The sequence below is a fragment of the Amblyraja radiata genome, chromosome 21 (genome assembly GCF_010909765.2).
Source record: "Amblyraja radiata isolate CabotCenter1 chromosome 21, sAmbRad1.1.pri, whole genome shotgun sequence".
Lineage (NCBI taxonomy): Eukaryota > Metazoa > Chordata > Chondrichthyes > Rajiformes > Rajidae > Amblyraja > Amblyraja radiata.
The window spans coordinates 15,454,465-15,526,553 of NC_045976.1; the positions used below are offsets into that span (position 1 = coordinate 15,454,465).

The 72,089-nt window shown below is 45.6% G+C and overlaps 1 protein-coding gene across 1 annotated transcript; it reads left to right on the forward strand.

The window, feature by feature from the left end:
* The first annotated feature begins 21,344 nt into the window (after nt 1–21,344).
* On the forward strand, nt 21,345–49,272 carry LOC116984912 (leucine-rich repeat serine/threonine-protein kinase 2-like). Its single transcript, XM_033039302.1, has 8 exons — nt 21,345–21,511; nt 23,152–23,252; nt 33,671–33,743; nt 38,851–39,032; nt 42,430–42,579; nt 43,434–43,606; nt 44,957–45,037; nt 46,943–49,272. The coding sequence occupies exons 2-8, from the start codon at nt 23,224–23,226 to the stop codon at nt 47,062–47,064; spliced, it is 810 nt and encodes a 269-aa protein (XP_032895193.1). The 5' UTR covers nt 21,345–21,511; nt 23,152–23,223; the 3' UTR covers nt 47,065–49,272.
* Nucleotides 49,273–72,089: the final 22,817 nt, after the last annotated feature.

The window sequence follows — 72,089 nt, forward strand, 5'->3', positions numbered from 1 at the left end:
ACAGCAGAGCTGCTCCTCCCCCTCCGGACCCTACGTGGATTGGCGGTAGGTTTTACCTTCCGGATCCTGGCTACAAGGGACGCTCTACGGCTCCCTCTACCCTCAGCAGGAACGACGCTGCTCTCGGCCTTGGCGTCCTTCTCCAGGTCGTCCAAAAAGGACCTGAGCTGACGCCGGTCATTCCCCTTCACCCCCTTTGACCCCTTGCCCCTCACCCTCTTTTTGAGGATGAGTTTTAGCGAGCTAGTGAGCCCTTTTATGTTCGGCCACCGAAGGGAGGCCAGTCTGGGCCGATGTTGGGCTCCTTCGGTGGCCGTGATGAAATCGCGGATCTCCTCCACTGAAATGAGTGGAGTGGCGTCAGGGGGAGCGAGAACATCCATTGACTCATTGCCCGAGGAGTCCCCTTCCACCTGCTCACTGCAGATGGAGTCACCATCCCCAACTCCGGACACACCTTCTGTGCTTAAAACACCCACCTCACCCTGTGCAGCGGTTGCCTCTGCCCCACCCGCTGGTCTCTCCTCCACCTCAGCCCCAACACTGGGATCAGTGGTAGAGGGGCCTTCCCCAGATGTACCCGGGGATTCAAGACCATCGGCAGTGGGGGTGACTATCCCTCCCCCAGTTGGGCCTAGAGAGGACTCTGGTGCATCAGACTCAGGGAGTCCCTCTGGAGCCAGGTCCTGAGGCAGAGAAGGGCTGGGTTCCCCAACCCCCTCTCCATCTACAGTCTCAAACTCCAGAGGTGTGCTCTGCGCATCGTCCTGGGTGGGTTGCTTCTGGGCTTCCTCAGGTGCCTGATGCGGGAGTCCCTCCCGAACAGGAATCTCCCCCTGCTCCATAGCACCGGAGTGGTCCCCATCACCACCCTCCCCAGAATCCCCTCCAGAACATGGGACCGGGGCCTGAACCAGAGGGTGGGAGTCTTCCTCCACCACAGTACTCCCCTCCACCCTGGAGGATTCCCTTTCGTCCCCCTTCTGCTCCTCCCCAGAGAGATGCCTCCTCCTTTTCTTCACAGGGGAGGAGCTCACAGACTTTTTCTGTGGCTCCCCCTCCTCCCGCCCGATCCCCACTGCCCCCGGCTGGATTATGGGGCTTGCGGACTCCCTAATGGGAGGTTACGGGATGGGTAGATTGCTCTTGTCCTTGGGGTATTTGTTCCCCAGGTGCTTCACCTTCTTTGCCACCTTGCCCCCCTTCTTTTGAACCTCCCCACCCCCACCCACGCTCTGCGCAACCCCAGGGTTCGCTGCCTCAACTACATGGGGGGTGGGAGCAGGGGGGAGAGGGGGGTTAGTGGCACTGGAGGCGGAGGCCCCCGCCCGGGATTTGGGGCAATTCCTCCGAATATGCCCCACTTCCTTACAGGCATGGCACCTTGGGCGCTCCGATGTCCAGAAGATGGTAAAGTCACGCCCATCCTGCTGGACACAGAAGCGCCCGTCAACTACCTCCTCCTGGTCCAGCATTATTGACAGCTGGCGCCGGAGAGAAAGAACGTGCCGCAGCTCCTTCCTGCGGAACCCCTGGGATATCGGGGTGATGTCCGTGAGTACCTTCCCCAGGGTGTGAAGGTGGGGAAGGAGGGCCTCATTTGTGATGCAGGGTGGGACATTGGACAGGACCACCCGCTGCGCAGTGGTCACCAAGGGCTCAACCTGCAAAAACATTCCCCCCACTGTGACCCCTTTACACACGGCCGCATTCACCCCCTCAACAGACTCAAGGAAGAGCACGGCCTTCCCAAACATTTTGCCCACATACAGGACACCTGCGGGGTTGGCCGCCACGGCAACGGCAGCCGAGCAGTCCTCCAGGTTGATCTGGGGGGGCAAGTAGCACCTTATCCCATGCTCAAATGGCAGGTTCTTCATGGGGAACCGGGCCCCCAGAGCAGTAGCCGAAGCAGCTGAAGCAGCCGCCTTTGCATAGCTCCTGGAGGGCCCCGCTCCCCCTGAACACTGACCCAGCATAGTATCAGGTGCTACAATTTTAAAACATATCACTGAAACAGAACGACAGTCCAAATGGCACGAGGCCAAGTCCAAACACAAAAAAAACACACGACTGGAAGTTCGAGAGAGGGAGGCAAATTGGTGTCGCCTCAAACGCTGATAATGGCAGCTCCCCCGGAAAACTGCTGCGTCACCACCTCTTCGCTGGATTATCTCGGCTCTCCTGCGTTCCCTGGCGAGCTGCTGACCTTCGCAGGCAATCCCAGCTGTTCTTCGCCGCTCCTACAGCAACAAAAGGGGACTTGCCTGCAGTCTTGTTGTTGGAAGCCTCTTATCTCTCTCGGTCTTGCCGAGAGAAAGGAGGCTTCGTCGTCAGCTCCAAACTCCAAGGCCGCAAAAGAAGGTCGAGATGGTGGAGGTGCAGAAAACCTCCCACACCCCACGAAAACCAGACCGGGCCGGACAGCCTCAACGAGTCAGTAAGGGGGTTGTTCTGGACGCAGTTGTACAAGCCCAGAAAGAATTTTCTCCCCTCTTTTGGACACAAAACAGTTTCCTGGCAGGTTGCCAGCCACCGTAGTGGGAGCTACGCAGTCAGTTGATAAGACTGCTCGCAGTCCCAAAACAAGCAGAAAGACTTTAAAACAAGTCTCTGCAGCGTTGCAGCGATACAACAAGATGTTTAAGGTACCGCTGTATCTCCTCCGAATTCCATAAATATGTAAAACACACTAGTTCTTTTGTCCGGACGGGAGCTCCAAATCACCACACCTCCTCGCGTAACCAGCTTTTTTTTTTTTTTTTTTTTTTTTTTTTTTTAAATCAAAAATATTTATTCACATATTAAAATAGTATTGACAATACAATAAAACATAACACCACCATAATACAAGACGAGCTAAACAACTATATTGCAATCCTTGTCAAGGATACATTCAACCCCCCTCGGTGCCCAGCGGTCCCGGAACTCCCTCAGAGTGCCCGTAGACAGGGCGTATTCCCTTTCCATCCGCACCCGGGCATGGACGTATCCCCGGAAAAGGGGCAGGCAGCTGGCTCGGGTAGAGCCCTCCGCCATCTGGCGCCGTGACTCGCGGATGGCCAGCTTGGCCAGGCCCAGGAGCAACCCAACCAGGACATCTTCAGCCCTACCCTCTCCCCTACGCACAGGGTGTCCAAAGATGAGGATGGTGGGTGAGAAATGCAGCCAGAAGGCAAGGAGCAGCCCCTTTAGGTATTGAAACAGTGGCTGCAGCCTCACACACTCCATGTACACGTGGTACACAGACTCTTCCAGCCCGCAAAAGTGGCAGGCGGCTGGCGAGTCTGTGAACCGCGAGAGAAACAGGTTGCAAGGTACACCTCGATGCAGTACCCTCCACCCCAGGTCCCCAATGTAGAGGGGGAGAATCCCTGCGTATAGGGACCCCCACCGGGGGCCCCCCTCGCGACCGGAAGGCAACACCGACCGCCACTTGGTGTCCGGACGGTGGACCAGGGCGAGGAAGTGCAGGTGTGAGGAGGAGCCTGTACAGGACACCGCCTCCCTGCGTCTCGGAGGGAGACGAAGGGTTGTCGAGGAAAAGGCGCTCAAATTGTGTGGGACCGGCTCCCGGGATGGATTACGGGCGCCTTGGTCCAATGAGTACTTCCGGCTGAGCGGGGCTTGCTCAACCACAAGTACTCCACACTTTGAGCCCCCCGGTACACCGGATGGGGCGGGACAAGGGACCGGCTGCTCATCACGTCCGGCCGTCACCCTCGCCCGGTGGAGGTGGGGCCCTGGTCAACTGGCAACGCAGGTTCCGACTCTCAACAAGTCCCTGTAGAAGCCAGGCATCATCCCCATCAGGACCCGCTACGGCTGACGCCCACACATCGGGATACTGCGTACCTCCTTGAAGGCAGCGGCTCCGTTGGAAAAGTGCGTGCCAGCACGTGCCACTGGGAGATGCCCTGAGTAAAGGTATCTCTGCAAGGTCCTGAGGCGGAGAGCCCGCCAACCTTGGTGCGAATGCACACCAGCGACTGACCGCCCTCCTCGATCGGGAGACTCAGGACCGCTGCAGAGACCCAGTGCTTTCCGTTGCCCCAGAAGAAGTCCACCAACTTCTTCTGGATGATCCCAGCAAAGGTGGCTGATGGGACCAATGTGGTCAATCTGTACCAGAGCATGGAGGCCACGAGTTGGTTAATGACCAACACCCTGCCCCGGTACGAAAGCACTCTGAGGAGACCCGCCCAGCGCCCCAGCCGGGTGACGACTTTCACCTCCAGCTCCTGCCAGTTCGCCAGCCAGGTCTCCGCACCGGGACTCAGGTAGACTCCCAGGTAGAGGAGGTGTGTGGTACTCCACGTGAAAGACCTCATCTCCTCCGGGAGGGAGTCCACCTGCCAGGGACCCACCAAGAGTCCAGAACATTTCCCCCAGTTGATCCTGGCAGAGGAGGCTGCCGAGAAGACTCGTTGGCACTCATTAGATTAGATTAGATTAGATTAGATTCGTTTTATTGTCATTCAGACCTTTCGGTCTGAACGAAATTTTGTTTCCCTGCAGTCATACATATAATTTTTAAAAATGGCAAAAACACACAGTCAACACAAATTTAACATCCACCACAGTGAGTTCACCAAACACCTCCTCACTGTGGTGGAAGGCAAAATCTTAAAGTCTCTGTCTCTTCCCCCTTTGTTCTCCCTCTGCGCCGAGGCGACGGTTCAAACTCCGCGGGTGGTTGCTGCCTCCGCCGCAACTCCAGGGCCGAGTCGGGTCTCCGCCGCTGCTGCTGCTGCTGCCGCCACCGCAGCTTCTGTGCCGAGCCGGGTCTCTGCCGCTGCTGCTGCCGCCGCTAGAGCTTCGGGGCCGAGTCAGGTCTCCGCTGCTGCTGCTGCCGCCGCCGCAGCTTCTGTGCCGAGCCGGGTCTCCGCTGCTGCTGCCGCCGCCACCGCAGCTTCTGTGCCGAGTCAGGTCTCCGCTGCCGCTGCTGTTGCTGCTACAGCTCCAGGGCCGAGCCGGGTCTCCGCTGCCGCTGCTGCCGCCGCCACCGCTCCAGGGCCGAGCCGGGTCTCCGCTGCCGCTGCTGCCGCCACAACTTCGGTGCCGAGTCCGGTCTCCGCTGCCGCTGCTGCCGCCGCTACAGTTTCGGTGCCGAGTCCGGTCTCCGCTGCTGCCGCCGCCGCCGCCACAGTTTCGGGGCCGAGTCAGGTCTCCGCTGCCGCCGCTGTTGCTGCTACAGCTCCGATGTCGCCAGCTCCGCCATTAGGCCTCGGCGCAGACGGAGACGGGGAATACGACCGAAGAAAAAGTCGCATCCCCCGAAGGAAGAGACCAAAACATGTTGCTCCCACCCCACCCACACACATACACAACTTAATAAAACAAAATTAACTAAAACATGACAATGAACAAAACGAAAGAAAAAAAACAGACGGACTGCAGGTGGGCCGCAGCTGTTAAGCCAGCGCCGCCATCTTGGAACCTCTGCAGGTCGACGGGGTCGGTGACCATGAGGAGCACGTCATCGGCGTAGACCGAGAGGACCACCTCCATGACCGGCTCGCGTAGAACCATGCCCGTCAACTTCCTCCGAAGCAGACTAAGGAATGGCTCCACGCAGATGGCGTACAGTTGGCCAGACATGGGGCATCCCTGACGTACTCCTCTGTGGAAGGGAATGGGGGCCGTCAAGGATCCATTGACTTTCACGAGGCACTCTGCGGTGGCGTATAAAAGTCGGATCCGGGACACAAAGTGCGGTCCGAACCCAAACGCCCGCAGAGTCCTCAACAGATACTCATGATCCACCCTGTCAAAAGCCTTCTCCTGGTCGAGGGAGAGAAAGGCAGTGGGTACACCGGTCTCCTGAGCCAGGTAGACCAGGTCCCGGACCAGATGGATATTGTCCTGGATGGACCGGCCTGGGACCGTGTAAGACTGGTCAGGGTGGATCACTTGAGCCAGCACTGGGCCCAGACGGTTTGCCATTGCCTTGGCAAAGACCTTGTAGTCGGTACAGAGGAGGGAGACAGGGCGCCAGTTTTTTAGACGGCGGAGATCGCCCTTCTTGGGCAGAAGGACCACGACAGCCCTTCGCCAAGACAGGGGCATCTCTCCGGTCGCCAGGCTCTCCCTCAATACCATGGTGTAGTCCTCCCCAAGGATCCCCCAGAAAGTGCGGAGGAACTCTGCTGTCAGTCCGTCTAAGCCAGGGGATTTGCCCCTTCGGATCTGATGGAGGGCCGCGGTCAGTTCATCCAGTGTCAGGGGGGCATCCAGACGCTCGGCACCCTCCGGGTCGACCGTGGCTAGACCTTCCCACAGATCACTGCACTCGTCCCCGCCAGAGCTATCTGGTGAGAACAAGGTCCCATAAAAGGAACGAACTGCTGCGTTAATGTCCTCTGGTTCAGTGACGGAGGAGTCATCATCAGCGAGCAGCTCCACTAACTGCTGATGGACTCCCCGCCACTTCTCCAGCGAGTAGAAGAAGGGTGAACCGCGGTCCAAATCATGGAGCAATTGGATCCGCGACCTCACGTACGCGCCTCGAGATTGCTCCAACTGTAGCTCCTTCAGCGCGTCCTTCTTCTCCTGGTATTCCCTCCAGAGGATCGTGTCCCCGACGGTCTGACTTAGACGCAAATCCAAATCGAGCAGCTCGCTCCCGAGCTGTCTGATCTTGGAATCGCGTCTCTTGGTCGACCCTCTAGTGTACTCCTGACAGAAACTCCGGATGTGGGCCTTGCCCACATCCCACCATAGCCGCAGGGAGTGAAATCCTCCCCGCTTCCTCTTCCAGGTATTCCAGAACCTCGCAAACGAGTCCCGGAAGCGGCGATCCTCCAGCAGCCGGTTGTTAAACTGCCAGTACGCGGACCCTCCCCTCGTGCGCAGCGGGTTAAACTCCGCCCACACCAGGTGGTGGTCCGTGCACGGCACCGGCAGCATGGAGGCCGCCGCGACGCGGGAGACGTACGCCCTAGAAATGTACAGGCGGTCGATGCGAGACCCACCCCCCTCTGACCTTCTGGAGAAGGCCCTAGAGTCGGGGTGGAGGTTCCTCCAAGTGTCTACCAAGTCAAAGGAGCCCACGATCTCCTTCAACTTCTTCACCGACTCCTGACCACGCTGGAGACCGGAACGGTCTCCTTCCTCGAGGGTACAGTTGAAATTCCCCCCGAGGATCACGCAGTCACCAGGGTCGATGGAGCTCAGCAGCGTAGACACCTCCCGGAACAGGCGCGTCTGCAACACGGCAGGCTTGGGGGCGTACACGTTGACAAAATGCAACGGCACGCCATCCAGGCGCACGGCCAAGTGAAGCAAGCGGCCTGGCACCAGTTCCTGGACCTTTAGGATCTCAGGCCGGAAATTCGGGGCCAACAAAATGGCCACCCCACTGGAAATGGAGCTGAGGTGGCTCATGAAGACCTCGCCACCCCACTCCAGGAGCCAAGTGGACTTGTCTCCTGGGGTGGTGTGGGTTTCCTGCAGGAAGCTCACCGCATATTTCCCATCCCTCAGGGTTGAGAGATGGTTAAACCTGCGGAGAGGCCTCCTGCTGCCATTTATGTTGTAACTGGCTATGGTGATCGCCATGTCAGGAGTACACTAGATCCCCTCACCAGCCCCCCGGTCGCTGACAGCAGAGCTGCTCCTCCCCCTCCGGACCCTACGTGGATTGGCGGTAGGTTTTACCTTCCGGATCCTGGCTACAAGGGACGCTCTACGGCTCCCTCTACCCTCAGCAGGAACGACGCTGCTCTCGGCCTTGGCGTCCTTCTCCAGGTCGTCCAAAAAGGACCTGAGCTGACGCCGGTCGTTCCCCTTCACCCCCTTTGACCCCTTGCCCCTCACCCTCTTTTTGAGGATGAGTTTTAGCGAGCTAGTGAGCCCTTTTATGTTCGGCCACCGAAGGGAGGCCAGTCTGGGCCGATGTTGGGCTCCTTCGGTGGCCGTGATGAACTCGCGGATCTCCTCCACTGAAATGAGTGGAGTGGCGTCAGGGGGAGCGAGAACATCCATTGACTCATTGCCCGAGGAGTCCCCTTCCACCTGCTCACTGCAGATGGAGTCACCATCCCCAACTCCGGACACACCTTCTGTGCTTAAAACACCCGCCTCACCCTGTGCAGCGGTTGCCTCTGCCCCACCCGCTGGTCTCTCCTCCACCTCAGCCCCAACACTGGGATCAGTGGTAGAGGGGCCTTCCCCAGATGTACCCGGGGATTCAAGACCATCGGCAGTGGGGGTGACTATCCCTCCCCCAGTTGGGCCCAGAGAGGACTCTGGTGCATCAGACTCAGGGAGTACCTCTGGAGCCAGGTCCTGAGGCAGAGAAGGGCTGGGTTCCCCACCCCCCTCTCCATCTACAGTCTCTAACTCCAGAGGTGTGCTCTGCGCCTCGTCCTGGGTGGGTTGCTTCTGGGCCTCCTCAGGTGCCTGATGCGGGAGTCCCTCCCCAACAGGAATCTCCCCCTGCTCCATAGCACCGGAGTGGTCCCCATCACCACCCTCCCCAGAATCCCCTCCAGAACATGGGACCGGGGCCTGAACCAGAGGGTGGGAGTCTTCCTCCACCACAGTACTCCCCTCCCCCCTGGAGGATTCCCGTTCGTCCCCCTTCTGCTCCTCCCCAGAGAGATGCCTCCTCCTTTTCTTCACAGGGGAGGAGCTCACAGGCTCTGGTGTCGCCTTAACAGCCTTTTCCTGTGGCTCCCCCTCCTCCCGCCCGATCCCCACTGCTCCCGGCTGGATTATGGGGCTTGCGGACACCCTAATGGGAGGCGACGGGATGGGTAGATTGCTCTTGTCCTTGGGGTTTTTGTTCCCCAGGTGCTTCACCTTCTTTGCCACCTTGCCCCTCTTCTTTTGAACGTCCCCACCCCCACCCACGCTCTGTGCAACCCCAGGGTTCGCTGCCTCAACTACATGGGGGGTGGGAGCAGGGGGGAGAGGGGGGTTAGTGGCACCGGAGGCGGAGGCCCCCCCCCCGGGATTTGGGGCAATTCCTCCGAATATGCCCCACTTCCTTACAGGCATGGCACCTTGGGCGCTCCGATGTCCAGAAGATGGTAAAGTCACGCCCATCCTGCTGGACACAGAAGCGCCCGTCAACTACCTCCTCCTGGTCCAGCATTATTGACAGCTGGCGCCGGAGGGAAAGAACGTGCCGCAGCTCCTTCCTGCGGAACCCCTGGGATATCGGGGTGATGTCCGTGAGTACCTTCCCCAGGGTGTGAAGGTGGGGAAGGAGGGCCTCATTTGTGATGCAGGGTGGGACATTGGACAGGACCACCCGCTGCGCAGTGGTCACCAAGGGCTCAACCTGCAAAAACATTCCCCCCACTGTGACCCCTTTACTCACGGCCGCATTCACCCCCTCAACAGACTCAAGGAAGAGCACGGCCTTCCCAAACATTTTGCCCACATACAGGACACCTGCGGGCTTGGCCGCCACGGCAATGGCAGCCGAGCAGTCCTCCAGGTTGATCTGGGGGGGCAAGTAGCACCTTATCCCATGCTCAAACGGCAGGTTCTTCATGGGGAACCGGGCCCCCAGAGCAGTAGCTGAAGCAGCTGAAGCAGCCGCCTTTGCATAGCTCCTGGAGGGCCCCGCTCCCCCTGAACACTGACCCAGCATAGTATCAGGTGCTACAATTTTAAAACATATCACTGAAACAGAACGACAGTCCAAATGGCACGAGGCCAAGTCCAAAGACAAAAAAAAACAAACGACTGGAAGTTCGAGAGAGGGAGGCAAATTGGTGTCGCCTCAAACGCTGATAATGGCAGCTCCCCCGGAAAACTGCTGCGTCACCACCTCTTCGCTGGATTATCTCGGCTCTCCTGCGTTCCCTGGCGAGCTGCTGACCTTCGCAGGCAATCCCAGCTGTTCTTCGCCGCTCCTACAGCAACAAAAGGGGACTTGCCTGCAGTCTTGTTGTTGGAAGCCTCTTATCTCTCTCGGTCTTGCCGAGAGAAAGGAGGCTTCGTCGTCAGCTCCAAACTCCAAGGCCGCAAAAGAAGGTCGAGATGGTGGAGGTGCAGAAAACCTCCCACACCCCACGAAAACCAGACCGGGCCGGACAGCCTCAACGAGTCAGTAAGGGGGTTGTTCTGGACGCAGTTGTACAAGTCCAGAAAGAATTTTCTCCCCTCTTTTGGACACAAAACAGTTTCCTGGCAGGTTGCCAGCCACCGTAGTGCGAGCTACGCAGTCAGTTGATAAGACTGCTCGCAGTCCCAAAACAAGCAGAAAGACTTTAAAACAAGTCTCTGCAGCGTTGCAGCGATACAACAACATGTTTAAGGTACCGCTGTATCTCCTCCGAATTCCATAAAGATGTAAAACACACTAGTTATTTTGTCCGGACGGGAGCTCCAAATCACCATACCTCCTCGCGTAACCAGCTTTTTTTTTTTTTTTTTTTTTTTTTTTTTTAAATCAAAAATATTTATTCACATATTAAAATAGTATTGACAATACAATAAAACAAAACACCACCATAATACAAGATGAGCTAAACAATTATATTGCAATCCTTGTCAAGGATACATTCAACCCCCCTCGGTGCCCAGCAGTCCCGGAACTCCCTCAGGGTGCCCGTAGACAGGGCGTAATCCCTTTCCATCCGCACCCGGGCACGGACGTATCCCCGGAAAAGGGGCAGGCAGCTGCTCGGGTAGAGCCCTCCACCGTCTGGCGCCGTGACTCGCGGATGGCCAGCTTGGCCAGGCCCAGGAGCAACCCAACCAGGACATCTTCAGCCCTACCCTCTCCCCTACGCACAGGGTGTCCAAAGATGAGGATGGTGGGTGAGAAATGCAGCCAGAAGGCAAGGAGCAGCCCCTTTAGGTATTGAAACAGTGGCTGCAGCCTCACGCACTCCATGTACACGTGGTACACAGACTCTTCCAGCCCGCAAAAGTGGCAGGCGGCTGGCGAGTCTGTGAACCGCGAGAGAAACAGGTTGCAGGGTACACCTCGATGCAGTACCCTCCACCCCAGGTCCCCAATGTAGAGGGGGAGAATCCCTGCGTATAGGGACCCCCACCGGGGGCCCCCCTCGCGACCGGAAGGCAACACCGACCGCCACTTGGTGTCCGGACGGTGGACCAGGGCGAGGAAGTGCAGGGTGTGGAGGAGGAGCCTGTACAGGACACGCCTCCCTGCGTCTCGGAGGGAGACGAAGGGTGTCGTGGAAAGGCGGCTCAAATTGTGTGGGACCGGCTCCCGGGATGGATTACGGCGCCTTGGTCCGATGAGTACTTCCGGCTGAGCGGGGTCTTGCTCAACCACCAGTACTCCACACGTTTGAGCCCCCCGGTCACCCGATGGGGCGGGACAGGGACCAGCTGCTCTCAAGTCCGGGCCGTCACCCTCCGCCGGTGGAGGTGGGGCCTGGTCAACGGCAACCAGGTTCCAGACTCTCAACAAGTCCCTGTAGAAGCCAGGCATCCCCATCAGGACCGCACGGCTGACCCCCACCATCGGGATCCGCGTACCTCCTTGAAGGCAGCGGCTCCGTTGGAAAAATTGCGTTGCCAGCACGTGCCACCTGGGAGGATGCCCTGAGTACAGGTATCTCTGCAAGGTCCTGAGGCGGAGAGCCGCCACCTTGGTGCAAATGCACACCAGCGACTGACCGCCCTCCTCGATCGGGAGACTCAGGACCGCTGCAGAGACCCAGTGCTTTCCGTTGCCCCAGAAGAAGTCCACCAACTTCTTCTGGATGATCCCAGCAAAGGTGGCTGATGGGACCAATGTGGTCAATCTGTACCAGAGCATGGAGGCCACGAGTTGGTTAATGACCAACACCCTGCCCCGGTACGAAAGCACTCTGAGGAGACCCGCCCAGCGCCCCAGCCGGGTGACGACTTTCACCTCCAGCTCCTGCCAGTTCGCCAGCCAGGTCTCCGCACCGGGACTCAGGTAGACTCCCAGGTAGAGGAGGTGTGTGGTACTCCACGTGAAAGACCTCATCTCCTCCGGGAGGGAGTCCACCTGCCAGGGACCCACCAAGAGTCCAGAACATTTCCCCCAGTTGATCCTGGCAGAGGAGGCTGCCGAGAAGACTCGTTGGCACTCATGCATCCTCTGCAGGTCGACGGGGTCGGTGACCATGAGGAGCACGTCATCGGCGTAGACCGAGAGGACCACCTCCATGACCGGCTCGCGTAGAACCATGCCCGTCAACTTCCTCCGAAGCAGACTAAGGAATGGCTCCACGCAGATGGCGTACAGTTGGCCAGACATGGGGCATCCCTGACGTACTCCTCTGTGGAAGGGAATGGGGGCCGTCAAGGATCCATTGACTTTCACGAGGCACTCTGCGGTGGCGTATAAAAGTCGGATCCGGGACACAAAGTGCGGTCCGAACCCAAACGCCCGCAGAGTCCTCAACAGATACTCATGATCCACCCTGTCAAAAGCCTTCTCCTGGTCGAGGGAGAGAAAGGCAGTGGGTACACCGGTCTCCTGAGCCAGGTAGACCAGGTCCCGGACCAGATGGATATTGTCCTGGATGGACCGGCCTGGGACCGTGTAAGACTGGTCAGGGTGGATCACTTGAGCCAGCACTGGGCCCAGACGGTTTGCCATTGCCTTGGCAAAGACCTTGTAGTCGGTACAGAGGAGGGAGACTGGGCGCCAGTTTTTTAGACGGCGGAGATCGCCCTTCTTGGGCAGAAGGACCACGACAGCCCTTCGCCAAGACAGGGGCATCTCTCCGGTCGCCAGGCTCTCCCTCAATACCATGGTGTAGTCCTCCCCAAGGATCCCCCAGAAAGTGCGGAGGAACTCTGCTGTCAGTCCGTCTAGGCCAGGGGATTTGCCCCTTCGGATCTGATGGAGGGCCGCGGTCAGTTCATCCAGTGTCAGGGGGGCATCCAGACGCTCGGCACCCTCCGGGTCGACCGTGGCTAGACCTTCCCACAGATCACTGCACTCGTCCCCGCCAGAGCTATCTGGTGAGAACAAGGTCCCATAAAAGGAACGAACTGCTGCGTTAATGTCCTCTGGTTCAGTGACGGAGGAGTCATCATCAGCGAGCAGCTCCACTAACTGCTGACGGACTCCCCGCCACTTCTCCAGCGAGTAGAAGAAGGGTGAACCGCGGTCCAAATCGTGGAGCAATTGGATCCGCGACCTCACGTACGCGCCTCGAGATTGCTCCAACTGTAGCTCCTTCAGCGCGTCCTTCTTCTCCTGGTATTCCCTCCAGAGGATCGTGTCCCCGACGGTCTGACTTAGACGCGAATCCAAATCGAGCAGCTCGCTCCCGAGCTGTCTGATCTTGGAATCGCGTCTCTTGGTCGACCCTCTAGTGTACTCCTGACAGAAACTCCGGATGTGGGCCTTGCCCACATCCCACCATAGCCGCAGGGAGTGAAATCCTCCCCGCTTCCTCTTCCAGGTATTCCAGAACCTCGCAAACGAGTCCCGGAAGCGGCGATCCTCCAGCAGCCGGTTGTTAAACTGCCAGTACGCGGACCCTCCCCTCGTGCGCAGCGGGTTAAACTCCGCCCACACCAGGTGGTGGTCCGTGCACGGCACCGGCAGCATGGAGGCCGCCACGACGCGGGAGACGTACGCCCTAGAAATGTACAGGCGGTCGATGCGAGACCCACCCCCCTCTGACCTTCTGGAGAAGGCCCTAGAGTCAGGGTGGAGGTTCCTCCAAGTGTCTACCAAGTCAAAGGAGCCCACGAGCTCCTTCAACTTCTTCACCGACTCCTGACCACGCTGGAGACCGGAACGGTCTCCTTCCTCGAGGGTACAGTTGAAATTCCCCCCGAGGATCACGCAGTCACCAGGGTCGATGGAGCTCAGCAGCGTAGACACCTCCCGGAACAGGCGCGTCTGCAACACGGCAGGCTTGGGGGCGTACACGTTGACAAAATGCAACGGCACGCCATCCAGGCGCACGGCCAAGTGAAGCAAGCGGCCTGGCACCAGTTCCTGGACCTTTAGGATCTCAGGCCGGAAATTCGGGGCCAACAAAATGGCCACCCCACTGGAAATGGAGCTGAGGTGGCTCATGAAGACCTCGCCACCCCACTCCAGGAGCCAAGTGGACTTGTCTCCTGGGGTGGTGTGGGTTTCCTGCAGGAAGCTCACCGCATATTTCCCATCCCTCAGGGTTGAGAGATGGTTAAACCTGCGGAGAGGCCTCCTGCTGCCATTTCTGTTGTAACTGGCTATGGTGATCGCCATGTCAGGAGTACACTAGATCCCCTCACCAGCCCCCCGGTCGCTGACAGCAGAGCTGCTCCTCCCCCTCCGGACCCTACGTGGATTGGCGGTAGGTTTTACCTTCCGGATCCTGGCTACAAGGGACGCTCTACGGCTCCCTCTACCCTCAGCAGGAACGACGCTGCTCTCGGCCTTGGCGTCCTTCTCCAGGTCGTCCAAAAAGGACCTGAGCTGACGCCGGTCGTTCCCCTTAACCCCCTTTGACCCCTTGCCCCTCACCCTCTTTTTGAGGATGAGTTTTAGCGAGCTAGTGAGCCCTTTTATGTTCGGCCACCGAAGGGAGGCCAGTCTGGGCCGATGTTGGGCTCCTTCGGTGGCCGTGATGAACTCGCGGATCTCCTCCACTGAAATGAGTGGAGTGGCGTCAGGGGGAGCGAGAACATCCATTGACTCATTGCCCGAGGAGTCCCCTTCCACCTGCTCACTGCAGATGGAGTCACCATCCCCAACTCCGGACACACCTTCTGTGCTTAAAACACCCGCCTCACCCTGTGCAGCGGTTGCCTCTGCCCCACCCGCTGGTCTCTCCTCCACCTCAGCCCCAACACTGGGATCAGTGGTAGAGGGGCCTTCCCCAGATGTACCCGGGGATTCAAGACCATCGGCAGTGGGGGTGACTATCCCTCCCCCAGTTGGGCCCAGAGAGGACTCTGGTGCATCAGACTCAGGGAGTACCTCTGGAGCCAGGTCCTGAGGCAGAGAAGGGCTGGGTTCCCCACCCCCCTCTCCATCTACAGTCTCTAACTCCAGAGGTGTGCTCTGCGCCTCGTCCTGGGTGGGTTGCTTCTGGGCTTCCTCAGGTTCCTGATGCGGGAGTCCCTTCCCAACAGGAATCTCCCCCTGCTCCATAGCACCGGAGTGGTCCCCATCACCACCCTCCCCAGAATCCCCTCCAGAACATGGGACCGGGGCCTGAACCAGAGGGTGGGAGTCTTCCTCCACCACAGTACTCCCCTCCCCCCTGGAGGATTCCCGTTCGTCCCCCTTCTGCTCCTCCCCAGAGAGATGCCTCCTCCTTTTCTTCACAGGGGAGGAGCTCACAGGCTCTGGTGTCGCCTTAACAGCCTTTTCCTGTGGCTCCCCCTCCTCCCGCCCGATCCCCACTGCTCCCGGCTGGATTATGGGGCTTGCGGACTCCCTAATGGGAGGCGACGGGATGGGTAGATTGCTCTTGTCCTAGGGGTTTTTGTTCCCCAGGTGCTTCACCTTCTTTGCCACCTTGCCCCCCTTCTTTTGAACGTCCCCACCCCCACCCACGCTCTGCGCAACCCCAGGGTTCGCTGCCTCAACTACATGGGGGGTGGGAGCAGGGGGGAGAGGGGGGTTAGTGGCACCGGAGGCGGAGGCCCCCCCCCCGGGATTTGGGGCAATTCCTCCGAATATGCCCCACTTCCTTACAGGCATGGCACCTTGGGCGCTCCGATGTCCAGAAGATGGTAAAGTCACGCCCATCCTGCTGGACACAGAAGCGCCCGTCAACTACCTCCTCCTGGTCCAGCATTATTGACAGCTGGCGCCGGAGGGAAAGAACGTGCCGCAGCTCCTTCCTGCGGAACCCCTGGGATATCGGGGTGATGTCCGTGAGTACCTTCCCCAGGGTGTGAAGGTGGGGAAGGAGTGCCTCATTTGTGATGCAGGGTGGGACATTGGACAGGACCACCCGCTGCGCAGTGGTCACCAAGGGCTCAACCTGCAAAAACATTCCCCCCACTGTGACCCCTTTACTCACGGCCGCATTCACCCCCTCAACAGACTCAAGGAAGAGCACGGCCTTCCCAAACATTTTGCCCACATACAGGACACCTGCGGGCTTGGCCGCCACGGCAACGGCAGCCGAGCAGTCCTCCAGGTTGATCTGGGGGGGCAAGTAGCACCTTATCCCATGCTCAAATGGCAGGTTCTTCATGGGGAACCGGGCCCCCAGAGCAGTAGCCGAAGCAGCTGAAGCAGCCGCCTTTGCATAGCTCCTGGAGGGCCCCGCTCCCCCTGAACACTGACCCAGCATAGTATCAGGTGCTACAATTTTAAAACATATCACTGAAACAGAACGACAGTCCAAATGGCACGAGGCCAAGTCCAAAGACAAAAAAAAACAAACGACTGGAAGTTCGAGAGAGGGAGGCAAATTGGTGTCGCCTCAAACGCTGATAATGGCAGCTCCCCCGGGAAACTGCTGCGTCACCACCTCTTCGCTGGATTATCTCGGCTCTCCTGCGTTCCCTGGCGAGCTGCTGACCTTCGCAGGCAATCCCAGCTGTTCTTCGCCGCTCCTACAGCAACAAAAGGGGACTTGCCTGCAGTCTTGTTGTTGGAAGCCTCTTATCTCTCTCGGTCTTGCCGAGAGAAAGGAGGCTTCGTCGTCAGCTCCAAACTCCAAGGCCGCAAAAGAAGGTCGAGATGGTGGAGGTGCAGAAAACCTCCCACACCCCACGAAAACCAGACCGGGCCGGACAGCCTCAACGAGTCAGTAAGGGGGTTGTTCTGGACGCAGTTGTACAAGTCCAGAAAGAATTTTCTCCCCTCTTTTGGACACAAAACTGTTTCCTGGCAGGTTGCCAGCCACCGTAGTGGGAGCTACGCAGTCAGTTGATAAGACTGCTCGCAGTCCCAAAACAAGCAGAAAGACTTTAAAACAAGTCTCTGCAGCGTTGCAGCGATACAACAAGATGTTTAAGGTACCGCTGTATCTCCTCCGAATTCCATAAAGATGTAAAACACACTAGTTCTTTTGTCCGGACGGGAGCTCCAAATCACCACACCTCCTCGCGTAACCAGCTTGGAAGGGGATGATGGTATTGAACGCCGAGCTGTAGTCTGTAAACAACAGCCTGACGTAAGTGTTTTTATTGTCCAAGTGGTCCAATGAGGAGTGGAGAGCCAGTGAGCGCATCCTCCATTGACCTGTTGTAGCGGTAAGCGAACTGTAGTGGATCGTGGTTCTTGTTGAGGTAGGAATTGATATGCACCATAACCAACCTCTCAAAGCACTTCATCACCACAGATGTTAGTGCCACTGGTCGATAGTCATTGAGGCACGTCACCTTCCTCTTCTTGGGTACCAGTATTATTGATGCCCTCTTAAAGCAGGCGGGAACATCAGACCTCAGAAGTGAAAGATTGAAAATGTCCGCAAAAACTCCAGCCAGTTGGTCTGCACAGGTCTTGTGAATTCGACCGGGTATACCATCAGGTCCAGGCGCTTTCCGAGGGTTCACCCCCCTGAAGGGTCATCTGACGTCGGCCTCTGTGACTGTGATTGTAATACCATCAGGGCGAATGGGGGCTGGGGAAGACACATCAGTGTTCTCCCTATCAAAGTGTGCGTAGAATGCATTGAGCTTGTCAGGGAGTGATGCTTCGCTGTTTTTTGAGCTGCCTCCTGATTTCGCTTTGTAGGAGGTGATGGCATTCAAGCCCTGCCACAGTTGTCGAACATCTGCCTCATCCTCCAGCTTAGAGCAGAAGTTCCTTTTGACCTATGTGGCCTCACTCTGGCAATGGAGGGGGACCAGGACAGAATGGTCAGTATGGGAATGGTTAAGGTGGTTAGTGACAGGGAAATCCAGTAGGCCTTGGCGATCGAGCACAAGTCACTGAGTCTATGCTTGGTCTCACCGATGTAGAGAAGGCCACAACAGGTAGACCGGATGTAGCGGATGAGGTCAGAGGAAGTTGCACATGAACCTCTGTTTCACCTGCAAGAACTGCTGCGGTTCCCCAGGATGGAGGTGAGTGAGGAGGTATAGGGACAAATGTTACATCTCCTGCAATTTCAGGAGAATGTACCTTGAGAGGAGATGGTTTGGGTTGGAAGGCTAAGTTACTCCAGCATTTTGTGTTTATCTTGGGTAAGTTAATGTCACCCATTACGATGACCCTGCTGCTTTAGCATCTTTTGGTAATATGTATACATATTCGTTTCCCAACCTCCCACTGGGCTATTGGGTAGCCTCTACCCTTATTCCCTAAATGGGAATACCCTCTCTGAGTACTGCTGTGACATTCTCTTTGATTAATACTACAACTCCTCTACCTCTTTCACATTTCTTCCTTTCACATCTGAAACATCGAAACCGTGGACACATAAGGAACTGCAGGTGCTTGAACGTTGAGAACAATGTGCTGGAGTATCTCAGTGGGTCAGGAGTCGGGTAGCATCTGTAGGAGGAATGCCTTGGGCGTTGAGCTGTCAAATCTGTCCCTCTTGCAACCAAGTCCCCGTAATGGCCACAGCATCATCACTAAAGCACTGATCCAGGCACTAGGTTCATCAGTTTTATCCACGATACTCCTTGCATTGAAATAAACACATCAGCACATCAGTGTCCTAATGTTCATTAACCATTTGCTGCCTGTTCTTCCTTCGAGACTGGGTGGTCATAATTTCCACTTTCCCATCAGTGCTTCCATTTGCTGAACCGCTGCTCTGGTTCCCACATCCTATCCCCCCCTCCCCTGCCCCACCCTCACCACGCTAGTTTCAACCCTCCCTAGCAGCAATAGAGAACCTCCATGGCAGGATATTGATTCCATTTCTGTTTAGCTGCAAACTGTATGAGAAAAATTCCGATCCTCATTCTCTTTTGCATACTTAGAATAGTAATTCAATTTTCAAAGAAAACAGTTGTCACAATCGTTGATGTGGAATGAAATGCTTTGTTGGCAGTTATTTATCTGCATTATTGTGTTGAAATATTTTTCTAATAGACAATAGGTGCAGGGCATACTTTTTCACAACAGACACAATTAACCCCTTTATTCTGGAACTCCTTCAGTCAAATTTAGGTTATTATAGCCTGAATGATTATAGACAATAGGTGCTGGAATATGCTATTTGGTCCTTCGAGCCAGCACCGCTATTCAATGTGATCATGGTGGATCATCCACAATCAGTACCCTGTTCCTGCCTTCTCCCCATATCCCTTGACTCGGCTATCTTTAAGGGCTCTATCGAACTCTCTCTTGAAAGCATCCAGAGAACTGGCCTCCACCTGAGGCAGAGAATTCCACACTCACAACTCTGTGTGAAAAAGTATTTCCTCATCTCCGTTCTAAATGGCTTAACCTCCGTTCTAAATGGCTTAACTTAACAAAAAGGTTGTTGACCTTTTCTATCCATTGGAATATATAATAATCAATATATGATAAAGGGTTTGGGGAGGAAAGAATGTGATGTTTTAATTTCATATCATCTGTAAATTTCACTTTGGAGATAATGTTGGGGGGGGGGGGGGGCTTTCTGGAGCGCTTGTACGGGTGTTATGGGCCGAAGGCACTGGTTTCCAGAGGGCTAGTATAGACTTTGTGGGACAAATGGATTCTTGGGCTGGCAGCTCAGTCACTTAAGCCTGGTGGGCTGGCAGCTCAGTCACTCGGGTCTCGTGGGCTTGGCAGCTCAGTCACTCGGGCCTGGTGGGTTGGCAGCTCAGTCACTCGGGCCTCGTGGGCTGGCAGTCACTGTGGGCAGGCAGCTCAGTCACTCAGGCCTGGTGAGCTGGCAGCTCAGTCACTCAGGTCAGGTGGGCTGGCAGCTCAGTCACTCAAGGCAGGTGGGCTGGCAATTGACTCACGGCTGGTGGGCTGGCAGTTGACTCATGGCTGGTGGGCTGGCAGTTAACTAACACACTCCCTCCATCACACACACAACCTCCATCTCACACACACACAACCTCCATCTCACACACACACACCCTCCATCTCACACACACACCATCCATCACACACTCTCACACACTCACACACAACATATATATGACAGTAAAACTCTCTTCAATCTACTCACACAGTTGAGCGCGGCCTCTCCCCTGAGCGGGACTTCCGGAATGAGCACTACATTCAGTTCAAACAGCAGGGCAGACCAACCCTTCAATTCAGTTCAAGCAGCACAGTGCAGACCAACCCTCCAATTCAGTTCAAGCAGCACAGTGCAGACCAACTCTTCAATTCAGTTCAAGCAGCACAGTGCAGACCAACCCTTCAATTCAGTTCAAGCAGCACAGTGCAGACCAACCATTCAATTCAGTTCAAGCAGCACTGTGCAGACTAATCCTTCAATTCAGTTCAAGCAGCACGGTGCAGACCCACAGTTCAGTTCACTCACATCGTAGACTCACAGTTCTGCACTCAACTGTCAATCACAGTCTTCCGGGGTGACTTACTCCCGTCCGGCCTCCGGGGCTTTATTCTCCTGGCCCCCCGGAAGGGGCATTACCTTCATCATGGTGACTGACAGGCGAGAAGACCAATCTGCTGATCTCACGATTTTTTAAACATTCATAATTTTTTAATTATTTCACCGATCAGAAAAAACGTTGGGGCGGTTGGAGGAGAGGAGGACGGTGAGTAAGATGGCAAAAAAATCATAGCGATATAGGGGCGCTTTTTTTCCTAAAATGTATTTACAATGTAGGGAGGAAGTGGTTAAATATATTCCACCACTCACCTGTTCCCACAACGCTACCTGTTCCCCCAACACAATATTGTACCACTCACCCATAGCCCCCGATTGCGCAGGCGCGGATCATTTCCCCTCATCCCCCAGCACCCTCCCCTCTTCTTTCCCCTCTCCTCCTCCCCTCCCCGCTCCCTAGCTCACCTCTCCCTCCCTCTCCTTTCCCCTTCCCTCAGTCACTCCCTCCATAGCCTGGTACCCCAAAGCAACCCGTTCCCAATGCAATATACCACCACTCACCCGTTCCCCCAAAGCGACCCATTCCGCCTCTCACCCATAGCCCCCAACTGTGCAGGAGCGGCTCATTTCCTCTTATTCACCCTCCCTCATTTAAACTTTTTTTTTAAATGCAAGTGTACTTGCTAGGGCTGGCAGGACTCAGTGTCCTGGGATTGCACCATTGAGCAGGCAGGGCTACAATGCCATTGTGACATCATAGCTGCTAACTGCCAGGCAGATCGAAGACATTTTTCTCTAAGTGGGATTTTGTAAAGTTAAAATTGTGAATAACTTGTAAAATATAACATCAATCTGAACAAAACTTGAGAAAAGAAAATGCTGCCATGATTATTGACCAAAATGGATTCCTACTTTTGCTCAACTTGATTTGAAGGAGTAATAAATATGATTTTTTGATTAGAAGTATTTTGGAATATAATTATTTTTGTTAGGATTTCGAGCACCAGAAGTTGCAAAAGGAAATGTCATCTACAATCACCAAGCGGATATATATTCCTTTGGATTACTTTTATATGACATAATTACGAATGGTAAAAGAATCTCTGATGGAATGAAGTTTCCGAACGACTTTGATGAGATGGCAGTTCAGGGGAGATTGCCAGGTATTTATTTCAAACAAATGAACGAATAAAAGATGAGTGAAATTTCTATCAAAAATATTGATTCATTTTGTCTTCATACCACCGCAACCTAAAACTGGAAACGTTGTCAGATCTACACTTTAGTTGTAGCCTATGAAATGTGACTGAATTCACTTTGCCTTCTATCGTGAACACTATTGTGTGGCACTGGACTTCACTGTCCTGTATCTGGCCTGACTATCTGTGATATCACCCATCCGCATTTACTTTCTCTGGATACAGAGGATGACTCTTCACAGCCAAGTAACACCTGCAAGGCAGAGTGGCTATGAACAGCAAATTGTCATTGAGCACAACTGCAACACCCTGGAAGCTTTGAGTGCTTGGATGCTGTATATATGTTTTTGAACAATTTTAATTACCTGTTAGGAAGGGACATTCAAAAACTTTTCAAATAGATTCAAATATAAAATTAAAACAGTGCTAAGATCAGCATCGGGAGTTGAAAAAAAAAGAATTTTGAGACTTGGTTGTCACTTGGTTGTCCATCCATCGATACCAAATCTTTATTTATGATGTAGAATTTTTTTAATAATTCCGTTACTTTTAGTTTACAATGGCACTTTGATAGCTTTGTATGCATCTATTAAAACGCATTAGCATGTTCGCAACTGCTCTATTGTGAGCAATGTGATTGAATTTATGTTTCCACCCGATGTGAGAATATTCAGTTAGTTCATGTGAATTGTGGTCTTCAATTGTATATTTTTCATATATTAAAATATTAAGAATGAGGATTTTTTTTTACAAGTTTTCTCTGTTTGGAATTGTGGGTCTCATCAGACTAATTTAAATTAATGATTTATTTTAGTGGATTTGTTTGGGTTTATGGTGTTTGCTAGTGTAGTGGCAGATTATTATATCGTTCAAGGAATTTTTTCCTCTAGCCACTATGATTGAAGACAGGGGTAAGGAGATAGATTTGTTGTGCATGCGAACTCTCCACGAGACATTCAATGCCGTCGAAATATATATCTTCAAAACAGTCTCTTAATTAATAGTTTATTTATTGTCATATTAAAAACAGTGAGATATTCATCCAAACTTCTTCTTGTTTAAGTACATTTTGATCTCACTCGTAGTCAAACCCGTGCATGGTCAAACTCCATGCATGGTCAAATTCATGCATGGTCAAACTCCATGCATGGTCAAACTCGTGCATGATCGAAAGCTGTGACCTCCCCCATGCTTCTTCAAAACTAAAAACTACTAGTAAATGCGGATGGGTGATATCGCAGGTAGTCAGGCCAGATACAGGACAATGAAGTCCAGTGCCACACACAAGTGTTCACGATAGAAGGCAAAGTGAATTCAGTCACATTTCATAGGCTACAACTAAACTACTAAAGAATCCCAGCTGCAAACATGCCTCCGACTACATAATAAATCCCACCCACATAATTACAGGCAGATAAAATTTAAAGGTAACTGGTTATAGTTTATAACACACCGAGTTAAGCTAAATGGCTACTACAGCTAGTAATGTAGAATCCAGCTATATGGATTGTCATAGCTGTGAATTTTAAGTCATCAATTATATGAGCATGTTGACATGTACTATTAAATGATGGTTCTTAATCAGCATTCAAATCTCTTTTTAGATCCAGTCAAATAATTAAACTGTTCACCATGACCTGGTATACAGAACTTAATTGAACATTGTCTGAAGCAAAATGCTGAGGACAGACCTACATCTTCTCAGGTAAGGTTGAAAACTAAGCACTAAAAAAGACTAGATAACAATGTATGATAGTAATGATCAGCAAGTGGAAGTCGGATAACATTTTTCTGGTATGGATAAATTAACATGGACTGCAGTTCATTGCATTTATATCTATGGCAACTGCTTTGAAAATTTACATACAATGAACTTCATAATATCTGGAATTTATTGTTGGTCTCTGATATACCTTTGTTACTTACGGTAGCCTTTCCATCGTTCGCTGATGAAGAAGACCAACAAGATCAATAAGCTTCTGCTTCTATTATCAACCACAATCTTAATATCATCTGTTACTTTGTTTTGTGCTTGAAAAGTACTGCTACTATTTAACAATGCTGATATTATATATCACCGTTACATATAACTGATAAATGTAATATTTGCATGAAATCTGCAGCTCGCTTAATGGCAGGAAGCAGAGGGTGGTGATGGAAGGTTGTTTTTCATACTGGAGGCCTATAACTAGTGATATACCTTGGGGATCAGTGCTGGGCCTATTACTGTTAGTCATCTATATCAGCGGTTTGAATGAGTATGTACAAGGCATGTCTGCAAATGATACTAAAATAGGTGGCATCATAGATGATGAAGATGGTTATCAAGAATTACAGCAAGACCCTGACCAGCTTGATATGTTGTCCAAGGAATCGCAAATTTAATTGAGTTTAATTGAGATAAATGTGCGAGTTGCATTTTGGGAAGTCAATCCAGGCAAGACCTTCAAAGTGAATAATAGGACCCTGGAAGTGCTGTGGAGCAGAGGGATCTAGTAGTACAAGTACATAGTTCTCTGAAAGTGGCATTGCATCAAGATAGGCTAGTGGAGAAGGCTCATTTCACATTGAGTATCGTTGGGACGTTATATTATAGTTGAACAAGACGCTGGTGAGGCTACACTTGGAAATGTCTGAAGAAGGGTCTCGACCCAAAACGTCACCTATTCCTTCGTTCCATAGATGCTGCCTCACCCGCTGAATTTCTCCAGTATTTTTGTCTACCTTCGATTTTTCCAGCATCTGCAGTTCTTTCTTAAACACTTGGAAATTTATGTTCAGTTTTGGTAACTCTGCTATGGGATAGATACCATAAGGTGGACAATGTGCAGACAAGATTTATAAGGATATTATTGCCAGGACTTAGTTTATTTTACAGATACAATGTGCAAACAGGCCCTTCTGCCCACTGAGTCTGTGCTAACTAACAATCACCCCATACATTAGTTCTATGTTATACTCTAGGGCCAATTTAAAGAAGCTAATTAACTTATAAACCAGTACATCTTTGGAATGTGGGAGAAACCGGAGCACCCAGAGAAAACTCATGCAGTCACAGGGAGAATGTGCAAACTCCATACAGACAGCACCGAAAGTCAGGACCGAACCTGTGTCTCTGGCGCTGTAAGGCCACAAATCTACCAATGCGCCACTGTGCTGCCCAAAACTTAGAAGACCAGAGATATTGGGAGAGGTTGGGCATGCTAGGACTTTATTTTTTGCAGCGTGGGAGGCTGAAGGGTGATATTATCATGAGGGGATTCTAATCCTCATGCATATATAGGGTGAATGCACAATTATTTTCCCAAGGGTAGGGTAATCAAGAACAGGTACAGTTTTAAGGTGAGGGAGGAAAGATTTAATAGGAACCTGAGGGACAATGTTTTCATACAAAGGGTATCTGGAACATGCTGCCAGTGGAAGTAGTTAAGGCAGGTACAATATCAACATTTAATAAAACATTTGGGCAGGTACATGGATAGGAAAGCTTTAGAGAAAAATGGGACAGGTGCAGGCAAATGGGATTAGCATAGATAGGACATTTTGGTTGACATGGGCTGAAGAGCCAAAGGGCCTGTTTCCATGCTGTATGACTATGACTTTATAATAGCTCTGAAAAAAAACCTGATGGAAATGTATGATGGTGGGGAAATAATATGCAAAAAATAATTTTGAGGCTGTTCGTGGAAATAGAGCCAAAAATATTAAATGGTGCTTTGTGTTCTTGCCCATTTTGTTCTCCAGGTATATGAGGGACTGAACTCTGTGCAACTGTTGTGTTTGAAGAGAATAATGGCCGTACCCAGTAATCTTACAGCAGAGTGCATGGTAGCCACAAACCCAATTTGCAAAAAGCCTAACGTCTGGATTGGTAGTGGAAAAAGAGATAAAGCACAACTTTCCTCTCTGGAGCTGGATACTGAAGGCCAGACTGTTATGGTATGTGTAATAGTGAAAATCACATGTTTCACACACGTTTCCATCTCCGAATATTGTTTCTGAAAATGCTTAATGTTTCTACCAATGTGTTCCTTGTTATATCAAAACAAGTGTGTAAATGGTGTCAATTGGCCTTGAAAATCGGTCTGAATATTTTTAACGACATATGTACAAAATGCACTACAAATGTTCACTGATTATAACAACAAAAATGTCAATAACCAGATTGGTGGGGATGGGGGAGAAGAAAGTTGAGAGACAGTTTTGGGAAATTCAATTTATTTTATTCTTCACTTCAATTAATAAACAGTCATCCAAATGCAAGGTTAGAAGACTGGTGTGGGAGGAGTGGATCCTAGTCTGCGAAGTTGCAGAAGCGAATGAGCAGCTGCAAGGAGGAGCAGCACGGGAGTTTTAAAAAGCCTCTAGGGAGTGACTGCCCCTAATAGTGTATATAAGGAAAACAAGCACTAGCGGAGTGGCCTATTGGATGAACCTGTGTTCTAAGTGAAGTACTGACTTCACGAGTAATTATTGAAGCTTTGGCTCGAGAGGCTGTGGCTAGGAGGCTGAGCAGAGCCAGAAGGTAAGATAAAGCAAGGTCTTTTTTTTTGCTCCTTTTTCCATTTCTGGACATATGACAATAAAACACTCTTGATTCCTCATTAGTCTTAGTGCTGCAAGGATGAGAGTTAAGGCTGTGGTATGCTGCTACTACAGGATGTGGGAGACCTGGGAAACCACATCCCCAAGTGCCACTGTGGGTAGTGCACCCAGCTGATACTTATGACTGACTGAGTGCCATTGATCAGCATGATAGTGAGGTGATCACACCTAAGGCGTAGGCAGAAAGTGGATGTATGGTAAAGTGAGCAGTCAAAGAGTGCAGTAATCCCCCACGGCCATGCCTCTCAAACCATTCTGTGGAGATCAGCAGCAGCAGTCAAGTTAGTCGCAACAGGCCGGGCTCTGAGGCACAACAGGGTAGGGTGAAATCATACATGGTTATGGTGATAAGAGACTCAATAGTTAGGAGGACAGACAGATTCTTTAGCCCCAAATGGGACTCTGGATTTGATTTTCCCAATATGGACCGGGATGGCTAAGGTCTTAGATGGGATGGAATTTGTCAAGTGTGTTCAGGAAAGCTTCCACAGGCAATATGTCTAGGGCCCTAAAAGTGAGAGGGCCAAGCTTGACCTACTGCTTAAGGAACTGACCAAGGCAAGAGACTGAAGTGTTAGAGGGCAGGCCTTTTGGCACCAGAGACCACAGTTCGATAACCTTTAAATTAGTTCTGGATAAAGATAGGGCTGGTCCACAAGTTAAATTTCTAAATTTGGGCAAGCCAATTTGGTATTAGACAGGAACACCAAATAGGTTGTCTGCCTCTCAACATTCTCATCCGATTCTGATATATCTGTCTGTCATCTAGTGCACTGTTACACTGGGTCCACTGCAAGCTTTGAGGAAAGGCACCTCTTCCATTTGGGCATGTTGCAGCCTTCTAGATTTGATATTGAATTCTGACTTTTCAGGCCACTTCATCCAGATAGCCATCTGTAATTTTGGCTGAGTTTTTCCCTTTCCAACTGGCCTTAATTTAGCGAAACATCTTGAAAATGGGCCCTTCTGCTCACTGAGTCTCTGCCGTCAAAGATCACCCATACGCTAGTTCTGTCCTACACACTAGGGACGATATACAGAAGCCAATTAACCCACAAACCTGCACGTCTTTGAAATATGGGAGGAAACCAGAGCATCCCGAGATAATCCATGCAGTCACAGGGAGAAGTACAAATTCCATGCAGACAGCACCCATGGTCAGTATTGAACCTGGATAACTGTCGCTGTAAGGCAGCAACCCCACGATGCGCTACTGTGTCTCCCCTAAGGGCCTGCTGGGCATGTCTCTCAGTTCTGCTGTTAGCAATGGATCACGCAAACAAAGAAGCATAATATGTTTTAACTGTCTCTTTAACCTATTACATCTCACTCTTCAGAGATATTCTATTTATTCTTCAGAATAAATCTCCAACCTTTATGCCACTGAAAGCTATCTTGCTTTCTCCCTTTCCAGGTTCTGACATTGGGTTTCAGCCAGTTTATCCATAAAACTAAGCAAAAATGTAAAAATAATCAGTTAAATGCGTTTGGAAAATTTTGAACAGCAAAATGTTGAATAACTGATTGATTTTCAAGGCAAGAAGTCGGACGTTTGGAGCAACTTTCTTGTGAACTAAAATGATAGAAATTTATTGAAGTGCAAGTATTGTGAAACAACTTTCAAATATCAGCCATCCCCGTTGTCATTTAAATATTATCTGGAACATAAACATGTGTTCAAATTTGACCCAGTGTCTTCGAACAAGTTAGTTGGCATTCCATCCTGCACAAATCAGGGTACAATTCATTCGCATTTCAAGCATTTTAAACAGAAACACTTGAGATTGTTCTTGCACACTTGACAGCTTTGGACAGAATTCCATTTGCAACTTTGGCCAAAAATGTTGACATCAAAAATGGCTAGAAAGCACAAGGTCTGAAAATCCCAAGAACGAGTAAGTAAATTTGTGATATGGTCATGAAGTTTGGAACAAGAATCCGGGAAGAAATGAAATAGGAACTGATGGAAATACTGGAATCTGGGACTTTAGACGTGGACCTCAGAGAGAAATCGAAGTTACATGTGGCTCAATTTACATCACACTGACAATCTCTTTGACCTTTGGATGATACAATCAATGGTTAAATGTCTGCTGAAAAAGGTCTAAAACTGATCATTGATAAACTTGAAACTTTTGACATTGATTTGAAGAAACCTGTAGTCTGGATGACCACTGATTGAGCCAGGGGCAAGAAGAAGCTTGGTCAAAAATCAGGCTTTTTCCAGTTATTCGCATGGCATTCACTGGGATGTGGTTGATGTGTTGATCAAGTGGCCGCATAACATATATGCTGATGCTGATGAAGATGGGAATGAGGAGGACTACATCTATGAAGAAGAGATGGTTGAGGAGTCCAATGATGAGGACAAAGGTGATGATGGCTATATCAGCGAATGAGTTGAAAATTAATCTGTGGATGCTGATGTTCAACTTGCAGACAACATTGCTGAATTGATCTGAAAAATCCAAAGCTTTTATGCAAATCTCCCATGAGAAATTATTTATTGCAAAATCTAGTCCAACGTGAAAAAGGAAATTGATCCTTGACTGCAAAACACATTGGAATTCAATGCTGGCTATGCTGAGGCAGTTTTTGAAACTGAAAGATGTCTTGGTGAGCTTTCATCCAACCATCTTTTCACATCTGAAATTGAATTGAAGCTGGCACCCGAGTTAGCTGAAAGTTTGGATTTGATTGAAATGAGTGTCCTAGCCCTTAGATGACATAATTGCAACTTAGTCAAAGCTGACAAAATATTTGATTTCACACTGATCAATCTGGAGCAGCAACATGGCAATATTGTCAGAAAACTGTATGAAGCTGTTCGCGCCACGATTGAGTACAGAAGAAGCTCAGGCATTTCAGGACTCCTCAGGTACTTGGATGATCCAATGGATTATGACTGCCTAGAACTCCCGACTTGCATTCCCACCAACAAATGATCATGCCAAAATTGCGCGAGATGTTTACGTGTGGCTGCTCTCAAATAAAAATGATGAATTACTTCATGACAATGGTGAAGAAGATAATGATCAAACTGAGCCCATCGTGATGCAAAGTAAATCAGAAGAGCTCGATGCCATTCTCTCCGGAAAGAATGTCAAGAACCCAAAGCCAATGGAGTCATATGCAAACCTGCAAGGCATTTTGAAGATATTGAAGTGAGAAATAGCTGTTCTGGAAAGCACATCGAAACGCCGAAGTATACAGACCACTCATGGCAATTTCTCCTAGCTCAGTTGAATCTGAAAGATGTTTTAGTGCTGCTGACCTCTGTCTTGAAATTGCACACATGATTGAGTGATAAGACCATTGATACTTTGTTTTCTGAGATCTTATCTGATGAAAGTCTCATGTAGGCTTACGTTTGTGAAATAATGGTAAATTTACCAAGAAATAATGTTTTGATTTGAAAATCACAAAAAAAAATGATTTTTGAAAGTTAATTCTTGAATTTTTTGAAGAGGTTACTAGGGAAATTGACGAGGGTAAAGCAGTGGATGTTGTCTATATGGACTTTAGTAAGGCCTTTGACAAGGTTCCTCATGGAAGGTTGGTTAAGAAGGTTAAACTGTTGGGTGTAAATGCAGGAATAGCAAGATGGATTCAGCAGTGGCTGAATGGGAGAAGCCAGAGGGTAATGGTGGATGGCTGTTTGTCGGGTTGGAGGCAGGTGACTAGTGGGGTGCCTCAGTGATCTGTGTTGGGTCCTTTGTTGTTTGTCATGTACATCAATGATCTGGATGAAGGGGTGGTAAATTGGATTAGTAAGTATGCAGATGATACCAAGATAGGGGGTGTTGTGGATAATGAAGAGGATTTCCGAAGTCTACAGAGTGATTTAGGCCATTTGGAAAAATGGGCTGAAAGATGGCAGATGGAGTTTAATGCTGATAAATGTGAGGTGTTACACCTTGGCAGGACAAATCAAAATAGGACGTACATGATAAATGGTAGGGAATTGAAGAATACAGTTGAACAGAGGGATCTGGGAATAACCGTGCATAGTTCCTTGAAGGTGGAATCTCATATAGATAGGTTGGTAAAGAAAGCTTTTGGTATGCTAGCCTTTATAAATCAGAGCATTAGGTATAGAAGCTGGGATGTAATGTTAAAATTGTACAAGGCATTGGTGAGACCAAATCTGGAGTATGGTGTACAATTTTGGTCACCCAATTATAGGAAGGATGTCAACAAAATAGAGAGAGTACAATGGAGATTTACTAGAATGTTGCCTGGGTTTCAACAACTAAGTTACAGAGATAGGTTGAATAAGTTAGGTCTTTATTCTCTGGAGCGCAGAAGGTTAAGGGGGGACTTGATAGAGGTCTTTAAAATGATGAGAGGGATAGACAGAGTTGATGTGATCAAGCTTTCCCTTTGAGAATAGGGAAGATTCAAACAAGAGGACATGACTTCAGAATTAAGGGACAGAAGTTTAGGGGTAACATGAGGGGGAACTTCTTTACTCAGAGAGTGGTAGCGGTGTGGAATGAGCTTCCAGTGGAAGTGGTGGCGGCAGGTTCGTTGGTATCATTTAAAAATAAATTGGATAGGCATATGGATGAGAAGGGAATGGAGGGTTATGGTATGCGTGCAGGCAGGTGGGACTAAGGGAAAAAAGTTGTTCGGCACGGACTTGTAGGGCCGAGATGGCCTGTTTCCGTGCTGTAATTGTTATATGGTTATATGGTTAATCATTTTAATCAGGGGCAAAGTCATTAATTAGTGATTTATCACTTTTTCAAAATTAATACATTTATCAGTTAATCAGAAAGCGGCCCTAATGTGGGTTTCTTCTGGGTGCTCTGATTTGTTCCCACATCCCAAATAAGTGTGGGTTTGTCAGTTAGTTGGCCTCTATAAAATTGCACTAACGTGTAGGCAGTGGGATAACATAGAAGTTGTGTTGACGGGTGATTGAAGGTCGGCGTAGACTCGGTGGGCCAATGGGCCTGTTTTCATGCTGCATCTCTGCACTACACTAAATAAAAAAGTGTTAAGAATCAAACACAAATAAATGTCACCATGTACTGACATTACTCATGGTGTTGAGACTTAAATTTTATGTTGATTTGCCATTGGGGTAAGAAGGGTGTTAATGTAAATTATTTTCTTTTACTGTAAATTGTGTGAATAGAATTTTTTACTTAATTTAACAATGTATAAAATTGTGCCCTTTACAATTTGTTTTCTCATTTCACCATCTGATTAAAAAAATTTTTTTTTCCAGGATATTAATGATAACTGCATTTTGTGCCTGGCATTCATATCTGTGATTGGTGAACAAGTTAACTGGGTTGTTGCTGGCACACAGTCCGGACGTTTGTGGGTAGTTAGCGCGGAGAATGTACAATCAACTCATCAACTTCGGAAAATGTCTGATTCTATTACATGTTTGTTCTTCACCAATCATTCCATGAAAAGGTTGGTATGATTTAAATTACCGTATTACACTGATAGTTCTAACTTATCAACATATGTGATTTGATTAATTACAGTTGTTCATTTCTCCATGTAAATGCAGCGTCTGGAAAAATCTAGAGTCTTGAAGCTGGACTTTTTCAAAAGCTGCTGATTTCTTTTGATCAAGTTTTCCATTAATTTATATTGCAATGATAATAACAAGATAGCGATGGATTGATGCTGCATATTTGTTTTGATTTAATTCACTGACATTTCCATGAGAGTGAGTGAAGGACAGCCTATCTGAAGGAGATTGCAGCTGGATCGGAACATAATCCATTGATTTTAGTTGCAATTAAAATGTTATGAGAAATCTGAGAAATTATGGTTTGAGGCTATAAAATCATGCAATAGGTAATTATATTCAAATGTATACACTTGTACAAAAGGGCAGTCCCATATCATTGTACCAAATAACTTGCATTATAATTGATAGAAAATGGCTCGTTAAATCAATGTCTTTGGCAAACTATAAAACAAAAAACGCAAGCATTTGTAACACCATATTCGGTATGCAAACAATACAAAAATGGCCAACGGTGAGATAAAAATGGGTTTGTATGACTGCTACATAAGGAACTCCTTACAGTGTCCTGGATCTGTATTGAAATTAACAGTAGCAGCACACAGAGATTGGGCATTCTGGTCACAGGTTTGCAGGGTAGTAACTTCCCTCTCAGAATTTGGCTCCTACCATATAGCAGCCTCTTTGTCATTTGCTGCCTGCCAATATAGCAGATATCATAACATGATCATCCTCACCTCAGTGACAAAGAACCCCCACACGGAAATAAACTGAGAAAATATAAATGGGAAAACCAACTGAAATTACAAAATCACAACCAGGTGTGAGTGATTTAAAAATAAGGAATGCTGCAGGAAATACAGAAAGTCTTCTTTAGATATTTGCCACATTTGGTTTACTGTAATTAAATTAAACATCCTTTGTGAAATCTTATGGCATGTGATGTTTGTCCCACAATACACATTTGACTTGGGACCATCGGGTGACGCCGCGAGCCGGCAGCCTCGCCAACAGCTGTTCGTCCTTTCGACTTTTTAGGGGGAATAGAGGGAAACTGTTTTTTAGGCACTTACCTCGGTGGAATGCGACTTTTCTCCCAGTCGCATTTTCGCCCTCCCTCGCAGCCTAACAACTTGGACTGGTGTGGCCTCTCCCATAGTCGGGCCCAGAGCTTCAGCAGCGGGCGCAGCGAGGACTTTCCAGTTTCGAGCATCCCGAGGGGGCTTGTACATCGGGCCGTTCGTAGCGGCGACTGCGGAGGATTCATGGCCCCAACCACGGATGAACAAAGGAGGAAGATTGACTGAATGTTATTGCCTTCCACCACAGTGAAGAATGTTGATTCCACTGTGGTGGATGTTCATGTTATATTATATTGTGTATTGTACTCTTTTTGATTGTGTGGCTGCATGGTAAATCAAATTCCACTGTACCTTAAATGGTACGTGGCAATAAATGTGAACTTGAACTTGACATATGATGCCTTTGCCTAGTAAATTACATATTAAAACTTGCTACTTAAAAGGTTATTTCAGTTTTGGAATTATTAAAGCAACAGTTAAAAAAAAAAATTCTATGTATGGTCTAAAGCTCAGCTGCCAGAACTAGATTCAAAGGCTCTGTTTCCAATCACGTTCCAGACATTTGAGCACAAATGTCAAGGCTGGTACAGTCCATGTGCATTATTTAAGGAAGTACTATAATTTCTAATATGGTATCTTTCAGATGAGACTTTAGAATGAAACCCTGTCTGTTGTCTCGGACTGCTGTAAAAGATCAGTTGGCACTACGTTACAGAAGAGCTGTTCAGTTATACAAAGTGTCCTGGTCATAATTTATATTCCAAATATCATTAAAACAAATTCATGATTACATGCTGATAATGGGGGCTTGATTTATGCACATTGGCTGCCAAGCCTTTTTCATTATGACAGTGACTTCATTTAAAAATGTTTCATTGTTCATCCAGAGATTAAAATGAGACATCAGTCATTATTTGTAAAATGTTATTGCATTGTACCTAGCAAAGAAGACAACTTGCTTTTGGTGGGAACAGCAGATGGGAAGCTTGTTATTTTTAAGGATACAACGGTAAAGGTAAGTTCATCTTTCTATTGAATATAGTTAAAGCTGATGGTAAATGCTTGAAATCTGTTCATGACTTGAACCCATGAATGCTGTGTCTTTTAATTTTCTCGATTAGTTTTAAATGCCACCCCACCCCAGTATTCTTTCTAAGCATTTATATGAAATGCACTTTTTGCTCTCTTTGCCTTAATTTGGTTGTAGTCATGTATTTTTAACTATGCCACTATTTAATCTGTCTTGCAACAAATGCTATTACCACGAGACACCAATTTAGTAGTGTGACAATTTATCCCTGACAAACTAGTTATCAGTGATAACTCCAGCATGTAAATTTCTTTTGATTTTCACTAAAAGCCAACATTCCATTCTAGGGCGGCTTGGCTCTGCAAAACCACCATTCTAACAGCAACCATCTCATCATTAATAGCAACCTTCACTAATCCATCAGTTGTTTCATTGGCTATCCTTTCCCTCACGGCTGCCATTTTTTGGGTCACTTTGGCTGATTTAGTCATTCCATAAGGAGGAAACAATATGGCAAAGAGTAGTTCAGTTTCTAAAATAGCCCTTTTAGCCCATCCCCCACTTATTACAGGCAGGGCATTACTGAGGTATATGTAGGCTAGCACAAAACCCAGGTAACATTACCCTGTCCAGTTGGTCAGCAGCCAAGGATATGCTCTGTGGACGCAAATAAAATAGATGGCATTGTAGAAAGTGAGGGCAGTGGAGACCCAAGGGGTGGCTCTAGGCAGCCAGGTATCGTTGAATGAGCTCCCACTGGTACGGTTCAGGGCTGTGATAACAAAGAAGCCCCCGGAACCCTCTCCACCATTTTTTAAACTTTGTGAACAGTTAGTGCAGCCTACATTATGACCACCTGTCAAATACCTAACCAAGCTGATGCCACCCATGGGTGCACCCCTGACACATTGGTATGGGTCAAAATGCAAGGGGACAGGCTATGGGTGTATTTTGGCTGATATCATCCCTGGAAAGCAGTCAAGGGGAGCATGCAGAATTCTATTTGCCTCTCGTCAGTAAGTGGGCAGCTTTTCTGATTAGAGCTGGAGCCATTTTGGGTGATGTACCACTCAGGTGTCTCAGTTACGTTAAAGGGACTGGACCTCAAAGAGGATTCTGCCTTTTGGAGTGGATTGGTGTGTGGGGAGAGATCCAACAACTAGAAACATTGAACTCTTTAGCATAAGCATAAAACAAATACAAAAAGATGTTGACTTGTAATTTTTTCATTCTTTGTTGACCAGGATCACATTTGGATCTGCACAGGGCATCTCCACATATCATATGCCACTCCCTCCCTCTCCAAGTGCATGATCTTTAATGCACGGTCCCTAACAAACCAAGCTCATCTGCCTTCCTGGCTCATCAATGTCCAATTCCTCCTTCCCTGATAAGGCCTGTGGCAACACATGGATTCTCCATCGTGCATGGAAATAGTGTGTTGTTGTGATTGGTCACAAAGATATTGTGTGTTAGTGGTGGTCAGTGCCATCCAGCTGAGGTGTGGAATTGGTCTTACTCCCTACGTGGTGATACCCTTTGGTCACCTGCAGAGAAAACCAGTGCATTATATCTTATCAACACATCACTTCCTTTTCCTCAATCTGTGGTAGTTTAAGCATGAGAGCGAGGGGTGTCCATGTTCCAATACCCAGCAGGTATCACCCGCTCACTTCGCTATTACTTCCCATATTCCTCTTGGTGCATTGGGGTGACTAACTCTAACTTTGCCCACCTTCAGGTTGTCATCCCCTGATTCTTCCTTTCCCAGTTACAATCTGTCATTTTTCTCATCCCCAGAAGCCCCTATCATCCTCTGGAGAGGGGAACTGCTGGGCAATAGTCAGTTGTTAAGGTTATCATGGGCCTGGGCTAGTCATGGAAGGCAATAAATCCAGTCTACCCAGCGGCCTTGACCCACTGCAGTTCACCTACTACCACAGCAGGTCCACGGACAATGCCATCGCCCTAGCCCTACACTTATCCCGAGACCCCCTGGATAATATAATCATGGCTGATCATCTAAAATCAGTACCCCTGCAATCAATATTCTGCTTTTCCCCCATATCCCCTGATTCCTTTAGCCCAAAGAGCTAAATCTAACTCTCTTGTGAAAACTATTCAATAGACTACAACTCTGCCTTAAATACAATTATACCATCCAAGCTCATCATCAAACTCACAGGACTTCATGTCAGCACTCATCTCTGCAACTGGATCCTCGACATCCTGACCAACAGATCCCAATCAGTGAAGGTAGGGGACAAATCATCCTCTACGATAATCCTCAACACGACTCCAGCAAGGATGTGTTCTCAGCCTCTTTTTTTAGTCCTTGTACACCCACGACTGTGCAGCCATGTACAAAGCTAATTAAATGTTCAAATTTGCAGACGACACCACCATTGTGGGCCGGATATCAAATAATGATGAGATGGAGTACAAGAAGGAGATCGAGAATCTCATGTCCTGGTGTCGAGACAACAACCTTTCTCTCAATATCAGCAAGACAAAGGAGATAGTGATTGACTTCAGGAAGCAAAGCGGTACACATACCCCAGTTTGCATTGACGGTGCCGAAGTCGAGGTAGTTGAAAACTTCAAATTCCTCGGAGTTAATATCAATAACTTCTTCTCCTGAACCACCCATATTGAAGCAACGACGAAGAAAGCACAATGCTTCTATTTCCTTAGAAGGTATAGGAAGTTTGGCATGTCCCCTATAACTTTCACCAACTTCTACGGACGCACCATAGAAAACATTTTATCAGGATGCATCACAGCTTGATTTGAGAACAGTGCTGTCCAAAACCGCAAGAAATTGCAGCAAATTGTGGAAGCAGCCCAGACCATCACAAACCAACCTCCCTTCTAGTGACTCCATTTATACCTCACGCTACCTTGGCAAGTACAACAGCATAATCAAGGATGAGTCAAACCCTGGCCACTCCCTCTTCTCCCCCCTCCCATCAGGCAAAAGGTGTAGAAGTGTGAAAACGCACATCTCCAGATTCAGGGACAGTTTCTTCCCAGCTGTTATCAGGCATCTGAATCATCCTACCACAACTAGAGAGCATTCTTGAACTACTATCTACCTCCTTGGTGACCCTTGGACTATCCTTCATCGGACTTTACTGGCTTTACCTTGCACCATACTTTATTCCTTTTATTCCATTATACACTGTAAATGACGTGATTGTAATCAAGTCCTGGGAGTTCAGAGATAAGCTTGGATGGTATAATGGTATTAAAGGCAGAGCTGTTGTCTATGAATAAGAGTCTGATGTAGGTATTTCTCTTATCCAGGTGTTCTAGGGATGAGTGTAGGGCTAGGACGATGGCATGACCTGTTGTGCCACGATTGACGGGAAATAAAGACGAGGCCTGCTCCAGTGCGCCCTTGGCAGCCTCAAAGGAACATTGTTGTACCAGCACCCATTCAAACTATCTTTCTCTGGGTTACTGCATACTGCAGCCTTGGAATGACTGCCAAATGCAAATTGAGGCAGTGCCAATAGCCCAAAAGCCCCACAAACCTCTGAGTTTCCCTCACTGTCCATCTTCAAAGCCAGTGTTAAAACACATTTATACTCCCTGGCTTTTGACCATGCATGAGACTTTGCTCCTGTTTTTAGTGTTTTTAATATTTCTTTATTTTGAATATCTTTATTTACTCCATCTTTTAATTGTTATTATTGGTGTGTATTAACTTTTTTGTCAATGATTAGTGATGTACAGCACTTTGTTGCAACTATGATTGTTTTTAAAGTGCTCTATAAATAAAATTATTATTATTATTATTATTGTTCGTGGGGATGCATGTCTCCAAGATCTTCCATTTCACATTTTTGGGAATTATGCCTTGGCCTGTGTGCCAGTGGATATCCAGGAACGTGACATCCTTACTCGAACCTTGCACTTTCTGCGGATTAATGGCCCACCCATTATCTTTCATATGTACTGTTAAGGTGACCAGGGCAGTCGCCACAGACTCCACGGTCAGTTCCAGCAATAGCACATCAGCGATGTAGGGGAATAGTTGAATGACTGGGGTGAGAGGGCATTGTATCAATCCCTGCCAACTACTCTGTGGCAAATGGTGGGCCCATTCAAATATCCCTGTGGGAGTCGTTGGAAGGTATACTGATGTCCATCCCAAATGAAAGACTCATCTTGGGACTCCTTAGTCAATGGAATCAAGAAGAAGGCATTGGCCAAGTCGACCTCAGCATATCAAGGAGTCTCTCTCCTTAGGATTTATCCACGATAGTGACAACATTGGGGCTACAGAGGGGGGAACATGTTCATTCTGCTGGCAGTAATAGACCATCATTTTTCAGCTCCCATCTGAATTTTTCACAGGCCAGATAGGGCTGTTATAACCAGAAGTAGCGTTACTTAATCACCTCTTGCTCCAGCAGCTCCCTTGCTATCTCTGACATTTCTTTGTGGCCGCCCGCCCGGAATCTGATATTGCCTAACATTTGACAACCTGGGTGGGCAGTGGGATCATAACTGGTTCCCACATGGCCTTCCCCTTATATTTAACCATCGTATCTCAAAAGTAAACTGTCCTATATAAACTTTCTTATATTACTCTGATATAAAATTATTTGTAGGATACATTCAGTTATTTGGTTATAGAACATGGATAACTGAGGGACTACCATTGCCAATCTCCATTTTAACCATGACTTCCCTGGCTAGAGCGGTGACTTCTCCCAAACCTTCAACATCCACCCGCAGTCCCATCCATTTCTGAGCATTCTCTTGTGACACTGAATGCTCCGCCCCAAACATGAAAGGGCCTTCATTCATTGCTTGCTTTCCCCTGTCCCCTGTTATGCTTTAAACGTTCTAATTTCAAAGGAAACCCCAATTTGAACGAATTTTATAATAAGAATTTTACGTTGTTTTAAGTGACATTCTTTAAAAAATTTCCGGAACTGTTAAAATTGATTATTTTTATTGGCGCTTTTATATCAAGCATGCTATCAGAGTTTTTTGAAATCTCATTAAAAACCATAATTCTAACCAATTACCATGCATTATTTTACATAGTAACGGTTTGTGGTTTATTCTGATCCAACAGTATCAAGATGGTGCACCAGTGAAGGTTGTGGAAATTGGCGACATCAGTACTCCTTTAGTATGTTTGAGCATTTCATCCATTTTAGGACAGGTGACCTACTGGGCAGGCTGTGGAACAAAAGTCGTATCACTCAACTGTGATTTTACAGTTCAGAAGATGATGGAGACAAAAACTAGGCCACTGTGAGTTATGAGATTCTCTCTTCAAAGTTAAATTATTTTATTTTGTCGCATAAACTTTAAATATGATCAGTTGATCTTTTTCCTTAACATTTTTGTACATTTTGAAAGTATGTCAATGGGTTTAATGGCGTTTCCTTCCCATCCTTATCCTTATAACTAGAGCCAGGATGTTTAGGCACTAAAAAGGCATAATAGAATTACAAAAAAGGCACGAAAAATGCATAAAAGGCATAAAAAGGCATTTATTTCCACCACCAAAATATGGTTAAAAATAATAATATAAAGGTATACTACATTAAATGACCAAAGTTGCCTGATTGCACATAATAACCAGCATTTTTTTTTCAAATTATCTGGTGTTAAACTATGCCGTCTGTCAGACAGAATATGCTTCAGTTGTGAAAAACGTCTTTCTACCCCAGTTCCTACTGCAGTTCCTTCTTGAACGTCTTTCTACCCCAGCTGAGGTTACTGGTGCATACTCGAAACAAGCTACATACTCTATATTCATGTTGATATCTTGTGTCTTACAACTACCTTTGAGAACTTTAGCTATATTTTGTATTTCTTCAAGATCTTTGTTAGCTAAAATCCCTCTCTTACATTTTCCTTGTATGCCTTTACCTACATCGCCAGGAATTTTATGAAAATCGTCAATTACTTTGTTGAAAACCTGCAAGTTATTCTTTAATGTTTCACCACGTTTCTCAAGGGAAGTGATAGCTTGTGGGAACTTTGCAAAATTGGAAGCAATAAAAACAAGATCGCCGTGGAGGGACATTTTCTGCATGATTTCACTGACGATCCTGACTGCAGCAGATTCTTCTTCTTCAAAACTGTTCTTTTATCTTTTCAAAATTTGCAGCATAGTGCAAATTTGCAGCAGAATACAGCAGAGAGCCATATACCCCACCTAGTCAAAACGGACTGAGGAGGTAGCGGATTCACGGGTGCCATTTCCTTGAACAACTGCACACGTGACAGTACTGAGGATTTTCTTGACATTGGAAACTAGGCGATTGACATTTGGAAACAAGCTACGTCTGTGCTTGGCAATTCCATGAAGTCCTTGAGCTAAGCTAATGCAACATTTTGGGGAATAAAACTTTAAGTCATCAACAGAAAAATATTCTCGTGTTTTATACCTTCTGGCCAAAGTACAGCAAGTGAAGATGTAAACAACTGAGCAACAGTTGAGCTGTTTGACTTCTCCAATACTTCCAATGTCAACAAATACTCCTTTGATGGTTGACCTGCCTTCAGCATACCGATGACCACATTAGCAACTTATCTCCCCACTGCATCGATTTTCTTGTCTATTGAGATCCATATTTCTGTTGCATGCAACTTAATCTCTAATTTTCTGCACAATGTTGAAGTTGCTGTCAACATAATTTTTCTGTAATGATGACTCGGTTGGTTTATGTTCCTCTGTGTATTTCTCTTAAAAACCTCTTTTTCAAGCCCCCTCCACAATCTGAAGAAGGATCTTGACCCGTAAATATCGCCTATTCCTTCTCTCCATATATGCTGTCTCACCCGCTGTGTTTCTCCAGCATGTGAAAGTTTTCTTGTAAGTTATACTATGCTACCACATTAATAATAACATTAATATTAACGTGTTGACATAGAAAACATCATTGTAATCACGGTACAACAAGAGAAAATAGCACAACCTTTTAGCAAAACGGCAAAAAAAGGCTGATTTTGGCACTCGATCGTTAAAAAGACATTATCCCGGTGAAATCATCAAAAAAGGCATGAAAAGGCACATGACATTAATGTATAAATCCTGGCTCTACTTATAACTATAAAACTCTGATCTTGGATGTGTGTGTAGGTGTATTTGTGTATTTATTTGTTTGTGTGTTGTCACATCTTCTCGATAAAACAGCGCAGTAATGTAATAAAATTATTACATATTCCGGCAGAGATTTACCCCCTGGAGTCTGAAAATCGGCTTATCTGAAAAATTTGTGCTTTATTTCTTGAGTTATTTATGAAAATGTTCACTAATTCGATAAAACTTTGAAAATAAACGAGATGGTCTCGCTGATGATGTCACAATGGGTCTGCTGCGCACGCCTAGCGCTGTGTTCCGCACGCTGCGAATGATGTCACCCCTCTCCGCTGAACTCGCAGCCCTCTGGTTGATGCCCGCTCCCCCCCCCCTGCTCCGCCCCCCCCTCTCCTCCCTCCCCTTCCTCCTTCCCCGCTCTCCAATATCAAGGGGGGTGGTTAGTGTGGAGGTGCTTAGAGTGTGTGTGACACCGCAGGCCGCTCCCCCCCCCCCCACCGCAACCGCGCGTTGAGGGGACGGAACCCAACGCTCCCCTCCTCTCCACCCCCACCTCCTCGCCACCCCTCCTTCTCTCCCCCCTCCTCCTCTCCCCCCTCCTCCTCTCCCGCACTCCTCCTCTACCCCCTTCCTCCTCTCCCCCTTTCTCCTCTCCCCCTTCCTCCTCTCCCCCTTCCTCCTCTCCCCCCCTTCTCCTCTCCCCCACTTCTCCTCTCCCCCCTTCTCCTCTCCTCCATCTCCTCTCCCCCTCCTCTTTTTCCAAGCCCCTCCACTTCCCCCTCCTCTCTCCCCCTGGCCCCTCCCTCCCCCTCTCCCTCTCTGCCCTCTCTATCTCTGCCCCCTCTCTCTCTAGCCATGCCTGCGCAGTTAGTGGATAGGGTGTGGGATGGGGTAAAAGGAGCGAATGAATAATATTAATATAATATCAAGTGGGGTGGTTAATGTATGGGGGTGGTTTGTGTGTAATGCCGCAGGCCCCCCCCTGCAACCGTGCGTTGAGGGGACAAGACTCAACGGGTCCCACGTGGCCTAGTATCCCATAAAAACCTGCCACCACTTACAATGAGATTTAATTGTTTTAATATTTTATCATGTGTGCATCTTGAATAAAGCCCGTCCAACCTATCCCTATAACTCAGGCCCTCAAGTCCTGACAACATTCTTGTAAAACTTCCCTGCACTATTTCCAGCTTAACAACATCTTTCCTATAGCAGGGTGATCAAAACTGAACACATTATTCTAATTGTGGGCTCACCAACATGTGGTACACCTAACATAAGATCCCAACCTCTATACTCAATACTCTCACAAATGAAGGCCAATGTGTCAAAAACCTTCTTAATCACCCAAACTACTTGTGATGCCACTTTCAAGGAACTATACGCCTGCTCTCCTCCTGCTCTGGTTTGACTTCCCAAAATGCAACAACTCACACTTATCTGCAGTTAACCATTCCTCAGCCACTTCCCCAACTGATCAAGATCCTGCTGTAATTTTTGATAAACATTTTCACTATTTATGATACCTCCCACTTTAGTGTAATTTGCAAATTAAAAATTGAAGATAATTAATTGTTGTTTCCATTTATTTTTTTACAGAAGACAACAGAAATGTAATAATGGAAATATTATCACAATGGTGATTGATAATTATATTTATCTGGTAAAGAAGGGCAGCCATGTTGTCGAACTGTGGGACAAAAATGTAGATAAAATAAGTCTGATAATTGACTGCGCATCTGTTCTTAAGTAAGTATTTAATCAACCGTCGACTCTGAAATATTCTTTTGTGATCTTGTATCACAATACACATGGTAGTCAGGGAATAGAAATAGATTTTTATAGATTTTGTGTGAATATGGATATCTAACCTGCTTAACTGTTTTAAATCATACTTCTGAGCAGTTGGTTACTGACTTATCAGGTCATCTACTTAGCTGCACATGAGGTAATTTTGAGTGGCCAATTAACTCAACAATCCACACATGTTTAGGATGTGAAAGGACCCAGTTTAAACCCAAACAGTCAAAGAGAAAACCTGTATATTCTGCACATTCAGAACCTGAGCTCAGTCTTGAAACCTGGTCTCCGGCACAATGGGCAACAGCTCTACTAAACCACTGTGCCACTCGTGGTTTGAGGAGTAAGGATTGGGGTTGCACTTAATTTGGGGATATTACCAGATTATATGTAATGCAATAGGGGACAAATAACCTCGAAGTGGGAAGCCGTAGGTTGCCAACCCCAGATGTAGTCTATAAGTTCCCCTGCAGTGCTCCAAAAGAAATTTTGAAGGCTGAACTTTTTTTTTCATGTGCATCTCCAGGGAGGAAATCATATCAGTGATGCAAGTGTGACACGCAACGGAATTGCCTCATGGAATTGTATGACTGGTGTGATTTGACATGTACATTGCCCTTCTGTCCCTTTCCATTAGGTTAAATTGATTTTCAGTGTTATGTTGCTAAAATAGATAGTTCAATGGTATTCGAATTAATATAATTCTGATTTATTTTCATGCCTAAGTGAAGCTTTCTTGAATTGTCAAATTTATAAATATTTGAAGAGTGCAAAAATATTTATAATAACAATAATTTCTTTAGAAATGACACCTATTCTGCAAGAGTGAAAGCATTGCATCTTCAAAAGGGAACTACCCTTTGGATTGGAACAGGAGGGGGTGACATCATATTATTTGACCTTTCCACTCATCAACCCATTTGTGTATTGGATACATTTTGCCACTCCATTAGAAGCATGGTGACAATACAAATTGGTGAGATTTTGAGTTTAAGAAATCTTTATTTCTGAGGTTTAAGTATATAATATTTAATAACGAGGTTGTGTTGGGTTCTTAGTGGAATTTATTCTGATAGCAGCTGATATCGTTGCAAAGATGTATCCAGATTTTTGCATCGAAACATTTAATTTTCTAGACCATTATTTTGCAATATGTGCATCCATGGATCCATCCTCAAAATGTTCATGATGTTTGTTTTCTTAATGTTTCCTATTTGCAACTGATTGATGGTGGGTGAGACATTAATGGGGGTGTGGCAGAATATTTGGTACTGCAACATCACAAAAAATTAAAAGACATTTGGATAGGTACATGGATAGGGAAAGTTGAGAGGGATATGGGCCAAACGCGTTGGGACCAGTCTAAATGTTGCATCTTGATCAGCATGGGCAAGTTGGGCCAAAGGGCCTTGTTTGTATGTCATATGACTATGAATCTTGTAACTGTACATTTACATTGCCACATAGTATTTGTGCCTTTAGAATCTTGAAGCAATATTCCATTTTGTAATGTGATACATTAAGTGAATATCAAGGAATAGGCATGGATTTCTGACAGGAAGATTTATCATAAATTGCGCTACTACCGTACTTCCACTGTTGGCAGGACATAATCATACAGGTGTATGTGTGTTTTTCATACATCTTTGTAATGGCGATGATACAGTGGAATATCTGTTCAACTTTTGATGGTACTATCGATGCCAACCATAGATTCAAAAGATAATGTAGATTACCTACATTACTTACAGGATGTAGGTTACCTACAGGAACTTTAATTCCAAAGTGAAGCCTGAGAAAAAGCCACTGCTTCCAAAGAAGATAACAGGTGCACAAAAGACTTACTCCCAACTTGGAGTGTGAAAGTGCCATAAAGTATCAGTACACTTTCATTTGAGGCACTGTACTTAGAATGAGTACACCTGAATCCTTGAACAGCCAGCAACTCCAATTGCAGCTCCAATAGCACATATTAAAGCTACTGCAGTTACCCAGTACTTGTACTAGGTTTTTGGGATCAAGACGGTGTCCACAATATGAGGCAAGAGAGGATTGATGTTGTGCATTTGGGTGCTTAATTATCAGTGTGGGCTTGGTGGGCCGACGGCCCGTTTCTATGCAGAATGGCTTTATTATCCTGTGATTCTATGATAATGACATTTGGATTTATGAATTTGAAATAGAAAATGGTGTGAATTTTTTCAAATAAACATTTTTAATACACAAAAGCATACTTAATCTTCAATAGTTATGCATTGTCTTCATTAAGGAGTTTGGTCATTTTATAGAATTTTTAAAAATGTATTTCTCCAATTTTTTGCTTTAGAAAAGGAATGCCATTGCACTGTCTTGCTGATTCTAGGAAATGTTAATAAAGATTATTTCGAAGACGACAAATGGCAGAAAGGTATTGTGCATTTTCTGATACTTTGTTGTAATAATTGAAGTGAACAGAACTGGGCTCAAGCAGCACCATTCATTCGTCTGAATCAGAAAAGGTGTGGAATGAAATTTCATTCCCAAGACTTGAGCACAAAGGTGTAAGCTGTGTCAAATTGTTCTTTTCTATCAGAGTTGCTCCATTTGGATGAGACGTGTCATGTTTTTGTGGTTAAAAAGAGCAGGAGAGTTCACACCTAATATCCAAGTCAGTATTACTTATTTTTAGACAATCAGGACCAAGGATGACTTAGTTCGACTCTGGTGTTGTGAGTTAGGCAGAAGGGCCGGATGATAGCTGACAGAGTGAGCAGCTGGATAGTTTGTTAGGTGGTCTGCTCCCTTCGTAGTGCCGCGTCTAAGATTTTGATCTTCAAATTGACTGAAGACTGTTCTGGCACATAGAAGGCCTTGGTGAATATCACCTTAGTCTCCCTCCCTCTGGCAGTGGCTGCTGAGAAATGGGAAGTGGTTCACCATCTCCAGAATCTTGCCATCATTTTAATTATTAGAGGGTGGTGTGGTATGGCAGGTTGTTAGTGGATCCTTATCTTGCAGTTGTTAAGTTTAAGGCTTGCCCTCTTTTTAGTGTAGTTTAGAGATACAACATGGAAACGGGATCTTTGGCATTGGAAAGAGGTACTGTGCAGAATCAGGCTCCTCGGCCCACTGTCTGTGCCAATCAGTGATCACCCCTTACACTAACACTATCCTACACACAGGGAAAATTTACAGAAGCCAATTAACTTAAGCTGTCAAGCAGCAACTCTACCGCTGCCTGTTTGTGCCACACATTCATACAAGTTCCATGTTATCCCACTTTTGCATCCTACACAGTAGGAGTAAATTACAGAAGCCAATTAACCTGCAAACCTGCACATCTTTGGGATGTGGGAGGAAACTGGAGCACCCAGAGAAAACCCATGCAGTCACAGAGTGAACGTACAAACTCCTCACAAACAGCACCCATAGTCAGGATCGAATCCGGGCGGCGCTATGAGACATCTGTGTTGCCCATGTGATCAATGAACGTGTTAAATGAATGGATTGAGTTCAGCCTTTGAGAATGCATAAATGTAACGCAATTACTGAAATGTGGGTAAACCTTGGCTCTGCAATGCAGACACTAATACACACTAATTTCCTATTATTTTTAAAGATGAGTTTCATTCCTGCAGAAGGTTTAATGGTGATGATCTGCAACATTGCAATAAGAAAGATAGAGAAAATGTATTGGGACACATTCAGCCTTGTTTACGACAAAGAGTTTCAATCACAAAACTATAGATTTGCTATCTATATCTAGCAAAAGGAGGATGTTTCAGAAGGCTTCCGATGCTGAAATAATGAACATTTTCAAGATAGACAAGTTTAACTGGGATAATTACTGAGGTGTCAATGTCGGTCCTCTATGGTGGCCAAAGACCTAGTCGCCAAATCATGGTATAGATCATTCACAATGTGCAACTCCAAGAAAAATGGAGTGACCAGCACTGGCTACAACACATGGCCATTTCTGACCTCACCAAAGCTTTTGTCTCCATCAATCAGGAGGAATCATTGAATACACTCCTCAATTTCAGCAGCCACACCACTTTAGCCTTGTCATATGCATAGCCTTAAGATAACATGCAAGCTGTAATTTTAATAAATAGGCTACAAAAGAACAATTCTGTCAATATTTCATTTTCATGAACATCATAAAAGTCAGCTACTTAATAATTGTCCAATTGCAGTTGATGGGAGCTTCTTTTCCATTAATGTTTCTTACTTCACAACAATATAACACTTCTAATAGTGGGTAGATAGAACATTGGCAATAAATGATGCACTGTTTCTTGATGTTTTAATTATTTGTAATTACATATTTCAGAAGAACAATCACAGCTGTTTGTATGGGATATGAGCCTGCCTTATGAGATCCAGAACTTGAAGAATCATAATGATATTCGAAGAGAAATAACCACGAAAATGAGGAGTGGATCATTGAAATAATTGCATGTGGGCAAATACATATGAATATATTTTTAACTTAACAATGTTTTATATGTATTGAAATTATGAAGTTCTCAACCTAATATTTTAAAGTTTGAGTTAGGCAAGAAAGTATTACACACACAAGAGCTACACAATGTCTCCTGTGCTTGCCCATTGCACAAATGTTCTTTGTAAGAATTGAAACTTTACATTTGAGTAGGAATACTTTCATCCTGACTATAATTGTGTTATTGTCATGTTGTTTTAAACCTTTATGTTTATTTATAAATATATGTGCCTTTTTGGCTATTGTCCTCAACTGAGTGATTTCGCAACACAAAATAATGCTGAGGGAGTAGCAATTTGATGGTTCCATTATCTATGTTCTAAATTCTGCACTGAAGGACCATATGAGAGGGCTGAGTTTCATGAGCCATAAAGAACAAATCCAGTTGATGGTTGCCACATTGGAATTTGTGCCTATCAAATGGCCTATTATCAATAATAGCTAATGAAAGAAATCAGGGAATTTGATGAAATGTATATTAAGCCATGTTCAATTTTTATGGAATAATGCTTAGAACTTGCTAGAGAAATGACCTTTTAAAATGATAACCACCTGCTTGAGATAATTGCATGTATATATTTTAAAAACAGATTTGAACCACATACCACTTATAGAGCATTTGGGGGGCAAAATGACAAGGGCAGCACTGTTCTTATTTGATGCCGTATTGCTGGCTGAAAAGAACATTCAGTGAAGGATCCCGATCCAAAACATTGTCCATTCCCTCCACAGATGCTTTCTGGCCTGCTGCGTTCCTCCAGCACTATGTGTTTTGTCTGAGACTCGAGCATCTGCAGTTTATTGGCTCCATTGGAAAAAACTATTTGTTAACTGTATAAATTCCAACCATACCTGATAAGATTTGCAATTTGAAGTATATTCTGAAGTGAAATAATAATACTTTGTGTCTTTTAACTGTTGGGTTGTCTAACAATCCTATAATTGTACTAGTAGAATCACAATTTCAATACAAATTTTTGCTACTTCTATTTAATTCACCACAATGAATGCTTACACCTTCACTCGGATTTCCTATTCATCAAATTAGTGTCCAGTATTTCTTTTTTGTCCCATTCCCACTTTTATGTTTTCCCATCTTATGCTGCTCACCCCCCTGCCCCATCCACTCACCATTTTTCTACATTCCTTCCCCATCTGCTTTCAAGTGCAATCCCAAACCTTTATAAAACGCATATATAAACAAAGCGGCTTTGCTGTTATGTTAAACTGTCATTGTTTAATTTTAGTTTTTAATCTGTCACTTTCCATTTTTTTGGATTCCCATCTCATACGCCCTTTGATAAGCAGCGCAAAGAACCAACAAATAAAAAAAAGATAGTACAATACAGTTTACATTTGAAAGTATTTGAAAATGTTTAGGCCTTTTCATTGTCCAATTCCATTGTCCTATATAATTCAGTATAACTAAGCTTATGTAGGAATATTTTGCTTCAAAAGATTATTTAAATTAAGTGATGCAAATTGAGAGTTGCAGCATATATATCTTTGTGGCCAATTTTAATTATGTCATAGAAAGAAATTGCAAGCTGCTAGTTAATTTTAGCACTAAAGATTTCAATGTGTTAGAATAATAACTTAACTCTCCCATATGTAACATTAATAATTGAAAGAAGTTGAAGAGCAAGAATAGTGATTTTCTGTGAGCTACATTATTTTCTGCAAAAATAAGATTTTTTTTTGTGTTGTGCCTACCTAACTACTTTGAATCATCAGTATATATTGCAGTCTCGTTGAGTAGGTCTCAGAGCAAATAGCTTCCTGATTCATCAGGATCAATATCCGTGGATGCCGTTGGCTTGTTCACACATTCTCATGATTTAAACAAGTTATTCCAGTTGGTGCGGAACTTTTTCTTAAAGCAAACTTAACTTCAAGGCAAACAAAGGCATAATGTATTCTCAGGTGTTTAATAAGGTATTAGAATACAATATTTACTAGTGTGACAAATGTCGATTATATCCTATTAGTGCTTACAATGTGTCCATTCAATGTAAACAGATACTTTGCTTATGTAATGAAGACTTGTGGTCAAAACCCCAGTGAACATCAGTGCCTCCAGACAGTTTCATTGTGCATTGCATTGCATATATTTTTTGAGTTCTCTGTATTCTTCAAGATAAACTTGTGTCTGACAGAAAGTGGACGCTGTATAATGAATTATCAATTTGTGTGGATTGGCTAAAGAACGGTGAAGCTTTTTGGCAAGGAAAGCAAATTACCTAAGATTTTCCAGGAACATCATTCTTTCCTCTATGAGATCAGAGAGCAATGTGTAAGTCTGGACTCCCCTGCCTGTGTTGATGAAGGTCACAATAACGGAATGTTTTAGACTCAGATTTTTATGCCAAGTGGATATTATCTACATGGATTTTAGTAAGGCCTTTAATAAAGTCCCTCATGATAGGTTGATCAAGAAAATTAAGATATGAGGGATTTTAGTAAGGCCTTTAATAAAGTCCCTCATGATAGGTTGATCAAGAAAATTAAGATATGAGGGATCTATGGTGACTATAATAGCCCTGTCCCACTGTGCGAGTTCATTCAAGAGCTCTCCCGAGTAAAAAAAAAAAATCAAACTCGTGGAAGCACGTAGAATGTACGTAGCGGGTACATCGGAGCTCGTGGAGGTCTCTTAGTGGCTCGTAACGCTAACAGCGGGTACTCGGGAAACGCGGTAAGCTCGGGAAGACTCGGGAATATTATTCAACATGTTGAAAAATCTCCACGAGAGTCCCGAGTACCTATGAACTCTTGAATTAACTCGTACAGTGGGACAGGGCTTTAAGTATTTAGATTCAGAACTGGCTTTAATATTTTAGATTTGGAGATGCAGAGTGGAAACAGACCTTTTGGCCCACTGATCCCGCGCCGACCAGCGATCAGCCATACACTAGTTCTACCCAACACACTAGGGACAATTTACATAAGCCGATTAATTTACAAACCTGCATGTCTATGTGGGAAGAAACCGGTGACAGGGAGAACGTGCAAACATTATGCAGACAGCACCAGTAGTCAGAATGAACCTGGATTTCTGGTGCGATAAGGCAGAAACTCTACAGCTGCACCACTGTGCTTACCCAGAGAAGATAGTGTGGTGGTGGAAAGGTAGTATTTGGCTGGAGGTTCCTGACCAGTGGAGTTCCACAGGGATCTGTGCTTGGATCTCAGACTGTCCGATGATACAATGGGATTTAGATCAATTACAGATATGGGCAGAGAAATGGCATATGATGTTTAATCCAAGCAAGTATGAGGTGCTGCATTTTGGAAGATCTAATGTAAGGAAAAAGTATACTGTTCATGATAAGACCCTTGCGGGTTTGGTAGTGCCGCATGGGTGGGTTTAAACCCGATTGGCAGGAGAGTGGGTGGTGTAGCGGCAGAATTTTATATCGTTCAAGATATTACTCACTCTAGCCGCTAAGTGGACTACATGGTTAAGGGGAATGTTGTTATACGCATGCGAGCTCTCCGTCGGAGACATTCAGAGCTTCTTCACAGATAAATCTTCAAAACACAGTCTTTTGATTAATAAATTCTTTATTGTCGATGAAAAACATTGCTTGCTAGTAGATACATTTCTTTTCATTCTATCTGTCTTTTCCACAGGTCTGGTTGTGATAGCAAAACTACTTCTTATCGGTTCTGATATTTCTTCAGTTTTGGTAAAGGTAGAACCTTTGTTAGTTGCAATTGGTTTATGATCTTCAATAGTCCCGTAGTGTGGTTCTAACATGTGTCGTACTTCCCTTTCTAAGAATTTCACCAGGTCTCATAGCCTGGCTACTCTCTTCTTCTTCTCCATTATTGTGCCAGCTTCGTCTCTCAACTTTTCTCTCAGTCTTCTGGGCATCTCGCTAAAGATTCATGTCATCCATATGGGCGAGATTTTTCATCGAGCTGCAACAACCTCTCAGAAATATTGCATAATCACTCAATGCCCCCCCATCTTCTGGCTTGATTTATTTCCAAGCATGGGCCTTCTCCATGTATGCGTTAGCAACCCTCTGTTCAATACCAAAACGTTCTTTAAGTAACCTTCTTGCCTTTTTATAGACATGGCTGTCTGGCTCATTTTGACAACTTTCTACAAGTACCTTAACACTTCCACTTGTTTACTTCACAAGAAGTCGTAAGTGCTCCTTTTCATCCGTAATTCTCATTTCTAATACTTCTTCTAATGCCCTTACGAAAGCTTCATACCGCAAAGGATCTCCATCATACGTAGGAATTTCTGCTGGTGGTAGAATGAGAGAGGTATTTTGTCGAGCTATGAATTCAACTTGACTTTTCACCAATGCCAATATTCCATCCTGATAACCTTGGCTTGGCTCCATCTGTTGGTAAATAGGCCTCTGTGACTCAAATTGGCCTACTCGAGCCTGTGCTTTAGGCCTCTGAAAAGCATGGTCCGCTATTGGTTTGTCCCGAGCATCTACAGATGCTCCATTTGCTGAGATGAAGTTTTACCCATCTTTCTCTGTTCCAATGGGTTTTCAAAACCAAGAAATACGGTGGACCTCGATTGTGGAATTGATCCAACTGCTAATTCACTTTGAGCAGTCTTTCATCCCAAATCGGAGTTCATCGTCTTCGATGTTCTAGAACTGCATCTTGAACCCTCACTTTCCAGTATCTCCTTCTTTGATTTGTCCAGCGCCATCATTGTGTCTAGTTCCAGTTGTTCCTTTCGTCGCCTCAGCTGTTCTTTCCTCTGATCATCCCATCGTCTCATCTCTTTTCTTGTCTTATCTCTTCTTTCTTCTTCTCTTCTTCTTGCTCAATCTCATGTTTCTTCTTCAAGGCATCTGCTTCTATTGAGAGAACGGCAAGATCAGCTTCATCTCCCAAACGAGCAGAAACCCTTGATACCGAACTGGCTGTAGAACAGGATTTATGTCTTGATCTTTGTGTAGATACTTTCAAGATATTATCTCAGGGTGTAATCTCATCTTCCTTTCTGGCACCTTGTTGCATCGCACTTCCAGCTGTTGAGCTCGTAAGTTGTGGTATAATTTCAGATAACCACTCCTATCCTCTGCCTTATTCATGAAACCATGGAATATCTTCACCTTGTCTTCCCACCACTGGGTGTGTCTTATGCGTTCTTCCCGAGACGGCTGTGAACACAGCAGCACATTCTGTTCCTTTCCAACCTCTTGGCAGAGGTTCCATAGTTGGCTCATATTAGATTTCACTTTGATCGCATTCTGTACTGATTCCATTAGTTTCTTCTGTTTCTCAATTAATCTGGTAACCTGTTTCCATAATTTGTTTCTCTCAAGTAGGCAGCATGTGTATTATCTGTCTCTTCTCGATACATAAGTTTGCTGTAGCTTTAAATTGACTCGTTAACATATAAAGTTTTCCTCCTTCTTAGTTTCCTTCAGACAGGCAGGTTGGCCTTGACTAAGCTTGACCGTCACCTTGTTGTTCCTCAAGCATGGCTCTTCATCTTCTAGCTCCATGATTTTAAAGAGGTCTTGGCAGATTACAAAGGCTTTAAAGTGAACGAATAAAGTCTTCTCTGAATTCTGCTCCAACTTTATGTAAACATCGAGTGGCTATTGGATAACAATTTTCTCAAAACAATAACAAACTGATGTTGTAGACAACATCTTTCAAACATCTTCAGCCCTTCCCTCAGCCCTCTTCCTTTTTCCTTTCTTCTCCCCCCCCCCCCCTCCCCCCTGCTCCATCAGTCTGAAGAAGGGATTTGGCTCGAAACGTTGCCTATTTCCTTCGCTCCGTAGATGCTGCTGCACCCGCTGAGTTTCTCCAGCATTTTTGTCTACCATCTCTCAAACATCCATGTGCTTAAAGCTGACGATAGTTCGAAAGGAATGAGTGTTATCAAGACTTCAAAACAATCCAATGTCGAACTGGCTGGAATCTCCAGACAGTGGAAAAACGCTTTTATGCTATCTTCCAAGCTAGTGGCTTTCTAGCTCTTCCTACAGAAGCTGTTTAAAATTAAAGCTTTGCAGCTTCAAAATTCAAAGAAATAATTGTCAATTTTACTCACAATATCTTGATAATGTCTTCAGAATCTTCCTTTAAGTCGTGTCATTATTGATAAATCTCTAAGCCATCTCTGGCCGAGATCTATTGTCTTCAGTTCCTCGGCTGGAACCGGTCTTCTGGCCAAAACCTCTTTTGAGATCTTAGCCAAATGTTCTGTCCCACTCTCTGGGATTGGCTTCCACCCCCCGTCAGAGGTATGCTTTGACTTAATGTAGCGGAAGATTTTTATATTGTTCAAGAGATTACTCCCTCAAGCCGCTAAGTGGACTACATGGTTAAGGGGAATGTCGTTACACGCATGCAAGCTCTCCATCGGGGATCTTCAGAGCTTCTTCACAGATAAATCTTCATAACAGTCTTTTGATTAATAAATTCTTTATTGTTGATGAAAAACAATAAGGTATACATCGAAACTTCTTCCGACTCGTATACTATAATCTTCATCGAACTCCAGCTTATTGCATTAAACGTCAGAAAGCTCCTCGTGTCTCCGTTACACTTCGCATGGTCAAAGGGTATGCCTTCCCCATGCTGGTCCAAAACTAAACTAAAAACTAAGCTTCTGAGCAAGAAACGTAGCTCCAAACACACCCTAAAACACGTCATAAATCCCACCCACAATATAACGGGCAGTCTAAAATTTAAAGATACATGCCATAATCAATGACACACAAAACAAGCCAAATGGCCACTACAGGTGGAAGTTGGTAAGAAAGGTGATGAAAGAAGGACGTTCAATGGGCAGGTGCACGACGGGGAGCGAGGAAGGACTGTTGGATTGAATTGCATTTATTTTAATATGAGAGGTCTGAAGGCAAGGCAGATGAACTCTGGATGTGGATAAGTATGTGCGATTGGAATGTTGTAGCCTTTATTGAAACCTGGCTAAGAGAGGGGCAGGACTGGCTGCTTAATGTTACAGGGTATAGGCGAGATAGGAGTGGGGGTAAACAAGGAGGGGCTTTTGTTTTATATATTAAGGAGAATGTCATGGCAATAGTCCGATAAAAGTAATGAGTAATAAAGATGATATTACTGATGGTTCAACCCAGTGAGGCTACATGGGTGGAGCTGAGATGTAATGAGGACGATGACCTTGTGGGGAGTGGACTACAGACCCCCAAATAGTCAATGAGAATTTGAAGAATAAATATGCCAGGAGATTACATGCAGCTGCAAGACTAATAGGTTTGCATACCATGGCCTGCATGGGGTAGCTGTCGAGCCGGTCCATGCTCGGAGGACGCAGTGGATGGCGGCCTGGAAGGGGGGGGGGGGCGCTGATCAGCCCCCCCCCCCCGAGGACCCAAGACTGGGAGGATGGAGCCAGTGGCAATGACGGAAGTGACGGGACAGGAGCAAGGCTAGTAGAAGAGGTCGGCCACGGGAGGCGCCCCTGGGAAACAAAGGTGCACAGGTGAGGAGAGGAGGTCGATTGCAGCACAGCCAATGAAGGCAATGGCTGGAGGTCCACAGCAGCTTAGAGCTTGCCCGAATCGAGCACTGCTCATAACAACTGGACTTGGAAAATGGTGCCAAAACATGGCACTTATTGCATGCGGGCTCAGCAGACTATTTCTGTACAATTGTTAGTCATGGATGGTAAGTGATACTCTATTGAACTGCAAGAAAATAATTTCACTGTGCCTTTGCACTTTGCACATGTGACAATAAAGCACCATTGAGCCATTCTGTAAGCATTTACCTCTTCTATAAATGTCTGTGTCGTGCTCCATCAGCTATTGCAGCCAACCTGGTATATAAATAATTTCAATTGCTTTCTTGCATGGAAGGTTTTTGATGGCTGTGAACAATGACCACAAGTTACTCTTTCCCTGTATGTATTAGTTTCAGATAACTGGCACGGGAAGTAATTTATCCTCCTAATTATAAACACATCTTAATTTTTTTCCCAATGAGCTTCTACTATCACTCCACACATCTGAACTCCTTCATCCTTGCCAAATCTTTGTAGGCTGCCACAGCTTTGGCATTCTTCTTGCATAGTACTCCAACTAAAATTTAACCAGTTTAAAAAAAAAATATGACTTCCTTGCCTCGCCAATTGTTTTCTTAACTCTTTTTTCATAGTGCCCTTCTACTTAGGGCTTGCCCAAAGATTTGTAACTATTTGCCTCAATTACCTCTTTTTTTATTCTCCACCACATCTACTACTATCAAAATAATATCATTTACATTTTATAGCTTCAGCTTTGTTGTTTTTCACAAAATAAATCATACTTCATTACATCTGCATACTTGTTCATTAAATTGCCACTATTCTCATAAAGTCTACAACATACTCAAATAATTATGCTTTACTACTGTCGCATTTGATGCTAAGACAAAGTTGAACCTTTCAAAAAAAACATCTTCAGTCTGTGGATGATTCAGCAGAATGTGATGCTTCCAGTACCAAAGGCAGTCTTCGGCTCTGATCTCAGTCTTTAAGCTGCCCGACCCGCTGAGTTTGCGGCTCTTTGTGTCTATCTGCAGTCTTCAACTAATTTGATTTACTCCCTGCGATATGAAATGGTTGAGAGCACCTGATACTGCAAGAACTGTGAGCCATCATTGTGGCTGCAAGATACTGCTAGCTGGTGGTCAGAATTAGCCATGCTGTGAAGCTGTACAGATGTAGCAGTAAGTTGTCTATCTGACAATGTGGACATTTTCTTGAATATATCCTATTCACAAAAAGTTGGAGAAATCTAAGCTGACTGATTACTCTGCAACGAGTACTATGGGTGTTGGGTTAAGGGGAGAAGGCAGGAGAATGGTGTTAAGAGAGAAAAAGATCAGCCATGATTTAATTGTGGAGTAGACTTAATGGGGCGAATGGTCTAATTCTGCTCCTATTATGAAGTATGAGTATATTCTCAGTCTTGAGCAGAGATCACAAGGGTTGTTGGCTGCACTTTCAAAAATAATATACTGCCCAATAACTCTCACCCAATCCTTTCTTTGAGTTTTGCCAAGACCATTCAACTCAGCAGACTGTTTGGCCAAATATGGATGATATGAAAATTACTTTAAAGCAAGATTTAACGAATGTGGCATCAAAGATTCAGGTGAAAACCCATCAAGGGGGAAACATTCCAATGACTGGAGTCATACCATACTCAAGAAAAGCTGGTCATGCTTGTTGGAGGTCAATCTTCCGAGGTCCAAAACATTGCTGAAGAAGTTACTCAGGGTGTACTTAAGACCTGAACACCTTAAGCTGCTTATGCAATGACCTTCCTTCTCTCATGAAGTCAAAAATAGTGATGTTTGCTGTTAATAGAACTATGTTCAATTTCATTCACAACTACTCTGTAAGTGACTCCTCTTCTGAACTCAAGTTTTTCTCCATCTGCAAGTCTGTCAGAAACATGAAATAATTTTCTCTTGCCTGACCTTGCTTTAGGAATCCTTAAATTTAATTTCTCTTTGTTTTTGTGTGTGGATCAGGATAATTGAAATCTTCCCCAATTATTGTTCAAATACTTACGATACAATACTACGATATGATAGAACTTTATTTATCCCAGGAGGGAATTTGATCTGCCAACAGTCATGAAAACACAAAATACATGAAACATGAAATTAAAGTGTCAAGTGGAAAGGATTAGGAATGTGCAAAGATTGGGGAGGGGGAGGAATCAGTCTCAGTCTTCCCCTACGACAGAAGGGGGAAGAGTTGTACCGTTTGATGGCCACAGGGAAGAAGGATCTCCTGTGGCGTTCTGTCCTGCATCTTGGCGGAACCAGTCTGTTACTGAAGGTACTCCTCAGGTTGACCAGTGTTTCATGGGGGGGGGTGAGTGTATTGTCCAAGATACTCCGCAGTTTGACCCCCAGGATGGAGCCAGCCTTCCTAATGAGTTTGTTGATCCTAATGGTGTCCGCAGCCTTTGACCTGCTGCCCCAGCTCACGGCAGCGAAGAAGTGCCACTGGCTACCAGCATCTTACTGCAGACGTTGACAGAGCGGAGCCTTCTCAAAAAGGTCAGCTGGCTCTGTCCCTTCTTTAACATTTCATTGTGATTTTCAAGTGAATTTGATCCTTGTTCTGTTCACCGTTTGGACTGATTCATCTATGATCAGACTACTTATGAAATCCTCAAGTCCAGACTAGGAAAATGGATACTGTGTAAAAAAGGCACTGTGAACTGTATACATACAGCCAGGCAAAACCACAGACTATCCAAAGCTAAAGAAATGTTGGATGACTAACAGAAGAAATAACATGAAATCAAGGCATTTCAGAGCAAATAAACCATGTAGGCTGTGGGCCGAGGAGCTTTTTCGTTCAAATTCGTGACCCAACTCACGGAACTACGTGAATTTTTAACATATTGTGTAAAAATATATAAATCATACCTAAACTCGTCAAGACCAAGACCTGCACATTTTTTAAAAATATGAGAAACGGCTCCAATTTTCCAAGTACAGGTAGTAGAATAGAATGGAATAGAATGCCTTTTATTGTCATTCAATCAGCTTGGTTTAAACGAAATTGCTTTCTACAGTCTTAACATTACAAAAATATACCAAGACCCACACTTAACACAATTTACACAAACATCCATCACAGTAAATCTCCAACACCTCCTCACTGTGATGGAAGGCAAAAGTCTTATCTCTTCCCTTTGTTCTTCTCCCGCGGTCCAGCAGTCCATCTGCGACGTCGAGGTAACTGGGGCTCTTGATGTTAAAGCCCCCGGCGGGCGATGTTAGGCCCCGCTCTGAGTCATTTAAACCCCGTGATTCCGGCGGGAGAAGTTGCCGTTGCTGAGCTCCGAAAAGCGGATTCCCACCAGGGACCTGCGAGCTCCCGATGTTCCTGCCCACCGGCCCTGCAGTCGGAGCCTCCGAAGCTCCGAAGTCGGGTCGCAGCCGCGCGCCATCACAGCCCTTCCCATTCCGAAGTCATCCAGCTCCGCGATGGCGGGTCCGCAGGCTCGGCGACTGGAGCCCTTAGGTTGGTTCCGGCCGGAGGGCGCAGCCGGCTCCACGATGTTAGGCGCAACGACATCGGAGACCCGACAGGGAAAAAGTCGGGTCCCCGTACAGGGAAGAGATTAAACGGTTTCCCCCCCACCCCCACATATACAGAGCTAAAAAGTAATAACAACTAGAAACAAAAACATACATTTAATGAGACAAAAATTTAAAAAAGACAGATGGACTGCAGCCGAGCCACTGCCATTAGGCGCCGCCACACTCCAGATTGTCCAATCAATGCACGTTTGACATCGAGGTCGGATGCAAATTGACCAATCCCGTGCTTTTTTTTATGGTTGCTAGGCAGCGAAGACCCTGGGGTCATGGCTGCCTCCCAATTACATCAAAACAATAACAAGGTTTCCAAGGAATAAATGAAATGCTAACCTTGCTGATAATTTTGTTTTTCAATTGATTTGTCTTTATAAAGTTATGTGAACTGTTAAATAAAAATGATAAATAACAAATGTAGAGCTAGGGTTAGGGTCAGTCAGTCGGTCGGTTATTCAGTCGGTGAGTCAGTCGATCAATCGGTCAGTCTGTCGGTCGGGCTTGTCGGTAGGCCGATGGATGCTGTGGAGGATCTTCACTGTATATGAACTTTTACACAAAATCCATACTGTAACACCAAAATTTATAAAATTAGTGCGGATCTTTTGTCTGAACATCAGTTCACTGTGTGACTTTCCAGTCGTTCCTTGAGGTGCGACTCGGTATGTCAGCAAGAACTACTGGATCTTTAGTTCCAGGTCTGATCCTTTTCCTTTCTTCACACCTGCTTTCACCGTCTGTACACCTCTTGCAGCTAGTCCGTTGCTGGACGGGTGTTTGGGTGATGTTTGAATGTGGCAGATGTTGTTGCTGCTGAGGAAGCTGGCAAATTCTTCAGACACAAACTGCGTACCATTGTCTGTGACCACCGTTTCCGGTAACCCATGAGTTGCAAACAACCGTCTCAGGGCAATCACTGTTGCTGCTGCTGTTGCGTGTTTCACCCAAATGGCTTCAATGCATTTGCTGTGAGCATCGACCCCAATCAGCAAATTCTCATCGTCGAGACTGGCCCCAGTGAATCCTACTCCACGGCCTCTCAGGAAACTCTCATGGATGGATTTGGACTGCAACAGGACTATGTTGATTCTGCTGACAGCTTGAACAACTTCTCACTTGTTCCAACTCTTTGTTGATTCCTGGACACCAGACGTATGATCTTGCCAATGCCTTCATTTTCACGATGCCAGGGTGCGTGCTATGAATTTCTTCAAGGATTCTAGTCCTCATCTCCAGATTATCTGGGTTGACAACTCGTGGTCCCCACAGGATTATGTCATTCTCAACTAACAGCTCTTCTTTCTTGCTGGCAAAGGGCGTTACTTCTTCAAGAAGATTCCTTGCACTTGGCCACCCTTCCATGATGTGATTCTTTACCTTGGAAAGAACTCTGTCCTTCTTGGTGGCTCCCTTCACTTCCTGTGCATCAACAGGGTGTGTGCCCAGATCAGTGAGCATGTTGATGAGTGCTTGTGGTGCTTCATCAAGCTCCACGAGCTCAGGGTGATTCCATGAAGAGTCCTCTTTGTGTATCGGCAAGCGCGACAACGCATCTGCATTCTGGTGTTTCTTGCCTTCTCAATGGACTATCTTGTAACTGTAGGCAGACAGGATCATATGCGATCTTGCTACGCGAGCAGAGGCCATTGGGCTGGCAGGCTTGTGGTCTCCAAAGAGCCCCATCAGAGGCAGACAATGGTGAAAGACCTTCCATGTAACTGCTTGTGGAACTTCTTCAGACCGAAGATTATGGATAAACCCTTTTCATATTGTGCGTAGTTCACTTCGCTGGGCTTGAGAGTGAATGAAGCAAAAGTTATGTCCTTGTCCATCTGATTCAACTTTCAGCACCTTATCACAGCACCTAAGCCAAAGGGGCTTGCATCTGTTTGGAGCAGGATGGTTTTGGCTGGATCGTAATGCGTCAGCACACTATCACTCTGAAGAATACGCTTGAATCTCTGAAATGCCTGCTCTTGTTCCTTTCCCCATTTGAACTTGGGATCAGGCTTGCTGCTTCTCCTCCCACTCTTTGAATCTGCTGATCTGTACACATCCTCCAGCATTAGAGTCAACGGTGCAATCTCCTGTGACAGGTTGGGTGTAAACTTCCTGTAATACCCAAGTAAGCCAAGGTGTGCCTGAAGTTGGCTTTGGCTCAAAGTCGGCTTTGCTTCCCGCACCGCACCAACTTTGTCTTGAAGAAGATGAAGACCATACTTTTTCAGTCGATGTCCGAGATAGTCGACTGACTCTTGCTTCAGTGCACACTTCTCCTTCTTCAGACGTAACCCACTGGTCTCTAGTCTTGACAGGACCGTTTACAGGTTCCTGAGGTGCTCTTCATCAGTCTTTCTGCTGATGATATCATCAAGATACAGCTTGCACATGGGAATATCTGCTAGCAGGCTCTCTATTGTTCTCTGGAACATGGCTGGTGCGTTGGATATCCCAAAGGGTAACCTGGTATACTCGAAGAGACCTTTGTGCGTATTGATTGTGGCGAACTTCCGAGCTTCAGGGTCTAACTCTATCTGATGATAGGCATGGGAGAGATCTAATTTAGAGAACTTTTCTCCTTCTAGTTCCTGCAGGAGATCCTCCAAAGTTGGAAGGGGATACTGTTCAACTTTCAGCACCTTATTTGCTGTGAGCTTGTAATTGCCACAGACTGTCATGCTCCCGGTTTCGTAACTGCTATGATCGGGCATGCGATATCCGCTGTCTTCACAGGCTTGATAATGCCATCCTACAGCAAGTCATCCAATGCGGCATCAATCTGCTTTCTAGCAGCATATGAAACAGAGGCTGCCTTGTAAAACTTAGCTCCATTGTTTTCGTCTTGTGGATACACCTTGGATTGGTATCCCTTCAGTACTCCATGGATGCTGCTATCAAACAGTTTAGCGTGTTTGTTGAGTACTGTATTCATGGCATCTTGCAAACTGTGCATACGACTTGGTGGACTTCGGCTTGAATCCGGCGTGTTCTGGCTGGCTAGATTTGACAGCAATCCAGGGTACGTCCTCAACCAGTCTCTTCCCATTAAGCTTGCACCTTTCTTTGCTACCACTAGGCTCAGCATTTCTGGCTTCCTGTGAGGTTCGAGCTGTACCTGTACCTCTGCTTGTCCGCAGATGTCAACCTTCTCGCCCGTGTAGGATTTCAGCTTGACGCTACAGGGATCTAGTCTGGGATCTTGACCGGGTTTGCTGAAGACTTCTTCTGGTACGATACTCCATGGACTTCCAGTGTCCACTTCTAGTTGTACCTCACTGCCGTTCACTATCAAAGTGGCTGTATACGGGTCAGAGTTCGTCAACTTGTTAATCGATTCCTCTTCCAAGTAGCTCATGGTTTCCTCTGATGAATTCGAAGTGGCCTCCTCCAAGTGGTTTGCTTTTTTCTGGGATTGTCCCCTCCTTCACTGAAGAATTGTTTCACTTGCTTGTGTGCATGTATAGAATCGATATCTTTGCACTATTTCTGTTGGTTTTGGTGAGAAATGAGCAATTAACACCTTCTTACATTCCTTCTAAGACTTCGGTCCATTCCTCAAACGTATAACCAGATTCTAACTGGGGCACATTCCCAACGATTGAATTAGCCATTGTTACACTGTTACTACTCAGTTACACAACGTGCCGTCCATTGAAGAGGACATGGTGTAAGAGGACGGCACGTTGTGTAACTGAGTAGTAACAATGTAACAATCATTAATTAGACCAAATTATCCCAACTTTTCTGAGTACCATTCCAGTACTCGTATGAGACCTTATCAAAACGCAAACGCATCATTAGTATCAAGTAAATTCACGACCAATAACTCTCGTATACTAATCGATGTTAGGTCTCAGCTACTTACTCTGAATCTTGGAGTCGATCTCATAGAGGGCTTTGTTTCATCTCTAACTGCATTCAATTGGGTAACACAGCTGCTTCAAACATGGCTACCAAATGCCACATTTACCATATTTAACGCTATATACATGCATGCACAACATATATCCTCTAAATTTATTTTCATCAATGATCAATACAACTGAGTTTGTTAAGTCCAGATCTTGCTGCGATTAATTCACAGGTCGACTTGACTGTAGACCAAACTGTCTCAGGACTCCGGTGCATCGGTGACTACTCGGGCTGGCCTCATGGGTTGGCTTTGGTGGCTGATGCTACTGCTGGCACCATCTCACTTTCAGGCTACGCGACGTTACGGCTGGGCGACACGGTAGACCTACAGCTAGGCTAGTTGACCGCATCAGGGGTGCACTGCTTAATGATGTGTTGTTCTACCCTTATCACCGGTGCTGGTCTGCTCTCGGAAACCCGGCTTCTCATTGTCGGTGGCTGTTGCTGGACATGGCCATGGGCTGCACGGCACTGGAAACTCAATAATTCTCTGCTAATTCACTGGCAGGTTGATGTTCTGCTGTCTAGGCTAATTTGATGAGCTGCGCTGCACCGCTACAGTACTGCTTGTTGCATGGCGATCGTGCGTTTCAGTCCTAAATTTGCGGCAAAGTTCTTCAAATACTTAACTCGTCTTTAACTTCATTTCCGATCGTGAGAAAACCTGAAATCGACCTCAATACTGTTCCTGTTAATGGAATCCCTTCCTCGTCGCCAAATTGTTATGTATTTGTGCTGGAATCGGACTCAAAATAAAACTCGGAACAGACAAGTAGTTAACATGCTTGTTGTCATGTTATTCGCCATCTTGAGTCCCGCGCACATGCGTACAATCGCACAAGTCATTCAAATATGCAAATCATATTCTTATACACAACAATGAGTAATAGAATAATGATGTGAGTTTCATCACAGACTAGAAATCTATCACACTAATTGGAACTAGCAAATCACAGCAGCTGGAAATGCCAAATACACACCAATGCAGGAACACAAGTAGGTATTTAAGCAATTTGCAGATGCAGATGGTTATATATACAAATGGTTTTCATAATAAAGGGTATCTGGAAGGCCAATATCAACTAATCCGAGGTAAGATGATGTAATACTAAGGTATGTCTTCATGGCTCTCAGTGAGATAATAGGCTACCCTATATGTCCTTTGTTATTTATATTTTCACCTTGTTTCGGGAAAGGCCCATTTTACTAACAGCAGGTTCAGGTAGAATCTCAGCAGGTAATTTGGTGCCCATGTGCATAATTTGGTGCCCATGTGCATAAAAACAGCCTGATGTATACACACATGAAGGTGGCCATCACGATGAGGGCAACGTTGGACATATTTTGTTCCTGTTGTCTGCGGACCAGCATTGTGACCCGTCTGACCCCCTCCATCTTTGATTCCCAAATGAACCGGAAGATGGCCCAGTTAATCGCAGAGGTGGGGGACGGGCCATACCTGCACCAAGTACAGCAGACCCGTGAGCACCTCACACAGTATGACCATTTTTTTTCCGGTTATCGAGAGGGAAACAATTTTTGTTTGACCTTGGCTATTCACTCCAGTCAATTCTTGTTGCATGTCTCGGCCCCTCCAAACCAGATGCCCAGCACTTTCAGGATATCCGATCTGATGGTGAAGGGGATGGAAGATCAGTCGGGCCAGTTGCTAAAGAGCCTGGCATCGGTTTCACTGTAATTGACTCTGGCACCCAATGCTAACAAACTAGTCGCAGATTCTGAGCAGTCTGTGGATCAGAGCAGTACACGGTGACATTGTGCATTGCATGTACATGGAGGTTTCAATTTGAGTACAATCAGTACCAAACATTTTTAGATATTTGAGGTTAATACAGAGAAATGTGAAGTTTTGCATTTTGGGAGCACTAACATGGGCAGAACCTACTCAGTGAATGGTAGGGCTCTGGGGAGTGTTGTAGAGCAGAAGGATTGAGGAGTACAGGTGCATAGTTCATTGAAAGTGGCATCACAGGTAGATAGGGTGGTCAAAAAGGATTTTGGCATGTTGGCTTTCATCAGTCCCAGCATTGAGTTTGGTAGTTGGGAGGTCATGGGATTTAGGAGGTCACGTTGCAGTTGTATATGACATTGGTGAGGCTGCATTTAGAGTATGGTGTTTAGTTTTGGGCACCACCTAATAGGAAAGATGTTGTCAAGCTGGTAAAGGTGCAGAGAAGTTTATGAGGATGTTGCCAGCACTCGAGGGCCTGAGCTGTGGGGAGAGGTTGAGCAAACTTGGACTCTATTCCTTGGAGTGCAGGAGGACGTGGGGTGATCTTACAGAGGTGTATAAAATCATGAGGGGAATATATTGGGTAGACGCACAGAGGCTCTTGCAATAGGAGAATCAAGAGTCTGAGGACATAGGTTTAAGGTGAGGGGGGAAAGATTTAATAAGAATCTGAAGGGTAACATTTTCACGCAAAGGGTGGTAGGCGAATGAAACAAGCTGCCAGAGAAGGTAGTTGAGGCATGTACTATCACAATTTTTAAAGAAACATTTAGACAGGCGCATGGATAGGGCAGGTTTAGAGGGATATGGGCCAAATGCAGGTTGGTGGGTCAAGTGTAGATGGGACATGTTGGTCGATGTGGGCAAGTTGGGTTGGACGCTGTAGGACTCTGACTCGATATCAAATAAAACTTTGACTCATGGCGTTTAGGTGAAAACAAATCGAGAAATAAATGGACAAAATGTGAAAACACCAAATTATATCAATTTTTGTCAAGCGTTTGCATTGTGGAAAATTATGATACAGATAGTCTTCTAGAAACATAATCCCTCCTTATTCTAGGGATATACTGTATTGTTTAACAGTAGCCAAGATTAGTGATATGGAGAGATAAACAAAAAAATGGCATCCATCAGGGAACAGGTGAAATTGTAGCTATCATCGTGGCATCCGGTTAGATTACTAACCGGAATATTTTAATTATAGTAAATAAGCCAGAAACATTTCTCATGCATTCTGAAAGATTCACCACTGATATAATTTTAGATCCGGTTGAAAGATAATGAATCTTCTGTGAGAAAACTAATATTTATTATCAAACAATCCTCACTGGTATTAGCATACAATGATGAATTAAATGCTAACAGAACAAATTATTTTATATCCTGCACAATGATTACATCAACATCTGACTTCATTACTTTTGATTAATTTCTATTAAGAGAAACAATTCATTTTTCAAACCAAAAACCCTTCATCTGAACAGTCTTCAATCTGAAACTGTTTCTTCTTCAACTAATGTTGCCTAAACTGCAGACCTTTTCCGGCAATTTTGTTTTTTTTTTCAGATTTCTAGCATCTGCAGATTTAAATTTTAATAGGTAAAATTGTTACTGGTAAAATAACTGAATTAATTACCTCAGTTTAAAACTTCTATTAATTTTTAATGCAATTTTATGGAACTTAATTTGAAAAAAAATGATCAGTAGACATTTAAGTTTGTGTGTTATCAAGTAGAGTATTACACTGAGGTGATTACAATGAGGTGCTTGGATAAATTCTGGCCACTATAAGAAACTGATGAAATATGATGTTAAATATTCATGAAGTAAAAATTATGGATTATTGTTGTGAAAGGTTACGAAAGAATATGACACAAAGATAAGTTAAAATTCATATGAGAAATGATCTAACTGAACGGTGGAAAGGGCGGAAAGAAGTAAGCACTGATATTTTACCTCGGACCCACTATCTTGCACTGATCCCATATCTGATTTTTTTTTACAAAAGAGAAGGAGGTGATTCAGCCCAATATGTCAACGCTATTTTCCAGAACAACCCCATCAATTCCTTTATTTTACTTTTGGCCTTGCATCCCATTCTCTTTTACATGCTCATGAATTCCTCCATGATTCTCTGATCACTCAGCTACACTATGAGTGATTTATACTAGCCAATTTGCCAACCAACCAGCATATCTTTTGATAAACCAGCAACTGCAGTTCCTTACTTCAGCAGCACATCCATTCAGTTGTTGGAGGAATGAAGATGAGCTGCAGAAATTGGCGGAGAAATGGCAGGTAGAGCTTAACCCAAGCAAGTGTGAGGTGTTGCACTTTGGGAGGTGAATGTATGAGAGAGTATAGAGATAATAGCAAGACCCTTAACAGTATTGATTTTGTAGAGGGATTTGTCCTTGCATGGCATTGGCTATAAGAATCAGGAAGTCATGATGCAGTTCGAGAGGACTTTGGTTCGGCCGCATGTAGAGTATTGTGTGCATAATGTTTGTTCCAATATAAGAAAGATGTGGAAGCTTTTGAGAGGGTACAGTGTTATGAAACGATACGATATAACATTATTTATCCCAGGATGGAAATTGATCTGTCAACAGTCATAAAACACAAAATCCATGAAGCAAGAAATTAAAGTGACGAGTGGAAAGGATTGGGGATGTGCAAAGATTGTGGAAGGGGGGGGGGGGGGGGGGGAGGGGAGTCAGTCTACCCCACGACAGAAGGGGGAGGAGTTGTACAATTTTATAGCCACAGGGAATAAGGATCTTCTGTGGCGTTCTATACTATCTTGGTTCAGTCTGTTGCTGAAGGTACTCCTCAGGTTGACCAGAGTGTCATGGAGGGGATGAGCTGTATTGTAAGATGCTCCGCAGTTTGAGGAGCATTCCCTCCAAGACTACCTCCCATGAATCCAACTCTGGCCCCAGGAAGGAACCAGTCTTCTTGATGAGTTTGTTAATTCCATTGGCGTCCGTGGCCTTCGCCCTGCTGCCCCAGCACACAGCAGTGAAGAAGATGGCACTGGCTACCATCGATTGGTAGAACATCTGCAGCATCTCACTGCAGACGTTGAAGGAGTGGAGCCTTCTCAAAATGTACAACCAGCTCTGGACCTTCTTCTACAGGGCCTCAGTGTTCCTGAACCAGTCTAGTTTACTGTCCAGGTACACTCCAAGTTATTTGTACTCCCTAGTAAATTGCACATCCACACCATTGATGGAGACGGGACAGGGGTTTTCTTCTCCTCCAAAGGTCTACCACAAACTCCTTAGTCTTGTCGGTGTTGAGCTGCAGGTGATTTAGCCCACACCACTCAACAAAGTCGTTGACTAAAGCTCTGTATTCAGCTTCCCACCCCTCACCAATGCAGCCCAGAATTGCACAGTCATCTGAATACTTCTGCAGGTGGCAGGATTCCGAGTTATATCTGAAGTCCGAGGTGTATATATTGAAAGGGAGAGAGGAATGCCCCCTTTGGGGCCCCTGTGTTGCTCTCTACCATGTCCGAGACATTATTCTGTAGCCTGACGTATTGTGGTCGTCTAGTCTGATAGTTGGTGATCCAGGACACCAATGGAACGTCCACCCGCATCTTCCTCAGTTTTCTCCGTAGCAGTTTAGTCCGGAGCACTGGAGAAGAAAAAAAAACATGAGTTTTATAGTGCTTCCCAGCTTATCCAGGTGAGCATAGGAACGATGGAGCAGGTGGATGAAGGCGTCCTCAACCCCCATCTTTCTTTGGTAAACGAACTGCAGGGGGTCCTGGTAGGGTTTAACCAGGGGTGGCAGGTGAGTGAACACCAGCCTCTCCAGGGACCATGATGTTTAACAGAATGCTTCCTGGATGAATGGGTTTCAACTACAGGGAGAACTTGGATAGCCTTGAATTGTTTTTTTTGGAACGTTGGATGTTGAGGGGAGACGTATTTTATGAAGCATAGATAGGGTAGACAGTCAGAACCTTTTTTGCATGGTAGAAATACCCAATACTAGAGGGCATAGCTATAAGGTGAGGGGAGAGAGTTTAATGGAGGAGTGAGAGGAAATAATTTTACACAGAGGGTGGTGTGCGGCTGGAACACATTGCCTGGAGTGGTGCTGGAGGCAGATATGATATTGGTGTTTAAGAAGCTTTAAGAAGTTTAAGATAGGCACGTGGAAGTATTGGGAATCGTGGGGTGTGGATTACCTGCTGGCAGATGAAGTCAGTTTTATTAGGCATCATGTTTAGCACAAACATTGTGGGCGGAAGGGACGGTTCCTGTGCTCTACTGTTCTATGTTCTAACCATAAATTTACAATTCTTTGAATTTGCACAATTCTGTTCCTCATAATACTATCTGAAAGGAAATTAATATTTCCTGTATTATTTGTAAGTGGCCAACAGGAGACCACTTGCTGGGTATGCTGCTCAATGTCAGTGCCAAACAAGACCAACCCTTATTTGCCTGCACATAATCCGTATTGCTTTATTGCATGCATATCCATGTGCCAATCCAAAAGTCTCTTAAATACCACTAATGTATCTGCCTCCACCATCAGCAGTGTGTTCCAGGGATTCGCCATTTTTCAGAAATTTCCCAATGAGTTAGTACGTAAATCCTTTTCACCCCTTTTATGTCTTACACTTTTAATAAGGGATAATTGAAAGCTCTTTCCAAATCTATTGACCTCTCCCTCTCCCTCTCCCTCTCCCTCTCCCTCCCCTCTCCCCTCCCCCCCCCCCTTCCCCATTTGGGTCAACCTTACTTTTTTCCTCTAATTATACAGTGTCCAGTTATTGACTCTGAGAATCATCATTGAACATTATATTTTGTCAAATATGCCTTAAAGAGAGCTTGGTGTGTCCTCATAGCTCCAGCAACCATGGTTTGATCCAGACCTTCTTTGCTGTTCTATGAACATGTGGGTCACCATAGCTTATTTCCACATCCCAAAATATAATTGCCCCAGTGTAGGGTGATAAAGTGACTAATGGGCTGTGCCTATTTGTCACAGAGTATGTGCTGCTATGGCAGACTAGTATTTTTAAAAACTTGATTTTCAAATAATGAGTTTTTAATATTACAAAAAGATTAATAATTTTTCAAAAAACAATTTATTAACAGCACTTTTTAGTTTTCTAAAAAGCACAGCTAATGGATATGTTAGAGAGAATAGATTATTGGAAAATTAAGGGGGGAATGGGAAACATTGGGCTGAATGGCATGTTAATGTTGCAAAGAAATATGAAATATAAAAAAATAAAAAATCATTAATTGTGCCTTTAAAAAAACAGGAGTACAGGTCCACCACCGATTTTCCGGCAACTGGTGGTCTGGCACCTTCTTTAATCCAGACCAAATTACAAGAGCCTATTTGAAATCCATCGTGGAAGTCCCCACGATAAAATGGCAGCTAGGCCAGGTGAGACGACCGATCTCAACCACATTGGGACTTCCATGGCCGATTGGCGATCACTGGAACGAGATAATCCGGAATGGTTTTGGAACCAAGGGTGCTGGAAAATCGGCGGTGGACCTGTATTACTGTGCAATTGTGTACACATGATTCATAAAGGTAAACCAAAGATATATTCACCATAATTTAATTGTGGTGAACTTCCTCATTTCATTCAAATTTGCCTGGGAGTAGTTGAGCTATAAAAGAGATCAATAAGAAGACTGCCACAGAAGGCACAGTGTGCTGATTAGTTTCAAACTAAAACCATGAAGCACCCAATACTTTGCCTATTCTGGTTATTGGTCCTCCTTAAAGGTAAGCTATTTTCCAATTATACTTCTATTTTTCTATTGTATACATTAACAATTTAGATGACAATGGAGTTAACATTGTTAGTAAATTTGCAGATGACATCAACATTGGTGGTATAGTGGAAAGTGAGGAAGGATATCTAAGTTTACAACATGATTTCAATCAGTTAAGTAAGTAAGCCAAAGAATGGCAAAAATAATTTAATTCAGCTAAGTGTGAGGGGTTACACTTTGTAATGTCAAACCAGAACATGGTGAGGCCTAAAAGAGTTTTGCAGAACAGAGAGATCTGGGAATAAAGGTGCATGATTCCGTACAAATGGTGTCATGTGGATAGTATGGTAAAGAAGGCGATTGGTACACTTTCCTTGTTTTGTGTGCAATGGTTGTAACATCATGATGCATATGTGCAAGTTGATGGTGAGAGCACAGAGTACAGATGTTCCCCTACTTATGTAAGGATTACGTCCTATGGACCCTTACTTATGTCAGATGTTACACAAGTCGGAAACAGAAGCACTACAGCGAATGTGTAAATTTACTATTCAGCGAGGAGATCACATAGGAGCATCCATGAGAATAAATAATTGGCTTGCAGAAACGGCTGCATGCGACAGCAATAGAGCTCTGCAACCGAGACTATTGAAACTCGCAACTCAGAAATAAAACAGTGGTTGTTTAGTAAAATTGTTTAGTAAGTGTGAGTTTATGTAAGTCGCCTTTTACGTGTCAGGGAGTGCCTGTACTTTGTGCAATTCTCGTCACCCTGCTACAGGAAGGATGCCATTGAATTAGAAAACGTGCAGGAAATATTCACCAGGATGTTGCTGAGGCTTGCAGCCTTGTGTTATAGAGCGAGATTGAATACAAGGGTGGCACAGTGGTAGAGTGCTCCCTTACATTGCCAGGGACCCGGGTATGACCCTGGCTATGGGTGCTGTCTATGCAGAGTTTGTATGTTCTCGGCATGACCTGCGTATGTTTTCTCTGGTATCTCTGGTATCCTCAAACACACCAAAGACGTACAGGTTTGTAGATTGATTGGCTTGGCATAATTGTAAATTGTCCCTTGTGTGTGTAGGATAGTGTTAGTGTCGAGAGATTGGTGGTCGGCTTATACTCGGTGGGCCGAAGGGCCTGTTTCCACGCTGTATTTCGAAACTAAACTAAACTAAACTGGGACTTTTTTCTTCGGAGTGTAGGATGCTGAGGGGTGATCTTATTAAGGTGTACAAGATCATGAGTGGCATGGATAAGGTGAATGCTCAGTCTTTTTTTTCCTCAGAGTATTCAAAAACTAGAGTGCATAGGCTTAAGGTGAATGGGGAGGTATTTAGAAGGGAGCTCAGGGGTAACCTTTTCACCCAGACAGTATTCTGGATCTGGAGTGAGCTGCTAGAGGAAGCAGTGAGAAACAGGTACAATTTTGACTTTTAAAATAAATTTGGACTGATATATGGATAGGAAGAGATAAGACGGATAAATAACTGTACAACTCAAGAACAGGCTCTTCAACTCACAATGTCTGTGCCGAACATGATGCCAAGCATGATCTACATGTACAACCTCTTACTTAGACTTAGTTCCTCCCACACTGTTCTGGTGACATTCTGAGTACATGTCCTGCAAATTTCATCCTGCGTACCTCTATGTCCTGGCTGAGAGGCTTTTTTGCGGGGTAATTGCGTATAAAATGAGCGACAATGCGCAATGAAAGGTCTCTGGGCCATATGCATTCTATGATCTTTGGTTTAATCAGTGTTGTGGGGGAACGGTATGTGGTTATTTCTGTGTGAGAGGCAAGGTAGAGATAATAGATTTCAATGTTCCCTCATGGATCAGAAGCAACTTTGATTTAAAGTAAGTCATGATGTACATGAGCCATTCTCATGATGTACATAAGCCATAAAGGCAATTATATTTGCCTTTATTTTTTTGCCTATAAGATATAAGGAACATAAGCCATAAATATATAAGCCATATATTTATATATTATAAACACGTATATATGTAATAAATATACGATACACACGTATATAAATGTGATATTAATGTATATAATTATATAACATGCACATTTTTCTAGTTTCTTATATATACATACACACATATATTCATTATATATAAATGATGCGTATATACATGTGTGATATATAATATTTTGTTCTCTCTCTCTCTCTCTCTCTCTCTCTCTCTCTCTCTCTCTCTCTCTCTGTCTCTGTCTCTGTCTCTGTCTCTGTCTCTGTCTCTGTCTCTGTCTCTGTCTCTGTCTCTGTCTCTGTCTCTGTCTCTGTCTGTCTCTGTCTCTGTCTCTGTCTCTGTCTCTGTCTCTGTCTCTGTCTCTGTCTCTCTCTCTGTCTCTGTCTCTCTCTCTCTCTCTCTCTCTTCAATTATAAATAATTTTTCATTAAAATTCATAAACAAGGATGACATTTTTTATTTCTGTCATTCA

Excerpts from the sequence above, each read along its gene's own strand:
- LOC116984912 (XM_033039302.1), top strand. The coding sequence starts at position 23,224 with ATGCTGAGGACAGACCTACATCTTCTCAG. Across the intron at positions 23,253-33,670 it reads ACAGACCTACATCTTCTCAG|CAAAGAAGACAACTTGCTTT; the intron begins GTAAGGTTGAAA and ends CATTGTACCTAG. Across the intron at positions 42,580-43,433 it reads GACTGCGCATCTGTTCTTAA|AAATGACACCTATTCTGCAA; the intron begins GTAAGTATTTAA and ends TAATTTCTTTAG.